The 66,854-nt window shown below is 42.9% G+C and overlaps 1 protein-coding gene across 1 annotated transcript; it reads right to left on the bottom strand.

Annotated features, from left to right (window-relative positions):
- Positions 1-6,186: 6,186 nt before the first annotated feature.
- On the bottom strand, positions 6,187-11,860 carry LOC124789847 (cuticle protein 18.7-like). The gene is made up of 2 exons (XM_047257353.1): positions 11,815-11,860; positions 6,187-6,660 (listed from the first exon to the last, which is right to left on the bottom strand). Exons 1-2 carry the CDS (start codon positions 11,824-11,826, stop codon positions 6,280-6,282), a joined length of 393 nt encoding a protein of 130 aa, XP_047113309.1. The 5' UTR covers positions 11,827-11,860; the 3' UTR covers positions 6,187-6,279.
- Between the last annotated feature and the right edge of the window lie 54,994 nt (positions 11,861-66,854).

Genomic DNA, 66,854 nt, shown 5'->3' with positions numbered 1-66,854 from the left:
TTTTAATTGACACTTTATTTATGCGACTTCTCCTTTTTGGCTACCCTGATGTGGAAGTATTGACTTTGAACGTATATATTTGTCGAATTATTGGTCGTCTTGACACAGCCTCCTGATGCTGTCGTTTGTAGACTTGCTAGTTATAGTTACGTGAAGAATACATTTGAGCTCTGACTTTGCTGTCGAACTCCACCTCCCATAATGCGTGGCGGCCGTTAACTACGTAGTCATCACCAGGAGCTTGTCTCCTGCACTGCACGCCGTCTATGAAGGTACGGACCAAGTTACTTGGGCTCAATCCAACTCCCCAGTTTGCTGTTAGTATGTGACGTTCCTGTGTCACTAGCATATCAATAGGAACACGTCAGTCAGGTTGCAGTACCCGTTGCTGAGTTTCAGTTCTCCATTTACTGCTCAAATATGAAGATGAGTTGTTGAATGGTGGCATATTAGAGAATTGATCACTCTGAGTGGCAACTTCGGGTCACAGAGAATATTATCAAACTATTTTGCATAAATGTGTATGTTGCTGTATGGGTAGTATAGCATTCAGAAGACTCTACGGATGCTGTAACACATGTTCTTATATATTTCGCCCGACCGCTGTGGCCGAGCGGTTCTAGGCGGTTCAGTCCGGAATCGCGTTGCTGCTACGGTCGCAGGTTCGAATCCTGGCTCGGGTATGGATGTGTATGCTGTACTTAGGTTAGTTAGGTTTAAGTAGTTGTAAGTCTAGGGGACTGATGACCTCAGATGTTAAGTCCCATAGCGCTTAGAGCCATTTCAACCACTTTTCTTACATATTTCAATATTGCCTTTCGCCTCATAAGGTTGAAGGCAGATCCCATAGCCGTTGTGCGGCCACAATCATGTCGGAAACCTTTTCGCGTGAATAATGAGAGTACAAATGGGAGCTCCTCCAACGCACTGCCCTTTTACACTTTGTGTACGTGATAATACCGCCATCTGTATATGTTCACATAGCTAACCCGTGACTTTTTCACCTGAATGTATAATCGTTCCTACTAATGGTGGCTTCAGTTTGGGAAAAGTTGCCACGCTTCTCCGCTGCAGCGTTGTATGGGCTTGATTGAAGGTGACTCAAGTTTTCAAATCTTATTCTAACCTTTGATCACCGTATTTTCAACACAACATCACTTCCCATAAGTTCTAAATTTTAAAATCTGTTGACTTCTACTCTTCCTGTATGCGTTTTTCGTACATTTTGTTTTCATTATCCATCTACAACAATAGAGCAGAGTTTATTAGACGACAGGCGAAACTCGATCGCGATATACACCACGAAAGTAAGGCCACTTTATTATAACAATATTTCAGGTGCCCCAGTCCCAACTACACGACAAGAAAAGTTTTCTATTTTTCATCTTTTTATCATATACCAGTAAACCTCAGAATCTTTAAAAATCCTAACTCCCATGCATTATACAGCTTCAAAGTTCATTTACTTTACAAATAAGTTACGTGTTAAATATTTCACTTTGAGCATGTACCTGAGAAAACGTGTAGCAAACGTTTACTTAAAGTTTGTTGGTAGTTGCTAAGCTCTCTCTTTACGAAACACTGGATGAATATAGTCTGTGTAATGTGAGGTCCATTTTATGGAAAAGTTAATTTTTCATGCATCAAATGTTTCTGAACCATGCGTCATACAATGATACAACTTTGCAGTTACATTCTGTGGTGTATCTGGATGCTGTCCGCAATCTCTGTTGTGCACAGAGTTGGTAACAAAGAAGTAATAAGTTAAAATGTGAAGCCTGATACTGAGGTTTCCTTTCAAAATTTTGTGGGGAGTGTCAGCGAGAAAATGTTTCGAAAAGGTGTGTGTCAAGTTTGTTGGAAGTCGCTAAGACCTGTCGTTCTCAAAGACTGTATGAATATATTATTTGCGCGCCTTCAGGTAAGTTGCCTCGAGACAAAAATAAATTGTTCAAATGGCTCTGAGCACTATGAACTTAGAACTACTTAAACCTAATTAACCTAAGGACATCACACACATCCATGCCCGAGGCAGGCTTTGAACCTGCGACAGTAGCAGTCGCGCGGTTCCGGACTGAAGCGCCTAGAACCGCCCGGCTACCGCGGCCGGCCGCCTCGAGACAAACAGAGTGTCTTATTGTGTCAACTTTTAAGATAAGATTATACCTCTTTTGCTATCCCGCCTGGTAGGCGCCGCGTGGGTCTGCTCCTGTAAACTGAAGGGTAGGCCGAATGTAGGAAGCGAGTAGGAGCAGGAGAGGTAAAAATCTCGGTACTGCAGTGTGAATTAAAATCAACTTTACTTTAGCAAGACGATGGACACAAAACTTTGCACTGAGGTGCAAGTACGTGCGAAGCCCCATGTCTCAAGCTCCCAGAAGATACACAGGCAAAATCTGTAGCGTTTCGTCCACTACGAAATACAAACAACGTTGCTAGGTCGTCTACGGGGAATCAAATGGGCGGAATCTGGAGCGGCGCTCGTAGAGCTGCACAGTGCCGGCTAGAGGGTGCTGTCGTCGGTGTCCGTGTCGTAGTTCCAACCTACGAACTTGTACCTACGACGTGGCATCGTAGCTATCGATACCACACCTTTTAGTGAGCAGATTATGACAGAATTTCAAATTTTTAAAATCATCCAATTATAGAGCAATGTATTGAAAATAACATTGTTGCCACTAGAAACCTTTAGACAACTATCATCAACTGCTAAAAGGTTTCAGGATAGTGCTAGAGTTTTCAACTCCAGAAGTAAATCAATTTCATGCAATTTTTTTTTTTTTAGCTTTCTTCTTTTTTGTGTTGGAAGGCAACTGGAATTAGAGAAACTAATACACGCACACACACTCACTGGTCATACCGGATTCGAGAGCCCATTGCCGCAGCAACGTATTTTCGCCACCTGTCCCTGTCTTGGGCTATTTCCTTCCATTCAGCTTCAATACCTAGGCTCCTCAAATCAGCCTTCACGTTGTCCTCCCATCTACGCCTCGGTCTCCCCACAGGACGTTTTCCCTCTAAGTGCCCTACCAGTACTCTGCGCGCTGCCCTGCCCACATCCATTCGAGCTACGTGACCCGCCCATCGCAGCCTACGTGATTTAATAATACTGATTATGTCAGGGCTTGCATAGAGTTAGTGAACCTCTTCGTTATGCAGTTTTCGCCACTCTCCGCTAATGTCATCCCTTTTTGCTCCGAAAATTTTCCTTAAAATTTTGTTATAAAATACTCGAAACGGCTTTTCATTTTGCACAGTGAGACACGAAGTCTCATACCCATACAGCATAACTGGTAGAATAATAGTTTTGTATATTCTAGTCATTAAATTCCTAGACAATATCCGTGATGAAAGTAATCTATTCAGTGAGAAGTAGCACGCATTTCCCGCCCGTAATCTCTTCTTCAGTTCGGATTTAATCTCATTTCTCGAAATGATGTCCTCGCCTAGATACTTAAATGTGTTAACTTTTTCAAACTGCATGTCTCCAACTCTTAACATTTTCTGATCTACTGCTGTTGGCATTCTAGTAGTAACCAGGTATTTAGTATTGTCTTCACTTTCCCTTAGACCTACATCTTCACTAGCCTTGATTAACGCATTCGCATTTGCTGTTACAGATTCTTTCCTATCGCTAATGATGTTTATGTCATCTGCATACCGTAATATCTTAATATTTCCATTTAACTCCACACCCTCTGAATTATCTGCTTCCATTCGTAGAGTATATTCTAGGACTAAATTAAAACATATCGGAGACAGGGCATCTCCCTGCTTAAGTCCGTTCTTTATTAAAAATTCTTTTGACTCCAGTTTCCCCTCGCGTACTCTACCTGTTGCGTTTTTCAAACTCGGTTCTATAAGTCTAACATACTTCTTTGGTATTCCAAGTTCCAAAACAATTCTGTACAATTCTGATTGCAATACTGAATTATATGCATTTGTAAAATCTATGAAAAGATTTTGAACTGGTTTATTGTATTGCCATTTCTTTTCCAAAATTTGACGCAAGGTGAATATTTGGTCTATAGTTGATCTGTTCCTCCGAAAGCCAGCTTGGTAATCCCCTACCATTTCATCTGCATATGGTGTAAGCCTGCTTAGCAGAATATTCGAGAAAATTTTGGAACATGCTGGTAATAGCGATATCCCTTTATAATAATACAATCCATTTTGTCGCCCTTCTTAAAAATTGGGATCAGAATCGACTCCTGCCACTCTTCAGGTATCTTCTCTGAGTTCCATACTTTAGTTATCACTTTGTGAACTACTTCCACCAATTTCTCTCCCCCATTTTTAACTAATCCTGCAGTTATGCAAACTGATACTGGTGCTTTATGGTTTTTCAATTTGTTGATTGCATCTCTTACTTCCTTTAACGTTGGCTCAGGTATCTGTGGTTCTGCTGTATGTATATCGTACGCCTGCTCATTTCCATCTTCCTGGTGTACATTTAATAGATGCTCAAAATACGCCCTCCAGTGACTTAATATAGCACTGGGGTCTGTCAGTATTCCCCCGACATCCCGTCGAAGTGCATTTGTCTTAGCCCTGAACCCCTTCCTGTACCCATTTATGTATAGGTAAAGTTCCCTAATGTTTTTTTTTTTGTTTTACTGTTTGTTTCCATTTTTGTAATTTGATTGTTCAAATAATCCCTCTTCTTTTCCCGTAGCCTACGACCAATTTCCCTTCTGATCTTCAAGAACTCCTCCTTTTTCTGTCTCCCATTCTATCCCAACGTAATGACGGTTTTCTCGTTTTCTCTATCAATTTCTTGCATTCCTCATCAAACCACGGTTTCCTCCTGTTCTTCTTAATTATACCTATTGTGATATCCGCTGCCTCTTTAATATTATTCCTCACAGTGATCCACTGCTTACTTACATCCTTGTCTTGACCTTCGCGTGTCGTGAGAGCTTCAAACCTATTTGAAACTTCTATCATGTACCTTCTTTTAAAGTTTTCGTCATTTCGTTTGTCAGTGTCGAACATAACAAGTTCTGCATTGTGACACCTTGATGTTGCTGTAGATAGCCGTTGGTGAACTTTGGCAAGTACAAGAAAATGATCAGAATCGCAGTCTGCTGCCCTGAAAGTTCTAACATTTTCTATACTAGTGTGCCCTCTCCGATCTACAAGAACATGATCAATTTGGTTTCGGGAGTGTCCATCCGGAGAGACCCAAGTTGCTTTATGAATGTCCTTCCTTTTGAAGTATGTGCTCTCAACAATCATGTCTTTTGAAACAACAAAATTAACCACCATTGTGCCATTATCATTCGAAATGTTATGCAAACTTTCTTTCCCAATAGTAGGCCGGAATGCTTCGTTCTTCCCAATCTTCGCATTAAAATAACCTATGATTAATTTTGTTCCATACGAGGAGAAATCATCCCACAGTTAATCTAGTTCTTCATAAAAGCAGTCTTTAACAACCTCTTCAGTGTCCTCAGTTGGAGCGTGTACATTAATTACCACTAGTCTATTCCACCTGCCGGACATCACTATAACTGACAGTCGGTCACTAATGAACCTTATATCTCCGATTGCGTGAAGCACTTTTCTCTGTACTGCGAAACCTGTTCCGAAACTGTGAGCTTTCGCATCTCCATAGAAAAGTGTATAGTTACCCCACTTCATGCTACCCTCCCCCTGCCACCGAGTTTCTTGAATACCTGTAATGTCTACATCGTATCTATCTAATTCGTCTAACAATGTCTGGAACGTTCCTGGCCCGTTCAGACTTTTAACTTTCCATGTTCCCAACCTGAAAGTTCCTTTCGGCCTGAATCTCTTCGAGGTAGGTTCCACCCGGAGATCCGAATGGGAACGTAGTTCACCTCCGGAATATTTTACTTCAAAGAGACCCATGCCAATTAATGATGCTGATTCTTGGTTAATGGACTTGATAGTAAGAGAAGAAGAAACAGGGATGGTTCATCAGACCATCGCCAGCTCCTCACCGGCTGTCCGCGACTGCTTATTTCTTGTAATCGCAGCTGCCCTTCATATCTGAAGGCCGTATCCCCTATCCGCAACCTGGGGACGCGCTGTGCCGTGGTGGTAGGGGCCCACGAGACAGTGATCCAGAAGTAAATCAGTTTCATGCAATTTATTTTACTTTCTTTAGCTTTCTTCTTTTTTTGTTGGAAGGGAACTGCAATCACAGAAACTAATGACAGATTCATTTCGATGGGCCGATATTTATTTACTTATAAGTTAGTTTGTACACAATTTGGGATGACGGCGGTGGGGCGTCCGGCGCGACAGCAGGCTTCAGCCGTGGATGGCCAAGTGTCCGTGGGCGTAGCCGAGACCGTGCGCTCCGAGCAGACCGGGGGCGTGTGGGGCGGCGACGATGGCGGCTGGGGCGGCGAGGGCGGCGTGCGCGTAGGCGCCGTTGATGTGGGCGTCGCGGGCCTGCGTGTGGGCGACGGCGGTCAGGTGGGCGGCCCTGGTGGCGGCCACCTCAGGGGTGTCCACGACGTAGCCGCCGGGGCCGACGGCGATGTGCGCCGGGCCGTAGGCGGCGTAGCCGGGGTGCACCCCGTGGCCGGCGACCAGTGCGGGGGCGGCGGCCAGGACGCCGTGCGCGGCCCCCAGGTAGCCGGGAGCGGGGGCGGCGACGGCGGCGGCCAGCAGGGCTGACAGGGCAACCTGCGAACAAGTCCAGCACCTGAGTACTAAGGCTCCCCTAATAACGCTACAATTTCGTTCCAAAGATATCCTGTGGTCGAGCGGTTCTAGACGCTTCAGTCCGGAACCACGCGACTGATACGGTCGCAGGTTCGAATCCAGCCTCGGGCATGGATGTGTCTGATGTCCTAAGGTTATTTAGGTTTAAGTAGTTCTATGCCAAGGGGACTGATGAGCTCAGATGCTAAGTCCCACAGTGCTTAGAGCCATTTGAACCATTTGAATCAAAGCTTTCCTTATTTCCTCTCAGGTGTTCTGAGAATCTTGCAAATGATTTCTTCTAGAATGAGATTTTCACTCTACAGCGGAGTGTGCGCTGATATGAAACTTCCCGGTAGATTAAAGCTGTGTGCCGGACCGAGACTCGAACTCACTCTGGAAACATACCCCAGGCTGTGGCTAAGCCGTGTCTCCACAATATCCTTTCTTCCAGTAGTGCTAGTCCAGCAAGTTTCGCAGATTTTCTGTGAAGTTTGGAAGGTAGGAGACGATGTGCTGGCAGAATTAAAGTTGTGAGGATGGGGCGTGAGTCGTGCTTGGGTAGCTCAGTTTGTAGAGCACTTGCCCGCGAATGGCGAAGTTTCCGAGTTCGAGTCTCGGTCCGGCACACAGTTTTAATCTGCCAGGAAGTTTCATATCAGTGCACAATCCGCTGTAGAGTGAAAATTTCATTCTAGAAACAACCCCTAGGCTGTGGCTAAGCCATGTCTCCGCAACATCCTTTCTTCCAGCAGTGCTAGTCTTGCAAGTTTCGCAGGAGAACTTCTGTGAAGTTTGGAAGGTAGGAGGCGAGACGCTGGCGGAATTAAAGCTGTGAGGACTGGGCGTGTGTCGTACTTGTATAGCTCAGTAGGTAGACCATTTGCCTGCGAAACGCAAAGGCCCCGAGTTCGAGTCTCGGTCCGATACGCAGTTAATCTGCCAGGAAGTTTCAAATGATTTCTTGTTTCTGTACTGTGTAGGTTGTCCCAGACAAAACGCATAGCTATTTTTTTTTAAATCTTATGGCGTAATCTGCGCCGTAAGGAAACTATTAAAGACAAACTAGACTGTAAGCATCATATTATTTGGAACACACAGAAAACTCAGGGGAACGAGGATATCAGATTTCCAGAGGGAAGATGTGACGAAATTAGTACGGCTGAACAGACTTCTAAGGAGTATTATGTGTGAAAATATCCATCGCCTTTATGTAACATCTAAAGAAAATCATCCTTATGGTGAAGTACGAAAGTTTTATTGGATCCAGGAATACAAGTTATGTCAAGGAAAAAATGAACTATATCGTTTCCCCAATCAGATACTGAAATTCCTTCTTCCACGTACTCCAAGAACAAAGCCTCACTTTCCTCACTTGCCTTCATGGCAAGCCATGATTCACCTACCATGAATCTGAACCACGGTACAGTCACACTTTCCCAGCATCACTCACCAGCTATCCTCTTACTAACACAACCATATGGCATCCAACCAACAGTCAGAAAAAACAACGACACATACTAATAATAGAACCGCCACGCCGCGATATGAACGGTTATCTTCAAACGGTGTACATTCTCCATAGTTTCGGCCGAGTATTCCTTGCTTTTTTCCGAGTTTCTGTCACTGTTGCATCCTCAAGTTCCAGAATCAGAATTCAGAAATTATCTTTAATAGTGCCACAAACTTTTTTTGGACGACTTACAAGAATGGAACAGCAGCAAATTAGCAAGTAACAACGAATACTACAACAAAATTAACAGTAAATGAGACGGCATGAACATCAGCAAACTAATCGTTCAGTACACATGTATCACATTAAAATTGTCCGCCTCCGTAGCGTAGCTCTAGCGTCGCTGCCTACCACGCAGGGGGCCCGGGTTCGGTTCCCGGCAGGGGACTTGGTGTTTTGTGTCCATCATCATTATTTTCATCATATTTGACTCACAAGTCGCCGATGTGGCGTCAACTAAAGTGGACTAGCACTACGGTGGCCGAACTCCCCCGCATGGGGCCTCCCGGCCAACAAAGCCATACCATCATTTCATTTCACATTAAAATTAAAGAGATGAATAAGAGATTCCAGAACAGAAAGCAGTACTAACGCTTTAGAGTTTGTCATCTCTGCATTTAATCTCTGCTTGAAGTCTTCTGCGCTCAGAGGTTAAAGATGACTCTTGTTCTACTTCTGTTTGTGCCTTTGTTCCGCATCGTCGCAGTATTGATTATGAATGGATTTGGCGTGGTTAGTTTACGCGGGGATCTGACGCCCTGCCTGTGGCCACCTCGGGACGGTATGTGTGCACCCCAGCTCTCTGTCTGTAATTTTATTCACGCGGAAGTGGATGAAAGCTTTCGAAATGTTTGCGAATCACGTAACTAACACGAGGCTTGGGTATCAGCCCGATATTCACCTAATGAGATGTCAGAAACCGCCTAAAAACCACATCCAGGCTGGTCAGCACACCGCAACTCAGCGTTAATCCGCCGGCCCGATTCAATATGGGGCCGGCACACCTCCCCGTCACGGAAGAGCCTGTTGAACACCCAAGGTTATCCGGGCGCTTCCCTTACGCAGTGCAGGAACTGCATATGTGCTTACTGGTTCGGCAAGCCCCTATCACTTGATAATGGTGGTGACACACGTCAGGACTTCTTTTTTAGATCGCCATTGTTGGCAGCCCGAAGTGGACAGACCTGTATCGGCATCAGACGATTCAGATCCAGGGAGCACTTGTTCAGGACGTTGAGAACAAACTACACATGTCAAGCGAATTATCATACTAGCAAGACACTGGTTTTGCGTTATGTAGCACGATGATTTAATCCCCGCCTGGGTAATCAGATGTAAATTTTCCGTGGTTCCCTTAACCACTTTAAGCAAATGGCGCGATAGTTACTTTGCAAAGGACGCGGCCCACTCCATTCCTCGTCATTCTCTAATTTGAGTTTCTGCTCGGTCTCCAATGACCTCGTAGTGGATAGGACGTTAGCTCTAATTTCCCTTTCTTACTTCTGCAGAGTGCTCTAAAATTTCTCTTAGAAACTTATAGGAGCTGAGAGGGTACTGAGTACAAAATATTTTGGACTGGAAGCCATATCCGGAAACGTACCGTTTCCGTGCTTCAGCCGTTTCAAAACATATTTGCTAAATATGTATGCAAACAGGGTAGTCATGTCGGAGGGTGGTTACGTCGGACCGGCGGACGTCGTTTGACGTCTGTCCTACCTCTCTGATCTGGTTCGAGCGTCATTCACGTGTATGTGAAAGTTAGAGCAATATATTTGGGTACATGTTTGCACAGTACACCGACATGATCCTTCCGTATGGCGAAGCTCCCGGCCATGTAAGAGCCGCTCAGGGCCTTTATCGATATCGTTATCCACAACGCCCGACTCCATCGCATACTCTTTTCGTCAGAGTCACTCAACAGTTTCGAGAAATGGTACCTCTACCGTCAGCAGGCGCGACTGTGGCGCTCCAAGAAGACGGCGCACGTCCCAACTAGAATAGGCCCTACTGCATCACGTTGAAGATAGTCCGTCAATGATTACACGAACAAAAGCACGTGCAATGGATGTTGCTCCCAGCACCTTATGGCATCGTCTGTATGACCGACATCTACATCCATAACGCCTCCAAAAGATACAGTCACTAATGCCAAATGACTTTACACCACGCTTTGAGTTTAGCACGGCGCCGCTGCATCAACGAGCCTCTAGTATTTCCAAGGTGCATTCTCTTCAGAGATGAATATAAATTTTCTAAGGATTGTGTTCTCAATTCTCGAAACAGCCATGTCTTCGGAGACGAAAACCCACTTGCCACGCTTGTCCAGGAATTCGAAAACAGATTTGGCCTCAGTATGTGTGCGGGTATTCTGGACCTGACATCGCTACAGTAAGTATTGGGCATGCTGTTGGATGCTGTGCCACTGAACGTCCGTCAAGACATCTGGTTCCAGCACGACGGCGCACGCGTTCACTTTTTGCATCATGTTCTGTCCAAATGGTTCAAATGGCTTTGAGTAGTATGGGACTTAAATTCTGAGGTCATCAGTCCCCTAGAACGTAGAACTACTTAAACTTAACTAATCCAAGGACACCACACACTTCCATGCGAGAGGCAGGATTCGAATCTGCGACCGCAGCGGTTCCAGACTGTAGCGCCTGGAACCGCTCGGCCACACCGTCCGGCTCATGTTATGTCCAATGGTACCGACATCGATGGATAGGCTCAGATCGTCCAATCGCATGGCTTCTGGATTTCACTCCATTGGACCTCTGGGGTCGAATGAACAGTTTTGTTTATAAGACTCCTGTACAGACTCCTGTACCTAATCGCACGAGGGGTGGTCGCTGCATGACAGATTTCAGGGACACCAGATGTGATGGAGGATGTGCACCACATCAATCGTTGGTACTATCTGTGCACCGAACTTGGTGGTCGCCACGTCGAACAGTACTTATAGTGGATCAGAATGCCAACCCTGCTTTGAGATGGACAAAAACGGTTTAACTGTAAACATCAGCGATCGTGAAAGCTGGTTACGTTTTATTTTTATTCATTTGGTTAATAATGCATGTAATTGTGAAACAAGTGATGTACTGCGTTACACCCAACAGATTTATTATAAAAGTGGTCGCATTACTAACACGTTTTCAAATCTTTCTTCCAATCCATATGTGGCATACAGCAAACCAGTGCTTAACAGTATTAGTTAAAAACAGTCTTGGTTGCAATTTTAGTTTTTTATTTTTCAACGACGCGTTTCGCCTTATTTAGGCATCTTCAGGTTATCTTTTCTAGATGGACGCGAGAGGCCCCAAGATCTGCATAACGCGAGGTCCTGTGAACGGGAACGTGTTATGCAGATCTTGGTGCCTCTTACGTCCATCTAGAAAAGATAACCTGAAGATGCCTAAATATGGCGAAACGCGTCGTTGAAGAATAAAAAACTAAAATTGCAACCAAGACTGTTTTAACCAATGTTTCCAAATGGTTGTAGGACGGAAAAGGTGCCTTTCTGAACATGGGTTATCTCTCGGGCCCCTTTACAAGTCGTACAAGTTTGCAAGGGGGAGTTTTAGATAGCCCTGTGTATCCGAGTAGTTCAGAGAATCTGATCTACTTACGAAGACCTTCATGGCGGAGCTTGTGGTGGTGTCTAGACGGTGCTTCCCGCTATGAACTGTGCTCGCAGTGAGCAAGCGCCGCCTTTTATAGTCGCTCGCGGACGTGAAAGGGACCGACGCGGTCCGCCTGGCGGGAGGGGCGCGTGCGTTACGGCCCGGGGTTCGCTTCCGGTGGCGACCGCGGGCGCGGAGCGGCGAATTCCCCGCGGCCGGCGTAGTGCGCACGCGTCGGCGAGGCCACGCCCACCTGCCGCTGACCGACATGCGCGCCGCCGGAACGGCCCCAGCACGACCGCCGCGCCGCCTCCTTGGAGTGCCGCCGGGGCGTCGCGCAGCTACAGCGGGTCGCATTGTGTGTGTCGTAACATTTCTGATACGATCAGTGGAACACAGTCAAGGAGGTGTCGATGCGTATCCAGATTTTCTTCTGCAACAAAAACTGTCCTCCATTAAGCGCACCGGTTTTGCATCGCATAGTATATTTAGACTACATTGTTACAGATCATTTCGGCTCCCGTAAAGATCTCGAATGTTGCATCATTTTGAATTTCTCGCGTTTCTTCATTGTGAGTCTTGCCATGGAGTAGTTTGCTATTGCGCAGCTGGTGTTAACAGTGCCTGCCGTTGTGACCGAGCGGTTATGGGCGCCTCAGTTAGGAACCGCGCGACCGCTACGGTCGTAGGTTCGAATCCTGCCTCGCGCATGGATGTGTGTGATGTCCTTAGGTTAGTTAGGCTTAAGTAGTTCTAAGTTCAAGGGGACTGATGACCTCAGATGTTAAGTCCCATAGTGCTCAGAGCCATTTTGTGTTTACAGTGAAAATACGAGGGTCACTCGAAAAGAAACGCACACAATTCTTTTAAAATCCATCTTTTATTCTACATGCTTGAAAGTTTTACAGTGTGTAGATACATCCCTTACGAACAATATATTCATTTCTCCATATAATTTCCATCGCCTTCAACTGCCTTACACCATCTTGGAACCAGCGCCTGTATACCCGCACGGCAAAATTCTGGACCAACCTGTTGGAGACACTGTTTGGCACCGTGGACAAGGGAGTCGTCATCTTCAAACCTTGTTCTACGAAGAGAGTCTTTCAGTTTCCCAAAGAGGTGGTAGTCACATGGAGCCAGGTCAGGACTGTAAGGCGGGTCTTTCAGTGTTGTCCATCCGAGTTTTGTAATCGCTTCCATGGTTTTTTGACTGACATGTGGCCGTGCATTGTCGTGCAACAGCAAAACATCTTGCTTTTGCCGATGTGATCGAACACGACTCAGTTGAGCTTGAAGTTTCTTCAGTGTCGTCACATATGCATCAGAATTTATGGTTGGTTCCACTTGGCATGATGTCCACATTCCAGAGTCCTTCGGAATCGAAAAACACCGTAGCCATAACATTTCCAGCAGAAGGTATGGTTTTGAATTTTTTTTTCTTGGGTGAATTTGCACGATGCTACTCCACTGATTGCCTCTTCGTCTCTGGTGAAAAATGATGGAGCCATGTTTCATCACCTGTCGCAATTCTTCCAAGAAATTAATCTCCACCATTCTCGTACAGTTCCAAAAGTTCACTGCATACCGTTTTCCTTGATTCTTTGTGAGCCACTGTCAACATCCTGGGAACCCACCTAGCACAAACCTTTTTAACGCCAACACTTTCAGTATTCTGCAAAAACTTCCTTCCCATATCCCAACGTAGCGTGACAATTCGTTCACTGTGATGCGTCTGTCAGCAGTCACCAATTCGTTAACTCTCTGCACATTGTCTGGAGTGTGTGCAGTACGAGGTCTGCCGCTGCGAGGACAATCCTCAATATTGCCGTGGCTGCTTTCATCACGTAACCTGCTTGCCCACCGACTAACTGTACTGCGATCGACAGCAGCATCTCCATACTCCTTTTTCAACCTCTTGTGGAAGTTTCCCACTGTTTCGTTTTCACAGCACAGGAATTCTACGACAGCACTTTGCTTCTGACGAACGTCAAGTGTAGTAGCCATCTTGAAGACATGCTGTGACGGCGCCACTCAAGGGAACAGGTTGAACAAAGTTTGAAAACAAGCGGGAAGGATGTATCTACACACTGTAAAACTTTCACACATGCAGAATGAAAACTGTATTTTTACAAAACTAGTGTGCATTTCTTTTGGAGTGACCCTTGTATATTATCAGAAGGAAGAAAGCTACGCGGCAACTGTGTGACGTCTTCTTTCGATTCTAGGATGCATTGAAGCTCCGAATGAATCAACAGGTCGCAGAGCTTTTGTCAGGTTTCGCGAAACAGGTTCAACAGTCACGAGTCCATTCTCCTCAGTCAGTCTGTAAAATAAGCAAGTTTTACGATTCCTTTCAAAAACTAATGAAGCAATGATCGTAAATATTTCTGCACATTATTTATTGAAACTTGAGCCGGCCGCGGTGGTCTAGCGGTTCAGGCGCTCAGTCCGGAACCGCGCGACTGCTACGGTCGCAGGTTCGAATCTTGCCTCGGGCATGGATGTGTGTGATGTCCTTAGGTTAGTTAGGTTTAAGTAGTTCTAAGTTCTAGGGGACTGATGACCACAGATGTCAAGTCCCATAGTGCTCAGAACCATTTGAACCATTTTTTTTTGAAACTTGAGCAACATTTTCCCATTTTTAAGCAATTCCGTCAGCATTCAGCCCCCCATCCAAGTGGCTACGTGCAAACTGAGGTGTGCCTGTGACGAAAGTCCTGCAGTCTGCAAATCTAATCTAAAATTTGAAAAAATCGTAATCTATAGGATAATGTGCATGAAGTAATACCACAGTTTTTGGAAATTGGAAAAAAAATAATAAAATGGCAGACGTTTCCAACAAGGACTTGGTTTTGTCATGTGTTTATGGTCACGTTTCTTGTGCAACTAATGAATAAATATATAAAAATGGCCTATTACTCCATGCGGACATGCCCGAGGAGTAATTCAGCGAAATTTCGGAAAGATATCTTTGTTATTGTGCCTGCAGTCCTACCCGTCAGCTGAATATACAGTGTATTTTAAGATGTCGGAATGGACTGTGGGCACACTAATAAAGATATCTCTTTGAAATTTGGTTGAATTACTCCTCGGTCCTGATCGCAAGGAGTAATAGGCTATAATTTATTTTAATTTATCCATTAATTATTGTAAAAGCATGACCGAAAACGCGAACAAACTACGTCTTTGCCCGAAACTTCCGCCATTTTATTATTTATTTCAAAATTTCGAGAAACTTTGCTATTACTCCGTGTGCTATATGCTATAGATTAACAAAATTTTTTGTTTTCTGGTTTCAGATAAGATTTGCGATCTGCAGGACTTCCGTCATGGACACACCGCAAAAAATGGTTCAAATGGCTCTGAGCACTATGGGACTTAACTTCTGAGGCATCAGGCCCCTAGAACTTATAGCTACTTAAACCTAACTAACCTAAGGACATCACCCACATCCATGCCCGAGGCAGGATTCGAACCTGCGACGTAGCGGTCGCGCGGTTCCAGACTGTACCGCCTAGAACCGCTCTGCCACTCCGGCCAGTGACACACATCATTTTGCACAGGAAACTCCTCGGATGGGGAGGCTTAATGCTGACTGAATTTCTTAAAAAAAACGGAAAATATTGCCCCAAAATCAATAAATAATGTGGAAAAATACAGAGTGACTTACGAAAGACATCCGGGATGGGTCCGCCAGTAGCGCGGCGAGTTTGCCGGCTGTCGCCGCTTTGTCGGCCGGTTATCGCTATGCTTAGTTCTCGGACACCAATACTTCGCACGTGCCCCCTACACTGTGCAGCCGAGTGTACTGGTGTTTTCTTTTGAGTTTTTACCCGAGTTTCCATTCGGTATGGTATACACGAGTGTTTCTTGTGCTTAACTACGCACAAACAGAACCGTATGTGGAATGCCGGCTTGAATTCATACGAAAATTTCTCGGTGTGCATGTTCCCTGTTATCCAATACTACGCAGATTAGTGAAGAAATTTCAAGAGACTGAATCTGTGTTACACAAACGAAGGGCTGGAGAACCTAGTGTTTTAATTGAAAATAAATTAGACGAGATGGGGGAGGCCTTGAAAAGAAGTCCGGGAAAATCTCTGCGCCGTTTTGCACTTCAGAATGGTGTGTCAAGAACATCTGCTCACCGAGATGTGAATGAACTGAAATTAAAACCACACAAAATAACGGTAGTACATCAACTGAGGAACGCAGATACTCTTGCTCGAGGTCATTATTGCTGCTGGGTGTTACATACTGTGCACGATGTTGAAGTTGATACTGAGGTGCTTATTTTTCTGATGAAGCATGGCTGCATTTGTCAGGGTACGTGAATTCTCGGAACAATCGACGATGGAGCCCCGAAAATCCTCATGAATTACATCAACAACCTCTGCGTGATGTGAAAAGAAGAATGTGGTGTGCTGTAGTGCAAGACGAATTATTGGACCAGTCTTGTACTACGATGCAATACGTTCCGGCAGGTATGTGAACAATATCTCTTTCTTCAGAACTAACACCTGAAGAAAGGATGTACGGTTATTTCATGCAATGCAATGCAAGACTACACATTAACAATGCTTCTATAACAGCAAGTGTTTTTGCGACGCGGGATTAGCCGAGCGGTCTGGGGCGCTGCAGTCATGGACTGTGCGGCTGATCCCGGCGGAGGTTCGAGTCCTCTCTCGGGCATGGATGTGTGTGTCTGTTCTTAGGATAATTTGGGTTAAGTAGTGTGTAAGCGTAGGGACTGATGACCTTAGCAGTTAAGTCCCGTAAGATTTCACACTCATACACATACACAGGAAGTGTTTTTGATGATAGCATAGATAGCTGCTCGCCCTGTTTTGCAGATCTAAATCCGTGTGATTTTTATATTAGGGGAATGTTAAAAGACAAGCCGTAAGGAACCAGTTCCATTCCCCCCCCCCCCCCCCCCCCCCACTCGAAGAGCTGGAAGACAAGGCAGCCGACGTTGGTCAAGTGTTTGCTAACGTGTTCAGGAGATGTCAGGCTGCTCTTACCACAGAGGGACATCATTTTGAGCACCTACTGTAAGTAAAGGTAACGTTGTTTGTGCTTAACTCAGGGGAAGCGCGAGCGCAGCTGACTACCAGCCGGTTAGTGTTCGAGAGCCGGGCGTCTTTCGTGAGGCACCCTTCTTTCATTAGTTTTTCCAACAATAAAGTCGTCTGGCTGAAGAAAATGTTCAAATTTGTGTGAAATCTTATGGGACTTAACTGCTAAGGTCATCAGCCCCTAAGCCTACACACTACTTAACCTAAATTATTCTAAGAACAAACACACACATCCATGCCCGAGGGAGGACTCGAACCTCCGCCGGGACCAGCCACACTGTCCATGACTGCAGCGCCTAGACCGCTCGGCTAATCCCGCACGGCCTGACTGAAGACAATGGACGCTTCAGTGCGAATAAACAGAAATGCAGTACCTAGGATTCAGAAAAATTTTGCTTGGTTGAAAAGAGGGAAATGCATGTCCAACGGGTAATGGTGAGGTATGGGTTTCGGGTTGAGAGCGTCATCTCCCCTCATTCTGTCTGAAGCTATGACAGTTAATGTAAACTGATACCGCGCAACGACAATAGATTTTTTTGTGCTTCATTTCAACGGATTATGCCTTGAGCGTGATTGTGCCACCGGTCACATTTTCTGCAAAACAACCGAGTAGCCCCATGAGCTCATATGGCGTACTGCTGACCGTCAGCGAGCACCATAGTCATGTGAACCCTTACAGTGTTTTTTGATCCTGTTGTAGGCGCTCAGTCCGGAACCGCGCGACTGCTATGGTCGCAGGTTCGAATCCTGCCTCGGGCATGGATGTGTGTGATGTCCTTAGGTTAGTTAGGTTTAAGTAGTTCTAAGTTCTAGGGGACTAATGACCACAGATGTTAAGTCCCATAGAGCTCAGAGCCATTTGAACCACTTGATCCTGTTATCTTATATCATTGGTGTATGCTCACCGGCACGCAAGTCGCCCAATGTGGCGTCGACTGAAATAAGACTTGCACTCGGCGGCCGAACTTCCCCGGATGCGGCCTCCCGGCCAACATTGCCATAGCATCTTCATCGTCATTGGTGTATGTCAACAAACGCCATAACTTAGGGGAATTAAATGAGGAAAACTGACGTGTTGGCGACTTGCAAGTCGTGCCTTGTCAGGCAATCCATACTAAATTTCACGAATGATGTTCTTTCATCCCAATGCAGTAGAGGAGGCCACACAACAGACATCATTCTCCATAACTCGAATGGGAATGAGTGGTGGCGTATGTATTTTGTTAGTGTTTTTTGCTCTGTACAAAATGATGTGTGTCCTTGACAGAAGTCCTGCAGTATGCAAATCTTATCATAAATCAAAAAACAAACAATTTTCATAATATATAGTACGTTACACTCAAAGAAAAATTAAAGCTCATGTTTTGATACATCAAAAACAGCGCTGTGTTTGAAGGACCCTCTAATGATATACACTAGACTTCAATTAAAGATATCTTAGCCCGCCCGGTTAGCCGCGCGGTCTAACGCGCTGATTCCCGAGCGCGAAGTGGTGTCGGTCTCCGGCACGAAGCCACCCGGAGGATTAGTGTCGAGGTCCGGTGTGCCGGCCAGCCTGTGGATGGTTTTCAAGGCGGTTTTCCATCTGCCTCAGCGAATGCGTGCTGGTTCCCATTTTTCCGCTTCACTTACACTACGTCGGCGATTGCTGCTCAAACGGTTCAAAAGGCTCTGAGGACTATGGGATTTATAATCTGAGGTCATCAGTCCCCTAGAACTTAGAACTAATTAAACCTAACTAACCTAAGGACAACACACACATCAATGTACGAGACAGGATTCGAACCTACGACCGTAACAGTCCCGCGGTTCCAGACTGAAGCGCCTAGAACCACTCGGCCACTCCGCTCGGATTTGCTGCTCAAACACTGTCTCCACGTAAGCGTACACCGTAATTGGTTCAAATGGCTCTGAGCACTATGCGACTTAATTGCTGAGGTCGTCAGTTGCCTAGAACTTAGAACTAATTAAACCTAACTAACCTAAGGACATCACACACATCCAGGACCGAGGCAGGATTCGAACCTGCGAAGGTATCGGCAGCTCGGTTCAAGACTGCAGCGCCTAGAACCGCAAGGCCACTCCGGTCGGCTACACCATAATTATTCTATCACGCAAACATTGGAGTTGCACTCGTCTGGTATGAGACGTTCCCGGGGGGGTCCGCTGGGGGCCGAACAACACAATAACCCTGGGTTCGGTGTGGGGCGTTGGTGGGGTGGGTGGACCGCTGTGACCTGTTGGGGGGGTTGTGGACCACTGAGGGCTATGGTGGGACAAAGCCTCTCCCTCGATTTTAGGCCCCCAGTTCAATACACAGTACACACACACACACACACACACACACACACACACACACACACACACACACACACAAAGGCATCTTAGCAAAGTAGTTAAAAGTCGAAAGAAGGAATGTCCCATTTGGAGCTGTGGCGTTGACTGACGCCGGAATGTAACGATATCTGAGCAGTCTTTTACAGGCAGCTGTGTAGTAAACGAAGCAGCTCGTCGCTAGTTAACGGATTTTAAACGTGGGATCATAATCAGTGCAAGACGTATGGGTCATAGCTGCTATTGCCAGAACCAATTTATAGAAAATCTGAGATTAGTGACCGGTGGTTTTAGAAAAGTGGTGCGAGAAGGACGTAAATGTCGAGACCTAAAAAAAAGAGAGTAACGTTTCTGTGCCATGTGAGGGATCTAGTTTCTTGGCGGCAGTCCCTATCGATAGGTCACGCGCACTCTTTGGTTCCCGCAACGTTGTGGTAGTCCCAAGAGTTTATTGGGCACAATTTTATACCTGACAGCTGCAATTTGCTTGGTCCGGCAGTTTCGCGGGCCTACCTCGACCAATTTGGTAAACGTCTCCATGGCATGGCCTCAGTGTTGTCATAGTAGACGGCTTCTTTTTTCGCATTCAGCTGTTAGCTCTTCACTGTTGAAGGATTCTTACGCTGTCCCGATTACAGCCCTGCGAGAGGGCAGTGAGTGCCTGAGCGCAGTGCATTTACAGCCACGTGCAGGACATTGAACTGAAGATGTTTACTGACCGGCAGATACGAGAGCTCCATAGTCCCAGAGATGTGTCGACACTGAATGGAGCCGACCATTGCTGTGTACATGGGACTGTGCTCTGAAGGTTGGCGTCCGGTGAGGCTCTTTTATTAATACTCGTACATCAGGCCATGGACGGAAGGAAGATCGTTTGGATTGCCCGATATTGCTGTTCTTCTAATGGTGGTATTCGATGTGTCTAGCAAAGTGTTGGTTTCGCATGGGAGTCAGCCAACTCATTCTGTTTCTGTCTGTGTTTTTGTTCATTTACTGTACTCTATAGTTTGGGCTTGGGGAACTTGTATAAATTTTTGTTTTTCACGTTTTGGCTTTTACATTGTCGCCTCTTGCATGCGATGGTGATTCTCCAAACACATTGTTGTGTCGGCCATCTATGCGCCGTGACATTTTCTCTTGTGTTTAAATTTTAGATTTGGGCCAGCTGCTGTGTATTGTGTATTGATGCACTGTGTTTAAGTTAGAGGTCTAAATTCTGATACATTAATACATTTTTACTGTGCCCGTATATGGGCTACAATGTTAGAATAACTACTGTTCTGTGTAAACTGCAGAGTTGACCAGTTGTGATTTACCTGTAATGATAAGCCGCGTTCCTGTTAGAGACCTGTCTTCTGATGTACCAATTTCTTTTAATTTGAGCAATCGATCGCCCACTGTACAGGAATAATTACTGTTCTGGCCAAACTACTGATTCGGCCGTTTGCTGTTTACTATTTTTTGTTGTATACTAATTCCCACTATCGCAGCCAGAGAAGTGAGATCCGGTATAAATATGCTTACTTAATTTCATACGTATAATGATGCATATGTGTGGACCAAGATCTTTACTTGTCGTGAAGAGTGGTGAAGTTCAGAATTGTACTACCTGTGTAACGCTGTCCACCCAACGTCGCTGATACTGTGTTTAAACCATAGTCAAGGTATCTGGGTATCTTACGTTTCCTTTAATATTATACGCTAGCTTGTGTGCTTTAGTTAAGTCACAATCCTAGTGTGCTTGTTTATTTGCTTGTCGGCCTCTTATAGCCATTCGGCTTAGCATTAACTTTATGTTCTTTGAAACTTTTGGAACAGAGTTAACTGTTGGGCATGACTTTAACCGTGTTCATAAAGAAACAAGAAAAGCAAAATTTCTATAACGTAGTACTTGTTAGAGAATTGTTTGGTTAACTTAATTTGTGTTACGCCTAAGTAGGAGTGTTTTGTATTAATTTATTGGTTTTGTCACATGTGACCGACTTGATTTTTTTCATTTTTTAAAATTCTTTTTTTACAGAGTGATTCATATGTGTTGTGAGTAATTTATTTACAGATGCAAGTTTGAGGGTTTCGGCATATTTGATGCCTCTTTTCTTGCTGAGTCAGAATAACGTGCAAACATAATCCCAAATTGATCTAGAGGTGATAACGTCTGAGCGTCGTTTGGTTAAATGTTGTGTTATTTTGCAGCCTTAGTAATAATATTTCGGCTTTGTCTTTCTTTGAGGTGTGGTGGCTTTGTATTTGTACTTGGTACACTTGGTGGAGCGTGCTGAATGAAAGAACAACTCACTTATTGTTCGGCCAAAGAGAATTTATTTTGATGTAACTACTTCGCCTGCATCAGAAGGAATTTCTCAGGATGTACGCCTTATCACTGTTGGTTGATCAATTTGCGTGGATCTTACTGAGTACGTTTATAGTACCACGAGGCACAGCTAAACCGACTAAGTTTGTGTTTGCCTCTTGTAAACGCTTGCCCTGTGCAACAAAGAAAATTTAGGTTACATTTGACAAGACGTTCTAAATCCTATATTAATCTGGAAGAGAGATTATATTTTGCAAGAACTATTTTGAATAATCTTTGTAATTTGTCAGAGCTGGGGTGTTACTGTATTATGCCATTACGAATTACCAACTGAGCCTCTGGGAGTTCCTTCGAACTGAGACTAGCTTCCTGTTTGAGATTAACTTCACAGTTGTTTCTGTTCATTGTAGCGTCGTTGTATAATTGTAATCAAGAATATTGTTCTGTTCATCTTAAGTACCCATATTAGGTAGGTAATAAAAAATTTTCGATATGTCTCAGCTTAAATCAACAAGGTATTTCAAGCTGAATATACTTTTATTAACATGCGTGATCAGCAGCTAGGGCACGTGCACAAGGGGTCTTTTTCCCGCCGCCCAACGTCAGCCGCTTTGCGATAGCTTCGAATGAACACACGCACCATAGAAATATAGCGTTCGGTAAGAAATGACCATGTGCCCACAAGTGGCTAGAAAGTATGTAAATTTTCTTTAAATTATTTACCAGGCATGTTTCTACTGACTGGATGAACTGAGAACGTAGCCAGGCGTTGAGCACACGCCTAAAAGCCACCTGCCTTCTGCATTTTGTTTCTCAGTACTAACCACAGTTGTTTAAAGGCCATAGAAAGGAAAGAACGACACGAACATGTGAGCTGGCGTAACGGGATATGCAGTGGAAGCGGTAATAGAAGTCTCAGACAGTCATTGGACGACAGAGGGCAAGAGCTGAAACGCCGTCCAGCCGACACGGGCGTGGCGGTTGTTACCAAGCATTGGCAGCCACGAGGATAAATTTATCTTTCGACCATGCGCCGAAGCCTCCCTCTACTTCTTTGGCTCTAACTGCTTTGATTACCGCAATCGACGCGCTCAGAATCTCATTTCGAAACCTTCACGTCCACGCCCATTCACGAAGTGGATACGCATCGTGTTTCGAACTATCAGCAGTGCCCAAATGCTTCCTAAGTCATTCTTATGGGGATAGGTCATGACATCCTTAAATATCGGGACAATGGTCAAAATTAATCATATGGTGTCTGAGATTAGACATGGTTTCAGAAGCGACTGTGTCAAGTGTGGGTATTCATCATCACAGAGATAACTTCTCCAAACACGTAAAGCTTTGCAAAGTGATAAATGGACGTCACGTAGTCTCCATAGAGCCGTACGGGGTGATCGACAGTCTGTCACATCGCTGTCGATTTGAATGTGGGTAAACTGCACCGCGTGAGCTTCAGAAGCCGAGAACTATTACCTCATCCAGTGCTAGTGTACGGTGAGCGACGCATTACTCTTTCAGTGTGAAGGTAGGCAAGTGCAGCGTACTGCTGAGCTGTAGGCGGCTGACGTGTTGTCGTGTCGCAGTCGCCGATGACCCTTCCGTTGCGACTCGCATGGAAGACTGTAATAACCTGCAGGTTTGATAGAGTATTTCCTGAATGTTGGACCGAAGTGAGACGTGACGTTGTGCTGTCGTAACACCGTGCGCACTCAAACTAATAATCAACCATTGATCGAATTAAGAATAATAGTACAAAAATTTAATTAGTGGAAAAGCTGTTAATTGACGCAGGAAGTGGTTAAAAGAAAATGGTAAAAACAACGTATCGATCGGACGGAGAACAGAGATTTTTGAGTTTTACTTACACAAGCGTATCAGAAATGACAAAGAGATAGGTGGAGTGCGGAAGGCCGAATGGTGCAATCGGGGGCACGTGCAGACAGCAGCCGCCAACACCGCTAGTCAGTATGGAGGACGGAGCCAGCGGGGCCCGGAAATGGTAGAAGTAGGCGCAGTGATACATAGAGGGGACACGACAAAACGGTTACGATGCTGTTCTCGGGCACGGATACTCCTTCATAAATGGGCCCAGCCTGAAGGAAAAATAGTCAACAGTACGTCTTATGGTAGCGCCCAGTAGTGAAGTCACAGAATAAAATGAAGCTACGGGGTCTCCACGTATGGAAATCGAGGACAATTAGAGCATTACAAGCAGAGTACATATTTGGAAAGCAGTGGGGTCTTGGGCCACTGCGGCGAAGAATCGTGACCAGGGGGCAGACACGCCATTGTTTCAGAAGATACGGCTCAACAGGTTCAACAGGATGGACGTGCATCGGTGTCGCTCCGTCTTAATGTCACAATAGGCTTCGTTTGAGCACAGACGGTGCAAACAACGCCATAGAAGTGAAAGTGTGCAGGCAGGCAGGAAGGTAGTGTGTCGAAGTAGTGTTCTGATGGTGACGAACTGTTTCTGTTTATACGTGAATAGTTGATTTACAAAGGTTACGGTGTGCGGACGCGTTACTTTTTCAGTGTGAAGGTACGCAAGTGCAGCGTACTGCCGAGCTGCAGGCGGCCGACGTGTTGTGTCGCAGCCGCCGATTACCTCTCCGTCGCGACTCGCAATTTGTGAGACGTGTTGAATTGGTTACTAATGGATTAGGCATTTACAGCCTTCCAGGTTTTACTGGCGAGGTGTGATAACTCCCTTGTGGTAGAAAGCATAAATGGTTTCTTCTGAACAAGGATTAGCTATGTTGTGGCACTTATAAATCATAACCTCTTACGTGAATACAGTTATGTGTACGGCGATTGTACCACGGGCAGCAGCCCAATCGCGTTTGAGCAATCTCTGTGGATTTCAATGGGCACCATCTTCGAATTTGTTACGATGTAATGAGATATGTTCAACCACCATTTTTTTGGTAATTTGTGATAAGGTCTTATTGACCAAAGTGCTGAAGTTATCGCTCCCTAAGCCTATACACTACTTAAACTAACTAACGCTATGGACAACACACACACGCCCATGCCCGAGAGAGGACTCGAACCTCCGACGGGTGCAGCCACACGGACCGTGTAAGGCGCTTCAGACCACGCGGCTACAACTCGCGGCGGAGTTGGAAGCTGAATACTGGTCGTCTACACACACACATCGGTACAACGGTACTTCACTATGAATTTTCCTCTGCCTAGACTCACATGATATTTGCTAATCACTACGAAGACTTATGTCAAATGATTACGATTACAAACTTGAAATTGATAATTTTCATCTGGAAGATGATGTCTATTTAAATTTCGTGCCAGTGTAGTGCTAGTAGCGCCACTATGGGGTTACTAATCAGGTTTACTTTAAACACACGCTGTAACAGTCGTGAGCGTTAGTTACCTCTGAACCTGGGCGTGATGGGTTAATATTAGTCAAGAATACCTTTAAAGCGGAAAAGACGCCATTATCAGCACTTCGCTGGGTTTCAACGAGGTCGTGTAACATGGTTGCAAGAAGCTGAATGTTCCTCCTGTGATACTGCAAAGACTTGGGAGGAATGTAGACACTGTACATAATCGCTGGCAGGGCGCCGGCCGCTGTAGTCGAGAGCTTCTCGGCGCTTCGGTCCGGGACCACGCGGCTGTTACGGTCGCAGGTTCGAATCCCGACTCGGGCATGGATGTGTGTGATGTCCTTAGGTTAGTCAGGTTTAAGTAGTTGTAAGTCTAGGGGACTGATGGACTCAGATGTTAAGTCCCACCGTGATTAGAGCCATTTGAACCACTGGAGTAAATATCCAAATTATCCATCAGTTATAGGTGGAGACTTTAATCTGGCATCCACTGACTGGGAAAATTATACGTTTATCACAGGGGGCAGAAGCAAGTATTCGTGTGAAGTTACTCTCGGAGCGCTCTCAACATACAACCTTGAGCAACTGGTTAGAAAACCAACTCGAAATGGGAACATATTAGATATCTTGGCGACAAACACACCTGATCTTTTTGAGGAAGTTAATCTAGAAGATGGTATTAACGACCATACTTTCGTTGTGGCTGCTATGTCAGTGGAAGTTGCAAAAAAACCAAACAAAGTGCAGAGTTGTCTTGTTCGGGAAAGCAAATAAAAGTGTCATTAATGAATATCTTCATAGTCAGTTCCAGAATTCACCGCGGAACACAAAGATATTGAGCATCTTTGGTCGGAATTTAAAGGTATTGTCCACCATATCCTAGAGAAGTATGTGCCTAGCAAAAATATAGAGGAGGTTAAGGTTCCACCTTCATACAGCACACATGTTAGGAACTTGCTGAGAAAGCAGATAATTTTGCACAGTCGTTTTCAACGTAGTCACTGCCCCGCTCACAAACATAAATTATGCGAAATGAAAGCAGCTGTCTCAATGACAATGAGAGAGTGTTTTAACGAATTTGAAAGCAATATTTTATCTGCAGATTCTAAAAATAACCCCCAAAAAATGTGTTGTAAGTAAAATCTATGAACGCATGATTCAATACGTTCTCTTCTGTAACTGATGATGATAAAGAGAAGGCCGAAATTATAAACCTAGCTTTCAAAAACTCGTTTGAGGTAGAGGACTGCAGCACCATTCCCTCTTTCAATTATCGAAGAAACGAAAGGATGGCTGACATAGTGTTTAGTGTATCTGTAATTGTAAAACAGTTAATATTAAAATCCATAGACGCCAGGAAGGCATCTGACCCAGACGGTATACCCGTAAGATTATATGTTAACTTAGCTACGAATATAGCACCATTCTTATGCTTCATCTATCAGAGATCAAGGGAACAACGGAAAGTTCCACGGGACTGGAAGAAGGCCCAGATCATAGCAATCTATAAAAAGGTTAGAAATTCGAATGTACAAAATTACCGTCCAATTTCGCTGACATCGATTTGTTGTAGGATCATGGAACATATTTTGCATTCAGACATAATGACCTTTCTGTACTCTGAGAAGCTCATCTGCAGAAACCACCACGGTTTTAGGAAACAGCGGTCCTGCGAGACACAGCTGGCCCTCTTTGTGTATGATATACAACAGCCTCTAGATACCGGCTCCCAGGTTGATTCCATATTTCTCGACTTTCGAAAGGCGTTCGACTCAGTTCCGCGATATCGCTTGCTCCAAAAAGAGCGCGCTTACGGTCTATCCGATGACATATTCGGTTGGATAGAAAGTTTTCTAACTGACAGAGACCAGTATGTCGTCCTGAACGGGGTGACTTCAACAGAAACAAGCGTAACATCAGGTGTGCCCCAGTGCAGCTAATAGGTCCTCTGCTTTTTACGATTTACATAAACTATCTGGTTGATAGTATTGACAGCGGCATTACACTGTTTGCCGATGATGCTATAGTCTACAGGAAAGTAGTAGCACACGGAAGTTGTGAACAAATCAATGAGGATTTACAGAAAATTAATGCGTGGTGTAATGACTGGCAGTTATCCCTGAATATTAGTAAGTGTAACCTACTGCGTATAACAAGGCGAAAATCCCCATTAATGTACGAGTACAAAATAAATGCCTAGTCTTTGGAAGCGGTAACATCCGCCAAGTATCTGGGTGTGACTATTCGAAATGATCTCAAACGGAACGATAAAATTACACAAGTAACTGGTAAGGCAAACTGTAGATTGCGGTTTATTGATAGAATCCTGAAGGGATTCAGACCTTCAACAAAGGAAATAGCTTACAATACGTTGGTTCGTCCAGTCTTTAGGGCATTTTTCATCTGTATGAGACCCTTACCAGTAGGATCTGATTCAAGAGATTGAGAAGGTCCAAAGAAGAGCAGCAACATTCGTGACTGGTACATTTAGCCATCGCGACAGCGTTACAAATCTCATAGAAAGTTTGAAGTGGGACACACTTGCAGATAGACGGCGCGCTAAACGGAAGGGGCCGCTCACTAAACTCCAAAATCCGATCTTCACCGAGGATGTAGAGCATATATTTTTACCACTACCTTTCAAATCGCGCAATGATCACCATTCGAAGATAAGGGAAATTAGAGCTCATACTGAGGCGTCCAGACAGTCGTTTCTGCCTCGCGCGATGCGCGAGTGGAACGGATGGGGGGAAATATGACTCTGGTGCAAATTGTGCCCTCCGCCAACACCTCTTGGTGGCTAGCGGAGCATATATGTAGATGTAGATTCTTTTCTGGCAAGGGTGGTCACGAGAATGTACGGTCCGAAGAAGATCTGGCGCCAGAGGGCGCCGTGACACCATCGAAAGCGAAGACTATCGCGTCCTGTGTATTGCTCTGGCTTATCGTTTGCACCTGCAGTATCTATTTGAGCCGTAGTTGGCATGACAGAGGTGCAACGAATTGTTACAGATGGCTTATTTTAAGTAGAGTGCATTTCACCGACCACAAACCATCGCCATTTGCGACTTCAGTGGTGTCAAGCAAGATCTGACTGGAGGGCAACGTTGTCATCTGTTGAGTTTCCTGATGACAGCTGATTCTGCATCGGTGCCAGTGATGGCCCTGTGGTCGTTAGATGGAGGCCAATCGAAGGCGTGTGGAGTGTTGTCCAACATGAAAACTCTCGCTCAGATTCCGCTGTTGTAACCCAACATGCTCTACGGAGTGTCGAGAGATTGCCTTGGCTGCTCGGTCACCATATACTCGTACGTGTGCAGTTTGGCACATGTGGGACGTCGTCGAACGACAACTACAGCGTCATCCAGAACCAGCATAAACCGTCTTTGTATTGACCGACCTGGTGCCACAAACATGGAACTCCATCCTACAAACTGACATCCGACACATGTACAACACACCACTTCCATGCTTGCATTCAACAGTTCGGCAGCTACACCGATTATTAATGTACCAGCATTTTAGATTTCCAATGGCATATCTCGTGGTTACATTGACGTATGATCATGAAATTTTAACCACTTAAATATTTACCTAGGCAAATGTATTCCCGCAATGTTGTTACTCTACATTAATTTTGGTGTTAGACGTTTTGTGTGTGTTAATGTATGTACATAACTAAGTTTGTGTGGAACCCTGGGAAATCGAGTTCTACTCGCACATGGCCCGATTATTTACTTATTAGCCATTTTGCTTGCTGCATATGAGATTCGTTCACGGCTAATGAATAATATGGTAGGTTTTCCTGATAAATGGTGCACAGAGTTTTTATATGTATTTGCTTTTGATTTGTGGTGAATTGTCGATAACATTGCGGTCATGGGGAACCTTGAATCTTACTCTCCAAATATGACTAGCTGTTGTAAGACGTTGTGGTCTCCTGACCTTCATTGCTTACATATTCCGCCCTCACAATCATATTCCGCACATCAAGACGCTTCATTCGAACCCAAACTCGATAAGATAAAGTCAGTGTTGTATGAATTCATGTAAACGATACGCAAATAACAAGTGCACACCGGGGTTGAGATACTTGAGGCTGGTTTACACACACACATTCAAGACACAACGGACACAAGAACTTTTAGTTCGGGAGAGGCAGACCGTATGCTGAGAGGTCGGTCCCTTCAGAGGACGATTCAGCCTATCTATGTCGGACGGCGACCGCCCGTGGAGCAGACAGTGTTGCCCGAGTGAAAGAGGAGAACGACCCCGTCTTCGGCTTAAAAGCAAATTCCGCTACATTGTGTGGGAGCGCCCAGCCTACGCATTCTTTACAAACATAGTACGCAGTTTCAGAGGTTTTCACAGGGAGACAGTAAACGTCAAACGCCGATGCTACAGATTTCCGGATTGGTCGCCTTAAACGAAACGTCATTCTCCCGTTTTAGAAGAGCAATGCTGATTAGCAGACGATATTTATGACGCCTTGAGCTGAAGGAATAATGGAAGAGACCGAAAGATATACCCCTTCACGTCTGGCGTTGAGACGGACCGTTCCGTTGTCGCTCTTGGAGCGAGAACACGTAACGAGAGCATGTGCGCTCGTACATGTACTCAAAGAGCGAGGAACAAGTCTTCACTGTGAGAATACCTCTGTCGAGTGCGGATCGGAGTGCGACTCTATATTGAGTCTTTGCGATTAAGTGTTGTTCAATGTGTTTGCCGACACACTTATTGTGCGGCGTGAACGGACAGAGTTATAGTTAAACGCCTGCGAGCGAATTTTTGAGTGGCATCGTGGTGGATGGTTATGTGACCGGCGTACCACGCCAGTAGTTAGACTAGAGGCGAATAGGAGTCCTTGACTTCATCAAGGCGTAGGGAGAGTTTGATTGGCAAAGGACAATCCAGATAGAACGAGAATTATCTTATTTGTCAGCAGCGAGCGGCGCAGACAGCAGTCATCGCAGCTTACGGTATTGTGCGCTACAGCCCTTGCGAGCCCCATATTTCCTCCACAACAATACGCTTCACTGCATTTCACACGCGACAGCCTGAGTAGGCGCGGCTGTCAGCCATTCTGCCTAACAATCTTAAACTTCGTATAGAAATTTCATTAGCGAATCCTATCCTTAAGAGGTAACTTCACATTCCGAAAGGAACCCGGAAATAACTTGTTCAGTTCATAACTAAAAGTGCCATTGTGATTTCTCGGAATTTTAGCAAAATAAATAATAATTTTTGTTAGTTTCATGTTTTTCTTACACTAACTAGCACTACTCCAGTACCCAAGTATCCCACTAGTTACGTAAGAAATTTTGCGAATTTTTGTGTCATTTCCTTACAGCAGGCGACTCCAGAAGATATTTATTGCTGAAGTTTTTCAGGCATTTCTCTTTAGAACGTTAGGAGCGTCTGTCTGACTTTTGTAGTAGTGTGGGGGTGGAAATTGCATCTTGCAGGAGCCACAGGGTAAAGAGTACATCTCAGATTAATCCGTTGCGCAGAATAACAGAATAGCAACCACACGCTCACACTGTTAACGGAATTGCATTGTCCGATAGCAAAAATAAAACTTACGCTTGAGAGGAGTGATACTTCAGTGGCATGTAAGACCGTATAACGAGGTGAATGCCTTAAGTATGCCGATAATTTCGCCATTGTACCATCGGATGTACCATTTGAAGACCAAAGCAATTCTTATAATCATGTAGGATTCAGGTAGCTTTGTTGGTGAAGACCGATACATCTTGAAATAGTGCCCTCGGTGCGCGCCGTATTCAGGGGACTAGCAGCTCTGACTAACTGCTCTCTCATTTGGTAACTGTGGCATAACTCAGACCGCAACACCGTAACGTAACTGGAAGGGGAAAAAGAGCCCCTGCTCGGCGACGGGCCACTTTGCGCTGCTTATCTGGGAGCATTCCGCGGCGTTTGTGCGGGCAGGTCCGCCCACGAATGCACGTCTGTGGTCAGTGAAAGCGTGACGTGACCGGTCCACGAACAGCATCGGTCGGAAACCTCGCTGTTCTCGCATACCCCCATTCCGCAGCCGGGCCGACCGACGCAACCGGCTCGTTTTACGAGAAATGCCTCTGTTCCGTTACGGTCGAGAACGTGAGGTGCTCAGTACCAATCGAGACACGAATTTCCAATGAAACAACTATAAAGACGTCATTGTTCCCACTAACCCTGTCATGCTATAATTTCCGCTTCAACAAATCCGTACGCGGAAATCGGATATGTGATATTACAATCATTCTCCAGTAAATGTATTGTGATATCAACTTCTTGTGGAAACGTGGGCTACGCTATTTGGTTTTCAACCGACGATTTTGGAGCTGTCGGTACGTATGAAATGGGAGAGTGATGGGATATTCAATTTTTTATGCTGTGCTCACATTCTGGCTTCCTACATCGCCAGCGTCGTAGAAAACATCAGAACTGATGTCATTGTTCCTGTGAAACACAACTAGCTCTTTATTCACATGAAGTGTTGAGTGCTATTGACAAGGGATTTCATATCGCTTACGTATTCCTGGATTTCCGGAAGGCTTTTGGCACTGTAGCACACAAGCTGCTCGTAGTAAAATTGCGTGCTTATGGAATATCGTCTCAGTTATGTGACTGGGTTTCCGATTTCCTGTCAGAGAGGTCACAGTTCGTAGTAATGGACGGAAAATCATAGAGCAAAACAGAAGTGATTTAAGGCGTTCCCCAAGGTAGTGTTATAGGCCTTTTGCTGTTCCTTATCTATATAAACAATTTGGGAAGCAATCTGAGCAGACGTCTTCGGTTGTTTGCAGATGACGCAGTCATTTATCGACTAATAAAGTCATCAGAAGATCAAAACAAACTACAAAACGATTTAGAAAAAATATCTGAATGGTGCGAAAAGTGGCAGTTGACCCAAAATAAAGAAAAGTGTGAGGTCATCCACATGAGTACTAAAAGGAACTCGCTAAACTTCGGTTACACGATAATTCAGTCTAATCTAAAAGCCGTATATTCCACTAAATACCTAGGTATTACAATTACGAACAACTTAAATTGGAAAGAAGACATAGAAAATGTTGTGGGGAAGGCTAACCAAAGGGCTGCGTTCTGTTGGCAGGACACTTAGAAAATGTAACAGACCTACTAAGGAGACTGCCAACACTACGCTTGTCCTTCCTCTTTTAGAATACTGCTGCGCGGTGTGGGATCCTTACCAGATAGGACTGACGGAGTACATCGAAAAAGTTGAAAGAAAGGCAACACGTTTTGTATTATCGCGAAATATGGGAGAGAGTGTCACAGAAATGATACAGGATTTGGGCTGGAAATCATTAAAAGAAAGGCGTTTTTCGTTGCGACGGAATCTTCTCACGAAATTCCAATCACCAACTTTCTCCTCCGATTGCGAAAGTATTTTGTTGACAGCAACCTACATAGGGCGGAACGATCACCACGACAAAATAAGGGAAATCAGAGCTCGTACAGGAAGATATAGGTGTTCATTCTTTCCGCGCGCTATACGAGATTGGAATAATAGAGAATTGTGAAGGTGGTTCGATGAACCCTCTGCCAGGCACTTAAATGTGATTTGCAGAGTATCAATGTAGATGTAGATGTAGATTGTAGTTCACACTACAGAGTTCAAAAACATGAACACTTAGAACAATACCGAGCGAAGTGGCTCAGTGGTTAGCACACTGGACTCGCGTTTGGGAGGACGACGGTTCAAACCCGCGTCGGGCCATCCTGATTTAAATTTTTCGTGATTTCCCTAAATCGCTTCAGGAATATGCCGGGATGGTTCCTTTGAAAGGGCACGGCCTACTTCCTTCCCAGTTCTTCCCTAATCCGAGCTTGTGCTCCGTCTCTAATGACCTCTTTGTCGACGGACGTTAATTGTATAAGTGATTGTGCAAGGAAAAGGATGCTGGTAGACCTCCTTAATTCATATAATCTTATGCAAACCGTATTCTTTCCAACGAGAGTGCAAGGGAACAGTAGAACAACCATAGACAATATTTTTGTTCATTCGTCATTATTAGAAGGGCATTCTGTTAGCAACAAGGTGAATGGCCTTTCAGATCATGATGCACAAATTTTAAGTCTAAAAGTTTTTTGTGCTGCAACACATGTCAAATATAGTTACCAACGTTTTAGGAAAGCTGATCCAGTTGCTGTACAGACTTTTGTAAACCTTATCAAGGAACAAGAGTGGCAAGATGTTTATAGTGCTGATACAGTAGACGATAAATATAATGCTTTCCTCAAGACTTTTCTCGTGCTCTTTGAAAGTTGCTTTCCGTTAGAACGTTCAAAACAGGGTACTAGCACAAACAGGCAGCCTGGGTGGCTGACTAAAGGGATAAGAATATCCTGTAGAACAAAGTGGCAATTATATCAAAACGTTAGAAACAGTCAAAATCTAAATGCAGCAGCCCATTACAAACAGTATTGTAAGGTGCTTAAAAAAGTTATTAGGAAGGCAAAAAGTATGTGGTATGCAGATAGAATAGCTAAGTCTCAGGATAAAATTAAAACCATATGGTCAGTCGTAAAGGAAGTGGCTGGTCTGCAGAGACAGGTCGAGAATATAGAATCAGTGCGTAGTGGGGATGTCCGTGTTACTGATAAGTCGCATATATGTACAGTACTTAATAATCACTTTCTGAATATAGCAGGTGAACTAAATAGAAACCTAGTCCCAACAGGGAATCATATAGCGCTCTTAGAAAAAAGTGTTCCGAGACTGTTACCTGAAATGCTCCTCCATGATACTGACAAGAGTGAGATTGAGTTAATAATTAAATCACTGAAGACCAAGAACTCTCATGGATATGACGGGGTATCTAGCAGAATACTGAAGTATTGTTCCACGTATGTTAGCTCAGTACTTAGCCATATCTGTAACTTTTCCTTTAGGAGTGGTCGGTTTCCTGACCGATTAAAGTACTCGGTAGTGAAGCCACTTTATAAAAATGGAGACAGGGATAATGTTGACAATTATAGACCTATTTCTATGCCATCGGTGTTTGCTAATGTTATTGAGAGGGTTGTATATACAAGGTTACTGCAGCATTTAAATTCACATAATTTGCTGTCAAATGTACAGTTTGGTTTTAGAAACGGTTTAACAACTGAAAATGCTATAGTCTCTTTTCTCTGTGAGGTTTTGGACGGATTAAATAAAAGGTTGCGAACGTTAGGTGTTTTCTTTGATTTAACGAAGGCTTTTGACTGTGTTGACCACAAAATATTACTGCAGAAGTTGGAACATTATGGAGTAAGGGGAGTAGCTTACAATTGGTTCGCCTCCTACTTTAAGAACAGAAAGCAGAAGGTAATCCTCCGCAATATTGAGAGTGGTAATGATGTTCAGTCCCAATGGGGCACTGTTAAATGGGGCGTTCCCCAAGGGTCGGTGCTGGGGCCACTGCTGTTCCTTATTTATGTAAATGATATGCCTTCTAGTATTACAGGTGATTCAAAAATATTTCTGTTTGCTGATGACACCACCTTGGTAGTGAAGGATCTTGTGTGTAATATTGAAACATTATCAAATAATGTAGTTCATGATATAAGTTCGTGGCTTGTGGAAAATAATTTGATGCTAAATCACAGTAAGACTCAGTTTTTACAGTTTCTAACCCACAATTCAACAAGAACTGACATTTTAATCAGACAGGATGGGCATGTTATAAGCGAGACGGAACAGTTCAAGTTCCTAGGCGTACAGATAGATAGTAAGCTGTTGTGGAAAGCCCATGTTCAGGATCTTGTTCAGAAACTAAATGCCGCTTTATTTACCATTAGAACAGTATCTGAAATAAGTGACATTTCAACACGAAAAGTAGTATACTTCGCATATTTTCATACGCTTATGTCATATGGTATTATTTTTTGGGGTAATTCTTCTGATTCAAAAAGGGTATTTTTGGCTCAAAAACGGGCTGTTCGAGCTATGTATGGTGTAAGTTCGAAAACCTCTTGTCGACCCCTATTCAATAGTCTGGGAATTTTGACATTGCCCTCACAGTATGTATTTTCTTTAATGTCGTTTGTTGTTAGCAATATTAGCTTATTCCCAAGAGTTAGCAGCTTTCACTCAGTTAATACTCGGCAGAAATCAAATCTGCATGTGGAATGCACTTCCTTGACTCTTGTGCAGAAAGGAGTGCAGTATTCTGCTGCATCCATTTTCAATAAGCTACCACAAGAACTCAAAAATCTTAGCAGTAGCCCAAACACTTTTAAGTCTAAACTGAAGAGTTTCCTCATGGTTCACTCCTTCTATTCTGTCGAGGAGCTCCTGGAAGAGATACGAAATTAAGCAATTTCCAGTGTACATTTTTGATTTTCTTTATTTAAACTAACGACTTGTCGCCTGAATATGTTTCTTATATTTCATTTTATCTGTTTCTACAATCGTGTTATAATTTCATGTATTGACTCGTTCCATGACCATGGAGACTTCTCCTAAATGTGGTCCCACGGAACAATAAATAAATAAATAAATAAATAAAACACTAATCTCCTCCTCTCTTAGAACAATGACATTTCTTACATGCCCAACAACCAAACAACAAGAAAAGTATCGAAAACTTCATCACTGAAAATCATATGCGGACAGTATTGTCTTAAGCCGCACTTTCATTTAAAATTAAAAATTTCTGCTCTTGTTTTTTGCAATCACCAGTGAACAATTCTTCACATGAAAAGTAAGTGACATATTGATCTCCGTGTCAAAGAATAACAAGGCGAATTAATCAAAGAAGCAGAGATTTTATTAGATATACTTTCACGTGAAGCATAGAAAAATTAACTTTAATGTTATTCTTATTTGTGGATTCTTCCGTCGCTTCTTTATAGAACAATTCCATATTGAGGGTTGAATAACAGTTAGGCGGTTTTTTGTTCTACTGATTTTTATTTGTATGAACTAGTTTTGGGCTTATTAGGCCATCTTCAGATAATTACTTGCTATTGGTTGTATTCTTACGAACCAAACATTCTGGACTGAGATACGAGGCACTTAAATAAGATCTTTTGTTGTGGTATTGTCTTTGGAATTGTCAAACGGGTCTTTTGACTTTTTGTTCTGTAAAACTGTTCTTTAAGATAGTAAATCACATTTTGTGGTTTGTCAGTAACATGTATGACAATGTTATTCCTCGATTTACCCGTATCCTTAAGAATTAATCTACCCGTGCGAATAGTGGAAATGAAGGTAAGGCAGAGGCTTTCTAAACAGAAATGAAACAAGAAACAACTTAATTAACGTAATGTTATGATATGGTGGTAAGATAAAAGTCACAAACTGTGAAATGTGTGCTTTATGTAATTCAGATCATATTTTCTATGTCCATAGGAATATCTTTTTTCCTGTGCAACAGTGAGCTACACTTTCCAACTACTTCTCTGCATAGTCGTCGCTCTGATTGAGACATTTTTCGCGGCATTGTACCAACTTTCCAATAACCTCGTCATAGAACGCAGTCTTGAAAAAATATACTTGGAGGGACGCATTATTTTCTTGGCATCTCTACGTGCCCACTGCGCCCTCAGAACTGGAAAGAACGACGTGACTCGTTCGACTGGCATACTAGAGACACTATCCAAATCATCTACGCAAAGCTTTATCGGATTTTCACTGTGGTTTCCATTTCGCTATCGATCGGACCTTACTTTCCGAATAGCCCTCGTATCTCGACTCTCTGAGTTTTACCGATACGATATTTCGCTAGTGAAATAAAGTCTTATGCCAAAGTCCTTGAGGACTCTATTAAGACATACCCAGTAGAGAGAACGAAAATAAACTCGTTGTACGAACTAACTACTGTCAAATTACATGTCAGACTCAATGTTCTCGATGAGTCCATTTCATTACCTCATTGTGCGGTGGAAACCATACGTTAATTCTGCATTGTTTTGTCATGGGAGATGGTTATCTGTTGCCTTTCTCTGGCATATTTTGGTCAGACATCCAGTTTGGTCACATGAAGAGTTTCAATGAGTTCTTGTGATCTGTTTTTGTCCTTTATTGTTTTTGTGAGTGTGTATGGCTTAGGATATTTGGACGAGCTGGGGTGCAGTAGATACCAGACCCTGTGGCGTCAAACAGTTTACACCACTGGGCAGCCTACCCATGAGTGATGAAGAGGGCCTTGTCATTAGAGACAGGTAGGTAGGTAGGTGGTTAGTGTTTAACGTCCCGTCGACAATGAGGTCATTACAGACGGAGCGTAAGCTCGGGTTAGGGAAGGATCGGGAAGGAAATCGGCCGTGCCCTTTCAAAGGAACCTTCCCGGCATTTGCTTGATACGATTTAGGGTAATCACGGAAAACCTAAATCAGGATGGTGGGAAACGGATTAGAGACAGCGGTATCATCACGGGTGTCCCAGGGAAGTCTGATAGGACCGCTGTTGTTCTCTGTACAGGGTGGTCAGAAAATGTGTGAAATGCTTCTAGGGATGTTACAGGGCAGGTTGTACTGAGATATAAATGTTAAGAAAGAAATTCGATACGTTGCTCCGTTTCTGAGTTAGTTAGCATAGAAATTAGCCAATCGGGGCGTCGCGCTCTCACACTCAAGCGGCCTGCCAGGGTCGGTGTTGCCCAACGAGTGCTTTGTCTCGTTAGCTGAAACTTGAATTTACGCGAGCGACGACCTGATTCGCTAACTTCAATGCTAAATAACGGCGCAACGTACCGAATTTTTTTTTTTTTTTTGTAACTTTCATATCTCAGTACATCCTGCCCTGCAACATCCCTACAAGCGTTTCAGACATTTTCTGACCACACTGTTGTTTGCTGATTGTGCCGTGGTGTACAATAGGGTGTGGAAGTTGAGTGACTGTAGGAAGATACAAGACGACTTAGACAAAAATTCCAGTTGGTGTGGTGAATGGCAGCTAGCCCTAAATATAGAAAAATGTAAGTTAATGCGGATGAGTAGAAAGAATAAACCTACATCTTCGGTTACAGTTTTAGTGAGTGACACAATCAAGTCGTTTAAGAAAGAGAGTTTCATCTGTAACCGAGATCGCACATAGGGCGATGGTGAGACCTATTCTAGAGTACTGCTCGAGCGTTTGGAATCCGTACCAGGTCGGATTGAAGTAAGACTTCGTAGCAATTCAGAAGCGTGCTGCGAGATTTGTTACTGGTTGGTTCTAACAACACGTAAGTGTTACGGAGATGCTTCGGGAACTCAAATGAGAATCCCTGGAGGTAAGTCGAAATTCTTTTCAAGGAACACGATTGAGAACATTTAGGGAACCGAAATTTGAGCTGACACGAACATACATTGCACGCAAGGACCACGAAGATAAGATTCGAGAAGTTAGGGCTTCTACGGTGTGGAACAGGAAATGAAATAACAAGTAGTGGTACACAGTGCCCTCCTCTAAGCACCGTATGGTGACTTGCGGAGTACCTATGCAGGTGTAGATGTAGATGTAGACTCAAGAATCTGGTGGCAATCTAGTGACAGAAACGGTAGACGAGTAATCACAATGTTTTAATCATCACCAAGAAAACTTCAAGCAGCGGCCATGATAGTAAGGGATTGCTCTCTACGTATTCAGACATTCACCACATATTTTCCCAGCGATGGATGACTTGGAGTGGTTGGCAACAGAAATCTGAATTATAGTTGTTCATTTCATCTGGAAAATCACAGAGTCATCGTTCTGAAAATGTCTGCCTCGCGTTGGTTTCTTCATGCAAGGAAACAGGAAGAAATTAGTGAATGCCACCTCGGAGGAATACGAGAAGATGAGGCAAAATTGAGACGCAGAATGTGGACAGCGGGGTTTCATCTCGATAGCCTCTCGTATCTTGTCTAGAGAATTCGGTAGTATGCTCCTGTCAGAGTTTGCCGCTTACGAGCATAATTTGTTAACACGTACCGCGTAAGTGGAAAAAAGTGAGACCTTTCCCGAGATGTGTATCACCTTTTTTGGCGGTGATGAATTTGTGGGTTTTCATTGTTTGCATTGGTCATAGTGATATATTCACCTTTCTTCCATGATGTTTAGGCTGCTAAAGAAGTCACCTGAACTAGCCTGAGATATTTCCGCTGCTGGCCCAGTTCCATGGCTGCTTCCGTGGATGTCTGCAGCTGCGGAAGTCAAGAGGGCGGCAAACTTCGTCATGTACAAAAAATGTCATGTAAGGTGTTGACAATTAATCCACGGAGGATTTTCACTTTTTGCCACTATCGCGCTGATCGTGACTCACCTGTCTTCGAGTAACAGCGCCTCCACGTCTCTATCGATGCGCAGTTTTTCATATCGAGACGGTCTGCCACTTACTCGTTTCAGACAAGTTTGAGCACCCTTGGAACCTGCTTGCCACATAAGCGTTGTCTTATATGCTGGTTCCTTCCATTAACTCAGTACGACGGGCTGCAGTATTTTTCTCTTTCAAAAGGAGAAAAATGGTTCAAATGGCTCTAAGAATTATGGAACTTAATATCTGAGGTCATCAGTTTCTTAGAACTACTTCAACCTAATTAACCTATGGACAAGACACACATCCATGCCTAACGCAGGAGTCGAACCTGCGATCTTAGCAGCAGCGCGGTCCCGGACTGAACCGCTCGGTCACAGTGGCCGGCCAAAAGGAGAAAACGGATGCTCCATTTATCAATGGGCTGCGCCATTATGTTCAGGTTCCACTAGAGTCGTCATACGGTTTGTGGAGTGGGGATTTCAACGTGCACTAGAACTGCATACCTGCATCTGAAAACGACAAAAAATTAGTATGGAACTTTTTTTTCGAGATGGTAAATAAAACATTATGATTACCCCGAACACACCATCAGTTTTTTTCACACTGATAGCAAAAGTCTGGTGATGAAGACCAGGTTTAGGCCGGCTACTGAGACTGCAGCGTCAGCAGGTGCATAACAAGCGCCTAGTTATTATTAATTAAAATATTTGTACATTAAAACGTACTTAATAATGAAACATTGTCCGCCCCGATAGCTGAGTGGTCAGCGTGATGGATTGCCGTCCTACCGGCCCACGTTCAATTCCGGCTGGGTCGGGGATTTTCTCCGCTCAGGGACTGGGTGTTGTGCTGTCTTCACCATCATTTCATCACCATCTGGAGCGCAGGTCAACAACCAAACGCTCATTTCCTTTTTCCAATGAAATATTAAAAGTTTAATGTCACCAAAAAATGAACTGTCAAAAGATTAGGAGAATACTTGTATCGCCGTCAATTATTTTTAATACATTTTGATACAGCCGGTATCCGTGGTCCTACTGCATGGCTTTAGATCTTCGCTTTCATTGTAGGCAACAGTTAAAATCATTCGTTATCTGTTCGTCGTGTTACAAATTACAATGTCAGGTACGCCCTAAGAAGAAAGTGAGTAGCAGAGACCTAGTGTTTTCTAGTGAGATAAACCGATAGCAGTGGTCGTTTCTGGACGTTCTATTCAATCAAGCACATACAATCAGACGTCTTAAAGCAGTGCAAGCTTCAAATGCCGTCTGTTTGACTGAAAAAGGATGCACTTTCAGCCGTTGCTTGCGAACGCCAATGCTTCTCCAAGAGTGGACAGGGAGACAGATCAGTACACAAGGCCAGTTGGACAATGTCGCCGACGCCTTACAACCCCACGTGAAGACCGATATCTGGACATCTCTGCGTTGCAGCCACAGCCCTGCAAGGGCCATTGGGGTCGCGTCCGCAGCTCGTGGTCTCGCGGTCGCGTTCTCGCTTCCCGAGCACGGGGTCCCAGTTTCGATTCCCGGCAGGATTAGGATTTTCACCTGCCTCGAGATGACTGGCTGTTTGTGTTGTCCTCATCATTTCATCATCATTCTTGAAAGTGGCGAGATTGGAATGAGCAGAGGTTAGGAATTTGTAGGGGCGCTGATAACCGCGCATTTGAGCGCCCCACAAACCAAACATCATCATCATCATTATCACTGGAATCGCTGAATCCGATGAGACTGTAATTAACAGATTACGACAAGAGAGTTTGTGACCCACGCATCCCGTTCCCATGTCAACTGGCATTTTCGTCACTGGCGAAACATTTTATTCACAGATGAGTCCAGATCTCCTCTGACGCAAGGTAAAGGCTGTGTTCGTATGCGGAGACCTGTGGTGAGCCAAATTCTGTTCAGGAAATCGAGAGATTCCCAAGGTTCTGTGATGTGGGCAGGCTTCAATGTTGACCGCCATACGGATTTTGTTGCTGTCCATGATCGCCTTACCGCCAGGCTGCACATAGAATAGACCTTGTTGAACCATGTGGTGGAGTTGTGGATGCTGCATACGGCTGTGGCCATGAATTCCTTCTAATGCCACGCCCGTGTGGCAAGCTTCTGCGGAGATGTCTTGCGAAACCTTGACGTTGAGGTAATGTAATGGCTGGCGGTGAGTCTCGACCTGAAGCCCATCATGTATATGTGGGACATGCTTAGGAGACGTGTTCGTGGTCGTCCTGTTGTACCACCGACTCTCCAAAAACTATCACAGGCTCTCATTGAAGAGCCGCAACGGAAACCATGACAGAATCTCCGTAAATTTATAAGGATCAAGTCTATGGAGGTCTTATATTTTATAGAAGCTCTCAAAATCCAATGAAAAGCACCCGTAATGACCGGATGAACGATTGTTTCCGCTTGTTTTCGCCACTGTTCGGGCATTTTAGTTCTTTTTATGTAAACTATCGAGGATATAATAATGTTTTGTTGTGAACTTAATTTGTGAAAGACAGAAGTATAATTTAGTAATACGTACAGTCCTAATTTATTCCTCTGTGGAGTATGGCAGACATCCAAAATCATGTTCCCCTAATTCTTTCGAGCAATGTAGGTTAGGCAGAGTGTACACTAGATGTGCTACGGGTAGGGGACATCGATGTGTGAGTATGTGTGCGGGGAGGAGGTGAGAGTGGAGGGGGGGGGGAGATGTTTTCACTTAAAGTGTGCGTCAAGAGGAAGGGGGAGGTGCAGTTTGGCAATGGAAGGCTAGTACAAAGTCGAATTAGTAAGCTACAGTTAGCGGGACTGAAAACTAACGTCTTAACAAGCTAAGCCCGTATGACCAATAATTTGACGAGTCAACTGTTTAATTAAAAACACACTGCGTTGCAGGATTACGCGGAAACTGCAAGAGTAGAAGCGATTTATTTTCGTCTTTAACCTTTTTTTTCTTTCAGAGAAACGTCATATGTGTTGTTTGTGGACCTACTGTACTTATCTTGTTGCTATGTTAAAATTTGCTTCTTTCCCCAAAAGACAGCAGAGTTTGCACATCATCATCCCACGAACGTACTAATGTAGCCACTATTGCGACAGAATCCTAAAACAGTGTACTGTTAAACAAAAAAAATGAGAACAATTTCAATAAAATTGTTTGTCTATTAGGCCACATCATTATGATATACTAAAACAAAATAATAACTAAAGTATCAGCGTTCTGACTGTCTTTGAAACAGTTCTCTTCAGGGTGACTAACTGCCGCCCAAGAGGATCCATGCAAAGACAATCGACACGTCGGTATTTTAGTTTTTAGCGTCTCATAGTGACGCAGCCAAAAACCCAAAATGACGCTGGCCTTGGAAGCCTACAGAATGATGCCTAAGGACACGTTAGGTCAATAGCTTACGATAATCTCATTCTCGATGTACAGTATCTATAATGCATAATCTCTTCATTTACGTTGATTTCAGCATATAATAATTCTCATTTCACAATATATTGGTACCTGCAAAAATGTTACATTATTTCACTGAAAATCTGTAGTGATCACGGTAAGTAATACATTTTTGCGCTATGTATGTTGCAATCGCGAAAACCTCGTTTCGATGTTTCGAACCATTTATAAGATACAAGGGATGTCATGAATAGTTCGCTCTTACAGTACCGTTGGCACATAAGAGCAGAAGTGAATGCGCTACATACAATCAGTTTGCTACAGAAAAATTCAATATATTAATTGCATGTCACATGCTGCACTGTATGACCAAACATGCATCAAATCCAAATGCAGACGCATAGGAACTTCTATTTTTCGCTGCAGTTTATCCTAATTTCGTGCGATGTATTATTTAATTTCAAATTATCACATGCCTCCAACCACGCTGAAGCGGCTAAAGAACGTTTCGTTCGTAACGAACGAAGCACACAGCTCATCAGGGGACAGCCAACTGAGATATTAACCCCTCTGGAACAGAAGTGTAGTGTAGAATCGCCCAGCGTTCAGAAGAATGCCTTTCTGCGCGTGGACCAAGTTATCTTGAGTGATCAGTACATTATATTAATTCCTAGTACCATTAATTTTGAAGCTTGCATACACTGTCCGTAGAAATTGTATGATTAGCTTTAGCATCTTAATGATTTGTTTTAAAGAGAAAGAAGTGACTTCATTTGCTACATGACAATTTTCTGGGAAAGAAGACCGTTTGCCTTTTACATTCGACAAATACCTACGATAAGCTAGTTTTTGTACAGACAAGATACAGTGTTTTAGGTCAGCACTCTTTAGTACGATTACTTCGGTCACCTGAAGAGACTTTTTGTCCACTCAACTTGCGAAGAGGTAGTGACGCTGACCCTTCCTTCTAGAGTAGCATAATGGCTGGCATCAGTTGGCTGTTGAGAGGCACATGGCTCCCCGAAGAATTTATCAGTTACTCGATTAAAATGTTAGACAACGGATTTTGTTTAACGCTATATAAAAACTGACGTGGCCGTAGCGCAAAGGTTTTGGTGTTAACAAGTTAGTAAAGAGCAGAAAAAAGTCATTCACTAACTATGAAATTGTTGTGGATTGGCAAGACAGCCAACCCACTATGAGAGGAAGCCGAAAGGCACGCGTTTTAGCTCACGCAGGCTGGCGTGAGGTCTGGAACAGGTCAAGGAAATGAGACTAGCAAAAAAAGGACGTAGCTGCTGGAATACTTAACTTTAATCCATAATTGATGAAAATCGCTCTTGACGGTACATGTTTTACAGCATCAATAGTAACTGGTAATGGCGCCTTGCTAGGTCGTAGCAAATGACGTAGCTGAAGGCTATGCTAACTATCGTCTCGGCAAATGAGAGCGTAATTTGTCAGTGAACCATCGCTAGCAAAGTCGGCTGTACAACTGGGGCGAGTGCTAGGAAGTCTCTCTGGACCTGCCGTGTGGCGGCGCTCGGTCTGCAATCACTGATAGTGGCGACACGCGGGTCCGACGTATACTAACGGACCGCGGCCGATTTAAAGGCTACCACCTGGCAAGTGTGGTGTCTGGTGGTGACACCACAGAAATCATACACTAAACACAAGTAAACTCAACTTATACTATAAAATGTTTAATGTTCACAAGTTAAGAAGGACATTACGTATAATTTGGCTGAGTACACGAATGTTCAAGTGTGGGTGAATTCCTAAGGGGCCGAATTGCTGAGGTCATCGGTCCCTAGACTTACACACTACTTAAACTAACTTATGCTAAGAACAACACTCACACCCATGCCCGAGGAAGGACTCGAACTTCCGACGGGAGAGGCCGTGCAGTCCGTTGCATGGCGCCTTAAACTGCTCGGCCACTCCGAGCGGCTGAGTACACAACAAAGACATTTAAATGAAACATGAAATCCATACAAATTATAAGAATCGATATGCGAATGTATGTATGTGTGTTTCTTATCTGCTCCTAGACCACTGGATTGATTTCAACCAAACTTGGTACACATTTCGTTTAATGTATGCTAAGGACTACTGTGGGGGTACCAAAGAGGTGACCGTGGGGGTGAGGAAACAGTGCAGCCCACGATGCTAGAATACCTATACTTTAGTTATACAGTATTTGAGAATGAGAAATTTTAGAGGCTTGCAACAAATTTTACACATACTTTCAAAGCTTTTGGGAACTTTTCTCGCTGGCGACCCGCACAAAACTATGAAAGGAAAAATTTCGTCTTTTACTGCATTTTCGCTGTCCATCCAGTAGAACTGCACATGATGCATTACGTTTTAATTTATTACTCTCTTCAAAACACATTTCACAGACAGTAGGCGCATATACCAATGGACGTAACTGAAAAATTATATCAGTGTACGGAAAATAGTTCAGGACATACGATATCATAAAGTTTAAGCCACGTGATAAACTGCAGGGCGAAATTTGCTAGACATACAGGAGAAATATGTGTACAAACACACGTTAAATGTGATAAATACATGTGAAATATATTTTACATACGCGTATGTGAGCAAAGCCACACGCAAAAAGCTCATCCTAAACCACCTGAACGATTTAAATCAAATATGGGACACATGTTAGTTGCAATCTAGAAATAAATTCTGTAGTGGTAATTGGCATCAGCGTGCTATTTGGGTGGGTGTGATAACGTGGAGAGAGAAATGAGGACGAAGAGATGTTCATAGAGCGAGGGGGAAGGAGGAGATAGACACAACTACAGCCATCCACCTCTGCATCTGGAAACATCCAGGCAGCTTTACAGCAAGTCGGAATACGGGATGTTCTCACACTCTAAAACTAAAAATTCCTTCTTAGTTTTCAATTCTACATTTGTTTATTTTTGAACTCTGGATGCCACAAGTTAAAAAGCGCTTCGTTTGTTTGGTACTTTTTTTATTGATTTTGGTGTTTTTGGAACACTAATTCCATTAATTAAATTATTCAAAAGTAAAAATAGTTCATATTGCCCATATAGTGTACAAAACATTAATTTACCTTCACATATTCCCCCTTCAGTGCTTTATAAATCGCTCCACTCGTTTCTGAAGTTATTTTCGTTAATGTGCAATGTGATATTCCAGTGGTATGTGTTATTAACTACGTCAAGAAATCTCAGTGTCACAGTTTGCCTGACATCTGTACATACAGCATTTTTCAAGCTAGTATTCTGTTTTGTAATATGGGAAGCCACTTTACAGAGCAAATACTGAAATATACTCTCATCCATTCGTAAGTAATATACGTTCTCCACTAGCAGCTCACGTAACAAATTTTGATGAATGCTTTTGCTATCTCGACGTAATACCTATACCTTCCTCCAAGCATCTTTCCTTTTTTTGTCCCTCTTTTCTTCCAAATACTCACACAGTGCAATTGTCGTACTAGCAACTGAAGCGCATAATAACAAGTTGTAGGGCACCATCTTGAAATTTGATGAAAAATATGACGACAATGTAATGCCCATTTTTAGCGCCACGCCAAAGATTTTTGTCAATGAAATTTGACGAATATTTTATCATATTTCTTTATCAGAGACATATGATAGTGTAATACCGGCCTCAGTGAAGTTACAACATGTTTGCCATGCCTGATCTGCTCAGAATTTGGGTCTAAAAATCACCCATCAATGGGGAAAAGTTGACTCGACTCCAACCGATAGCATAATTGTTATTTTACTGTTTATCTACCGCCAGAAACTGAGTAAAAGTTGTTCTCAAATGGACCGGTTTTTCGCCTGTGTTGTTCAGAATATTTCCAACTCGTGAACCTACGTCATCTCGGCTTTTTGTTCTACCAGTGCGTGGTCTTTTCGCGTACAAGGATCAGAAAACGATACCTGACCTCCCACTCCAGCTGTTTCTGAGAAAACCAAATACGTTTCTTGTCCGTGAGTGAGAAAAAATAACACACCAGGTGTTGGCGTCAGTTTGTCACAACAAACTTTCACCAAGTGGTAAAAACACAGGAAAAGAGTCTGAATAAACTGGCTGCTTTCGGGAGAAGCAGGCAGGTAGCGATTTGTTCAATTGGGTCTCCCTTCCGCCTGCCTTTTGTACAAAGCCCTAAGCAGAAAACGCTTTGACGGAAGGGCCTAGCTGTTAAAGGGCCATTTATTCTCTGGGGCGTGTGTCTTCGGGCCACCAGTTTTTAGTGTTCTGCTGGACTCTCGTATTGTGCACTGTTTTCTAAAGGAGGAAGAAAACGTTTGCTACAGACGCCAGAGCAACGCCGAACCAAAACAGTATGGGCGGGCAATGTATTTGCCACATCGGGTCGACGAGTACTGAACCCCAGAGAGTAACACAGCAGGGCATCTCGGATCGCGTGGTCTCAGGCGCAAAAAATATAATATTACATGCACAGAAAGCCAACTGAAATATAGAGAAAAAGATTGAAAATTTCCGGAACCTTTACAAACACTGTTGTTCATTTGTGACTCGAATCAAAAATAAACTGACCAACCTAAACAAAACCTTAATCGATGATTGACTGGATCGATGACTGACTGGATCTGCTAATTAAAAACGAGAAGTGTCTGGCCAGGAACGGCTTCACGCTTCTGAAACTGACAAACATACGAATCTGTGCAAGGATGCATCCAATCTGCCTCCAGCTACCTGTGAGCACCTGACAGGGCTCTTCATTTTCAGTGTTCTTATGTTATCGCTACTGAATACATGCAGAGTGTTTCTAGCAATATAGGATTCACTCTGGCGATGTTGCAGCTTCTAACCACTATCTCAGCAAATCTGTGTTACGCTTATTGGCTCATCGTATCGTTATGAAAATAAAGATTTTTGGGTTAGTATTACCGCCTACTTCTATGACGGTTATCAGTTACATCGCTGTCAGAATTACTGGGCTGGCAGATACGCATAAAAGTTATTAAAATATGCTTGCACATGTGTATATGCACTAAAAGCACCGTGAATATGAACTATAGTTCCGAAAATATGCGCTACAAATACATTAGCCAGCCCTGTAAGAAATAAACACAAAATAGGAACTCCTTACAGTTCCAAATATGTATTTAGCGATATTTAAGTTCAATTTTAGTAATGTCACGTTGCTAACGAGTATTACTTGTGCATGTCATAATACATAACCAAATATTTTTTCGAATTCTCCGGAATAAATATCCTTCTTTCGCACGTTTAAACATTTTTCGAGTTAGAAAAGATTCTCCTCACTTAACATTACGTTACACAGCAGAACTTTAACTCAGAAATGTCTCTAGGACAAAACTCCCACTAATTTTCCGCTGCTTTGTCCTGGAATGAAATCACATAACAGGATGTTCCTCGTGTGCCCCTCATTTAGTTTTAACAAGTCTCCAGCATCATTCCTTGATAATGGAACTGTATGTTTACTGGGAATACATCAGTGAAAGTTCTACTGCTTCTAGTAGTTTCACTGCTGCAGCTGTGTGGTTACTGAAGTGACATTTAATGCATTTGTGTTCAACGTGCACCTAAATTGTTGTTTTCCCACATGGATTAAAGGCAATCTGGACGCTGTGCTGTTCCTCTGGATGCAGGACAAATAAAATATATGTAACAATTATAAGTATCGTGCAAAAGTGCGAGATTACACACGTTTTAAAGTATTACATTTATCACTATGTCAAGCGCATTTTGATGCTAGTTTCATTTCGTAAGTGACACTTGCGACCGAACCGCCGAATCTTTCCATCAGTAAATGGGGTATGTTCTCAAGTGACTCCGTTGTTTTAACCCCTCCACTGACAGAATGACCCGCTTCCTACTTCCGTATGTATAAAGCCAATACGGACTTGTAGCTGTCACGCCTTTGCGCTTACTGCTACGTATTTTAACCGTAAATAGCTCAGCCCTAATGGTAAGAGTTAGTAGTGAATTCTGGCGTTATTAATCTTTGAAGACAGCACAGCTGCCACAAGCTCAGCTCACTTTTACTCCACTCCTACCCTCGCCATTACACCACATTAACTAGGTGCTACATGGACCTTGCTAAATTCACTTGCGTATACATTTTTGACCGTTACTCGCCAGTATTTACCTATTGGATTAGTACACTCCTAACCGGACTATTTCTCAAAGAGCTGTGATGATTGAACGGGTTCGATCCACGGCCTACAGTGCCCTACAGTTCACACGGTAACACTGCCTACCTGACCCACTTAACTTGGTAGTGAGCTTATGTATCCAATCACCACTGCTAGCAGCAGTGGATGATCCTATCAGCACGACGAGAGCAGCAGACTTACCGTCGAATCGTCCTGAAAATACTTATAACTACGGTCGCCAGCTCTGAAGGAGCAAACGAATAAATCAATTTTTTGGCTCGCTTCAAAGTGAAACGGCTTAAGTTGAATTTAAACTTAATTCTGAATATTACTATTTCTGATCATTCTAGGTGATTCTACAAAGCAAATACTCTCTCAATTTCTGTGAGTTGGCTTGGTAATTACCACCAAGACAACTTATGCAACTTAGGTTAACAAAATTCTATCCTTCAACTTATTTAATGATTTTGGAATATTACTCTTTGGACAATTGCTATAGAATTAGTTAAGTGACTTTACTTGAAAGGTTACACAGAAAAATTTAAGTAACTATAAATAGGCGACTCATTCTGGTTTGACCATTGCTCTTTTCAACATTCTTAAACGCTAAAGTATTCTACAACCAAAAGAATTGTAAATGAAAGAGGCGATGGTGGCCTCAGTCTGATTTCACTACACTATGTTTCAGGTTACTACACTTTACAATGAACAACATGCGTCGTAATTTTACTCATTACTATATTCTGTCTTCTGCACTTGCACAAAAGAAAACTGGTATTCTCCTTTTACATGTATACAAAGTTCGACTTAACAATTGCAAGCAGTCTTGCCTTGGGTAGACGTGTCGGTCCTGGTGGTGAGATGCATGTGGCTAACGCAGCTCTTCCTCTTCACGCCTCGTGCCCTTAATGGCGGCTGGAACTACGAGCTGTAGCACTCGTATAAGCTACTGCGCGTCCGCCATAAAATCTGGGCGCAGGAACTCTTACAATCAGCCCCAGTGGCATAGAGACGGCTTCGACAACCGTTCGTCGCGTTCTACTCCACAAACGGCGACGATATTCTCCTTTTCGCTCTTGCACAGTCACTTTTGCGTGAGCACAGTTATGCACGTCCGCTCACGTCAACACTCCCCAGGCCATTTCATTGTTCAGTCCCTGTGTCTCCAGCTACCTCTAGCTACGCTCGTACCACCAAGAGTGGGGGCGTTCCCCTACCACCTTTTCACCGAAATCATTTAGTATTTAAGAATATTTATATTTATTACCCTGGAGTTCATACCAGTCATAATAATTTACTACTAGCGCTTTATAACATTAAATCATACAGTAATAGCTTATCATTACCAAGAAAAAGAATACATTTGACTCCGAGAGCTTATTGCATTGTCTGAGACAGCGCTAATTCCCATTTTCGCCAATAGATGGCATCAGGGTGCACTCCCTGGCAGTCTCACACCAGCGCGCCCGTTTCCAACGCGCGGGCTCCAAATTACTGTCAGCTCACCATCATTTCAGTTCCGTTACACATGCCCCACTTCTTATTGAAGTATCTAACAGTGATAATTCAATAAGAAGTCTCTCCTATAATGAATCTGAAATTTTCGTTAAGCTTTTTACCAAGGGTTTTCCCTTTCTTACTGATACACCTCGGTACTTATATTACTTATTTAAAATTAAACACCAATTCTTTCTATCTTTCCTGCTAAACATTACATAAATGATTTACATATATTCTTTACAATTTTCTTACATCTAAACACAGTACACTTTAAACATCTTTTTTACAAAAATTTTAAATACACTTCTTTTATCTCAGGCAAGTAAAACACACGTTATGCGCCTATTACTTTATAGCCCGTCCTTTTCACTTTACCTCCTCACTTTTCTACCTCTTCCACAACACTTATTTACACATCTATTAAGGCTTTCTTAGAAGCTCAGTCTTTCCCAGTCTGTTTAGTCTCTACTTAAACTAGAAGTTTCATTAGAATACTGCAACATATTTTAGTGAACATTTACCTTTCACATAGAACAAAAGAAACAAAACTATTTACATATTGGTTTACTTTAATATTTATTTATATATTTATTTTCAATCTGGTAGAATTCGTGGCTCGTACCTTTTGAGATCCACTATGTTTCTTACTCCCAGGCGTTTGCCTGTTAATGGGTACTCTAAATAATAAGCATTCACATTGGGTATGGACACTATTTTAAATGGTCCATTATATATATATTTAAATTTGCTGATCTCGTTATTAATTTCACTTGACTTTTCATGTGTTTTTACAAGAACGAGATCACCTATTTTGAATTTAGGATTCCTTACTTTTTCGTCATGACGACGAATTCTCGCATCTGCTTGTTTTCTCATCTTGTCTTTTACTAAGTTCTTTTTACTATCATAATCTAATTCAACTCTATCTGGAAATTCTAGTAGGTCTTCTACTAGACTTTTACTTCTCGTCTTTTTCAGGATTTATCTGGAGTAAATCCAGTGCTCTCGTTTGTTAATGAATTTATGATTTCTTCGAATTCACTCACATACATGCCCCACTTCTTGTGGTTACTATGGCAGTACGTCCTAAATAACCGATCTATCTCACGCATATATCTTTCTGCCAGATTGCTTGATGGGTGATAAGCTGAGATATGTACTACTTCTACCTGTTTCTCAGTTATCCCATCCTTCCACATTTTTGAGCAAAACTGAACACCATTATCTGATAGTATTCTCTTTGGCTTCCCTACTTTCACAAAATAATCACACACCATTTTATCATACACAGCTCTGGCAGTAGCTTTTCTCAAGGGATATAGCTTTATATACTTTGAGAAAAGTTCAACTGCTACAAATATGTACACAAAACCCCCCATGGTTTTCGGTAATGGTCCAAATATATCTACTGCTACTATTTCTAATACTTCATCAGGTTTTATTGATTGCATGGGCCCTTGATTAGTTGCATTTGTTACTTTCGCCTTTTGGCATAGATCACAAGATCTTATCCTCTGTGCTACCCTTCGTGCCATGTTGTTAAAGGTAATGCATTCATCTAACTTATCGGTACACTTCCGCGCACCACAATGGCCATATGCCAAGTGAACATAATCTATCAGCACTTCAGTGTGTTGTTCCGGCCAACATACTCTCCACTTCCCTGGATTATTTAATCTTTGAAGATACAGTACACCTTTATGTATTTTATATGAAGCCCTTATATTAGTTGCGTCCGGATTGTCAAACTTGACCTTTACCGACTTGAGTGCATCATCATCACTTTGATATCTTCGCATATTCCGACATATTTCCCTAATTTTTTCTCTTCCTTCCGCTTTTTTGAAGTAATTCACCTCAAAAACATCTTCCCTATTCTTTACACTTTCTAGTGTCTCACATCCTTCCGGTAATCTCGACAAAGCATCTGGTACTGCATGTTCTTTCCCTTTAACATACTTGATCTCTATATCAAATTGTTGTAAAAACAGCGCCCATCTGGTCAACTTGTTATGTAACAATCTGCAGTCCTTCAAAAATATTAAAGCTTTGTGGTCTGTATGGACCACAGTCGTATGTCCCCATAAGAAAAGTTGAAATTTCCTAAAACCCCATACTATAGCTAAAGCCGCCTCCTCTGAAACCGTATAGTTTCTTTCGTACTTAGACATGGTTCTACTCGCAAATGCTATTTGTCTATGAGTTTTTTCCCCATCTATCATTACCTCCTGAAATATGGATACTCCCAATCCATAATCTGAACCATCTGTTGCCATGTGGAATGGTTCACACAGGTCAGGGTGCCATAACTTTATGTTTTTAGCCAAATTGTCTTTTAGCTGGTTGAATGCTGTTTCACATTCCTCAGTCCACATATACACACTGTTCTTCTTAAGTAGGTTGTTCAGATGTGGGCTATTGAACACCTGATCATCCACATACTTACGATAAAAGGAACAAAGTCCTATAAACGACTTTAGTTGTTTTTTATTCTTGGGAGCCGGACAATTTCTTATTGCTTTGACTTTATCGGGATCCTTCTCAATTCCCTCTGGTGTTACTATGTGACCTAAGAACTTTATTTCTTTCTTCACAAACTCGCATTTTTTCAGGTTCAGTGTCATTCCTCCTTTAATTATAGCTTTGAACACCCTGTCGCATAACTCCATGTGCTCTTCCCATGTCCTTGTAGCAATTAACAAATCATCTACATAAACCGTGATTAGCGAACTAAGTTCACTCCCTAAAATTTTGTCTAAAGCCCGAATGAACACTGAAACGGAAGTATTTAGGCCAAATGGTGCCACTGTGAAATTGTAGCATTTGCCATTGAATAAAAATGCCGTGTACTTCCTAGACTCCTCACTTAATGGGATTTGCCAGTATCCTGCAGTTAGGTCTAAACTAGTCATGTACTTTACACCATTAAACTGCTGCAATAAATTATCTATGTTCTCTGGACGATCCAACTCCCTCTTCGCTACTTTACTCAGAGTACGAGCATCTATCACTATTCGTACACTTCCATCCTTCTTACCTACTATCACCAGTGGGTTATTATATGGGCTAGAACTCCGTTCAATGACCCCACATGAAATCATTTTATCTATTTCTTTTTGAACTGCTTCTTTCTTAGACATGGGTACATTATATGGTGGTTTAAAGAAAGGTTCATGCTCCTCTACCTCCATGCAGTACTCATAATTTATCACTCGTCCCGGTTTGTCTGAAAATACCTCCTGATTTTCTTTCAGAATTTGCCATAGATCCTCCCTTTGGGCATCAGATAGTCCTTCCGTTTTATCCACTACATTTCGAAGGAGTGTCTCCTTATTTCCATCTTCAACTATCTGCCTCACCAGACACCAATCGAATTTTTGACCTATTCCTGAGTCATGATCATCTCTAAATTCTACCCATCTCAGCTGGTTCTCTTCCATTACTCTAGATGATTCAAATGGTATTTCTAATACCGCACTATCAACTTTACAAACTATTATCCCTTTGTCACAATCTATAATTACTTTCTGTTTTATTAACCAGTCAATGCCTAAAATGATCTCGGCACTGAGCTCTGGAACTACTAAATATGCATTCGAAAATTGCTTGTTTTTTATCTTAAATTCCATCATCACTTGATGTTTAACAGGTTTACTACATTTCCCTGTCGCCCCTATCACTTTAACACCTGTTACTGGCATCATGACTACTCCTTGTTGCTCTTTGATCATCTCAAAAAATGCGTGCGAAATAGCACTTATTTGAGCACCTGTATCCAACAATACATATAAATCGTACCCACATACATTAATGGGCAGGATTGTTTGCATCCTATTGTCCTCTTTCATACTTTCTTTATCTTCCCATAATAAATCCTTTTCCACCGCCAAGTCTTGCCATATTATTTTTCCGGTTTTTATACTGACCATTCCATCTGGAGGTTTCTTTCTCCTTTTCATCCTAAATTCTTTCACCACTTTTTCCAATAGTCCTTCGTCTAGGCTCTTTAATGCTATCTCGTTCTCATTCGAATCTGTCATGCCTGAACTCTCGGTTGCAGAATCGGAAACTTCCTCTACTTCTTTTTCTCCCTGGATGCTTTCTGATGATTCTGACGATAATTCCTCCTCCTTAGAAATATGACCTACTTCGGATTCAAATAATTCTCGCAAATTATAATCCATTTCTCTACTTTCCCTTTGTTGGATAGTGCATTCGCCACTCTTACTTTCATTATTTTCCCCTACTAATGGAATTCCAGTCTCACTCAACTTATTTGCTTCAGTACTACAGGGATCACAACACTCTTTCTCTTGGTTAGATACACTTTCTCTAATTTCTTTAAAAGAATCTTCATCACAGTCATGTACTCTTGCTGTCACTAGGTACACATCATAATCGGTATGGCTCTCTAACACTGTCATATTCGGGTCCAAATTAATCACTTGAGTGGAAGATCTTTCTAATTGTGCTGGCTGGCTTTTGAGCTGATGTACATATTCTGCATACGAGGTAATTTCTGAATCGGCATGCGTCTCTGCACTATGCCCCTTTTTCTTATCCACCCTTTCCTCTTTAATTACTTCTCGATGCGATTCGTCGACTATTCGTACGAACCTTTTACCATAAGTCACATCACTCCTACCTTGCCCCTGCCTCTCTGCACAGTTGCCATCCCTACCGACAAACAACGCCTTCTCTGACTCTTCCTTCATCAATTCGTCACTCTGACCTCGAATTGTACTTATTTCATTCACGTGAGCCTTCACATCCGACCGATATTCTTTTCCTACTTCATTTCCCTTAATAATTCCTCCCTGCTCTCTCTCCTCTGTTTGTATCCCTGCATTATACTTCGCAAAGTTTCGTTTATGTAACTGCTCTTCAGGCGAACGACGCACTATCCTACTATAGTACTGACTACTCCGATCTTCCCTATATTTGGGCCATTTCTTTCTTTCCGCGTGCGTTAGGCCCTTGACCTGCGCGGTATTTAGTTTTCCTGATTTTGATAATGCATCCCGTTTCCCTGATAGTGTCCTCTCCCTCGCTGAGAGTTACCTCCTCGACCTCTTCCTCTCATCATGTTAATTTGCGGTTCATTCCTACCACCTTTTACTATTCCATTCTGATTTCTGAAACCTCGAAACTCTCTAGTTTCACGCCACCTATCTTCATTCTCGATTTTTTCTAAAAATTCATCGAATGTTCGATGAGTGCCTCCTACATAACGCTTTGAATCGTCAGGTAGCTTTTTCCACAACTCCCACACTATCTCTGATTCTGATCTACGATCTTTAAGATACTCCAAACGCTTGAACCATCCTTCACTGTATTCTTTCATGAGCCCACGCCCATGTTCTGGCATTCTGGCGACAACGAATTCTCTCCACAACCTATCCCTCTGTTGTGTGCCCCAGAATTCCTCAAGGAACTTTTCTTTGAAGTCTGTAAACTTCAAATTGTCGATATCCAAATTCAATCCCCAACGTTTAGCATGACCTGCTAAAGCGTCTATTACTAAATTAATTTTTTCTTTATCCGACATGTCTGTTGGTAAGACACGTTCACAATTTTTTATAAAATCCATTGGATGCCACCCACCTTGTTTCTTTTGAGGATCGTATTTTTCCTCCCTACTCAGTATTTCCGATTTTTGCATTACCAATGGGATACCACTACATTTAAGAAACGTCTGATTCTGAACTTGCTGACTTAACAATTTTATCTCATTACGCAGTGTATTTTCCTGCTCCTGCACACATGCATCAAAACTCAACATGGTATTGCGCAGTGTTTCAATATCAGCTGCCGTTTCTTTAACAATCTCTTTCTTTACAACTGGTACTATCACCTGTAATTTACTTTCAATTATCGGTTCTAATTTTTCACTAACCAAAGGTTCCACTGATTTCTCTATTTTCTGAATTTCGGTATCAAATCTTTTCTCTATTTCTGTGACTTTTCTCTGAACATTTGTTATTTCAGCCCTAATGCTATTTACTGATTTGTTTACCTCTGTGATACGTTGGCTTTGCGTATTCAAAATATCTAAATTGGCTTTTATTTTACCAGATAGGTTTTCATCCAATTGGGATATATGACTAGCCATTTCTGCTTTCAAACTAGCATTCCCTTCTCGAATTTGCGCCATCATACTATTTAACAAACTTGTTAATTCCATATCCTCTCCCTTGTGACTTGCATCCACAGATACATTGGGTTCACTTTTCACTACCTTTGGTTTCACTTCCCGTTCCTCCTGTTTTGTGGGTGTGGATTCATCTATAGGATTTTCCAATCCTACAACAGTATCTATGGTCCCTAATTCTGGGTCTGACCTTGTAATGTTTTCGTCTTGCTTGTTACTATTCGACTCCATCTTATGCTGCTGTATTTCGTGCCTAATAGAAATGTTTATTAAACCAAGTATTACTTGTTTAACTCCTACTATTGGACTTCCTTTTGCTGCTTTGCAGGTTGTCGTCTTGAACTTACCAATTGTGGTATATTTGTCTACAACAGAATTTTAAATTTAAAATTTTCTTGAAACTACCAGTTTATATAAAACACTTTTATTGCAGCTATTATTCTACAAACTTGGTAAGTCCTGTCACGGTCGCCACATGCGACCGAACCGCCGAATCTTTCCATCAGTAAATGGGGTATGTTCTCAAGTGACTCCGTTGTTTTAACCCCTCCACTGACAGAATGACCCGCTTCCTACTTCCGTATGTATAAAGCCAATATGGACTTGTAGCTGTCACGCCTTTGCGCTTACTGCTACGTATTTTAACCGTAAATAGCTCAGCCCTAATGGTAAGAGTTAGTAGTGAATTCTGGCGTTATTAATCTTTGAAGACAGCACAGCTGCCACAAGCTCAGCTCACTTTTACTCCACTCCTACCCTCGCCATTACACCACATTAACTAGGTGCTACATGGACCTTGCTTAAATTCACTTGCGTATACATTTTTGACTGTTACTCGCCAGTATTTACCTACTGGATTAGTACACTCCTAACCGGACTATTTCTCAAAGAGCTGTGATGATTGAACGGGTTCGATCCACGGCCTACAGTGCCCTACAGTTCACACGGTAACACTGCCTACCTGACCCACTTAACTTGGTAGTGAGCTTATGTATCCAATCACCACTGCTAGCAGCAGTGGATGATCCTATCAGCACGACGAGAGCAGCAGACTTACTGTCGAATCGTCCTGAAAATACTTATAACTACGGTCGCCAGCTCTGAAGGAGCAAAAGAATAAATCAATTTTTTGGCTCGCTTCAAAGTGAAACGGCTTAAGTTGAATTTAAACTTAATTCTGAATATTACTATTTCTGATCATTCTAGGTGATTCTACAAAGCAAATACTATCTCAATTTCTGTGAGTTGGCTTGGTAATTACCACCAAGACAACTTATGCAACTTAGGTTAACAAAATTCTATCCTTCAACTTATTTAAAGATTTTGGAATATTACTCTTTGGACAATTGCTATAGAATTAGTTAAGTGACTTTACTTGAAAGGTTACTCAGAAAAATTTAAGTAACTATAAATAGGCGACTCATTCTGGTTTGACCATTGCTCTTTTCAACATTCTTAAACGCTAAAGTATTCTACAACCAAAAGAATTGTAAATGAAAGAGGTGATGGTGGCCTCAGTCTGATTTCACTACACTATGTTTCAGGTTACTACACTTTACAATGAACAACATGCGTCGTAATTTTACTCATTACTATAATCTGTCTTCTGCACTTGCACAAAAGAAAACTGGTATTCTCCTTTTACATGTATACAAAGTTCGACTTAACAATTGCAAGCAGTCTTGCCTTGGGTAGACGTGTCGGTGCTGGTGGTGAGATGCATGTGGCTAACGCAGCTCTTCCTCTTCACGCCTCGTGCCCTTAATGGCGGCTGGAACTACGAGCTGTAGCACTCGTATAAGCTACTGCGCGTCCGCCATAAAATCTGGGCGCAGGAACTCTTACAATCAGCCCCAGTGGCATAGAGACGGCTTCGACAACCATTCGTCGCGTTCCACTCCACAAACGGCGACGATATTCTCCTTTTCGCTGTTGCACAGTCACTTTTGCGTGAGCACAGTTATGCACGTCCGCTCACGTCAACACTCCCCAGGCCATTTCATTGTTCAGTCCCTGTGTCTCCAGCTACCTCTAGCTACGCTCGTACCACCAAGAGTGGGGGCGTTCCCCTACCACCTTTTCACCGAAATCATTTAGTATTTAAGAATATTTATATTTATTACCCTGGAGTTCATACCAGTCATAATAATTTACTACTAGCGCTTTATAACATTAAATCATACAGTAATAGCTTATAATTACCAAGAAAAAGAATACATTTGACTCCGAGAGCTTATTGCATTGTCTGAGACAGCGCTAATTCCCAGTTTCGCCAATAGATGGCATCAGGGTGCACTCCCTGGCAGTCTCACACCAGCGCGCCCGTTTCCGACGCGCGGGCTCCAAATTACTGTCAGCCCACCATCATTTCAGTTCCGTTACACACTCTTTTCATATTTATTCAGAAAACAGGACAAGTTTGGTAGAATACGCATTACATTTATTTATTAAGACAGGTTTGCTCTTTAAAAATAATGTATAAGTACACATGCAAAAATTCGCACTCTAATAATTCAGTGCACCACAATGAAATTTGGTCAAACTAGTTATCATTGTTTGCAGCACAGTTATTTTAAACAGGAACTAAAATTGTAGCGTAATAAATAAAAACGGTAACATTTCATTGCTGTTTGACACGTGAATCATCGTCGGTGGCGTTAATAACTATTTGCATTTTCTGTTGGGCTAAATATGCAATACACTCTCTGTAACGTCTGAATTAGCCCATGTGAAAGTTACTATAATCTCTGGCTGTCTGTTGGAATGTCCCTGCACAACATTAGCGCAGCCAAGCCTTGACCACAACTTCATCGATATACTCAACGGCACCATTAAACAGACCGTTAGCTTTTATTGCAGCTCGAGAAACGTAAAAGCATTGTGGTAGGTCGCTCAAAGCCGAGTGCAGTTAGTGCGAGCAGAATTTATGTGTTGTTCAGAAGCACGGTATGCTTCTTGGTATGACATTCATTTTGTACCACTTTAGTGTACGCCTACTTAATTAAAATTGCACATTTTCTACGGGAATTATCGTAAGAATGTGCAGAGGCTTACGAAAGAAGGAAAAATGTTTTTATGAGAGAATGTGAGTCGAGGATATAGTATGCGGAAAGAGTGGGCCGTTTCATATCAGGCACGCATGTGCGTGAAGTACTAACTTACGTAATTTATTTATTTATCACTAATCGTGTTTTGGACGAGCAGCCGGCCGGTGTAACCGAGCGGTTCTAGGCGCTTCAGTCTGGAACCGCGCGACCGCTACGGTCGCAGGTTCGAATCCTGCCTCGGGCATGGATGTGTGAGATGTCCTTAGGCTAGTTAGATTTAAGTAGTTCTAAGTTCTAGGGGACTGATGACCTCAGATGCTAAGTCCCATAGTGTTTAGAGCCATTTGAACCATTTGCAACAGCAGCACAACGATTTTGGAGTCCAAGCGCAGAGCAAAATGTGACTCATGGCTGTCTAATTCGTCAAAACATCATCAGTTGCTCGCTAGAAAATGTAGTAGGAGCGGTAACAAACATTACAGGGTGAGAAATTAACGGAAAACTGGTTTCTCCCCTTTTGTGCACATGTGCACATTTTAGCCCACTTGAAGGTTTTGCTTCGTTCACAAGTGAGACCACAGTGTTTATACCGGATGGTTGTAATTGAAGTGCAGCTGCTCGCGGAACTCTACTATGGACTGTAATTATCGGAGGGCAGCGAAACTTTGTTGATAATGCTGAAAGATTACCGTCAAACCCTGTTGCCTAGGGACGCCACATGAAACTTGATGTCGCCAATCCCTGAATGAAAATTGCGCAAGGGATAACTGGGGAGGGAAGCTACCTAGACAGCGTGCCCTATCTCTACTACACTAGGCAAGGGGCTGGAGGGCTCACACGCTGATGTGTGGGTCCCTGTATTCTGTATCTTTTATTTTAAATGAATTCTTTTAACTTGACTCCTGTACGATTTTTAGGGTATGTTAAAGATGACAATTGAATACCTATTTATTTTAAACATTATCACTCGACTTTACAGCGATTGTAGCAATTGTTCCAGTTTACAGATATTACAATTTTACAACTTATAGCTCGGGTTTATTATATGCTAATCTGCACGCACATTTATACGACCAAGACGGAATTGTGTTGGCCAAATGTATAGCACCAAAGTCTCCCAATATTTTACATGGGACATCCACTATGTGAGGAGGATAACGGGCAAACTGGGGACCAGATACATTAATACAGGGGGTCAAATTTCCGAAATTAAACCAGAACACTCATTTCCTTACACAGTCCGAAGCTGGAAATAAAAGAACTAGTGCAAATATTCAAACACCTCTCTTCCACGCGTGAACATCGAGACATACGCACTGAGGGCATGTCTTCTCACTTACCCGTCTTCTGTAATACTCCCAGAATATCGCGGGTAGTCGGAGGTCTTGTTGGGCCCCGGCGAGGGGTTGGTCGAACCACTTGGCCGTGACCCACCTCTCCACCCCAGATCATGAGACACTGGAACGTCTCTGACTTTTACCTGCCTGTGCTGTCTCTCTGATCCCTTACCCAGGAGTATGGTTGGCACTACTATACTACAGAACTTCTTCCCAACAAAGATTTGGCCATGCTTTGTGGAAAGGTGTGAGGAGGATTAGGAAAGTTCATGTGCAGATTCAAATTCACGTACAAGAAATGGATGATACACGACACATATAATATGTATTATGAAGCCTGACACATTTCTTTCCACCCGTCCACATGGGTTCTATTGCACCCGCGGCCGGCCGCGTCGTGCAATAAAGTAGGCGGCGGAGCCGCCTCTGTATTTCCCGTTGCGAGCGAGCAGCGAAACCTGCTGCTTATGGAGCGGAAACTACTGCACCTTTTCAATGCTCATGCCTTAATGCTTAACCGATATACACTGGAAAATATTATTTCCTGTTGTGGCTACCAAGTGCAAATTAGGCGCTCTACATTTTCTGTATGACATCCGCACTGTCATTTCACAAATCATAACTCGACTGAACAGTATGCCTATCGAGAAGAGAGAGAGAGCGTGAGCTACTAGTGAAACCGTTTTATGTGAACGGCAGCAATTACATTGCTGCATTGAGAGAGTATCGGCTAGTGAAAGACGTGAGGAGAGGCCCAAGCCGGCCGAAGTGGCCGTGCGGTTAAAGGCGCTGCAGTCTGGAACCGCAAGACCGCTACGGTCGCAGGTTCGAATCCTGCCTCGGGCATGGATGTTTGTGATGTCCTTAGGTTAGTTAGGTTTAACTAGTTCTAAGTTCTAGGGGACTAATGACCTCAGCAGTTGAGTCCCATAGTGCTCAGAACCATTTTTTTTGAGAGGCCTAATGTCATTAAATGGTTTACAGATGATGATAATGAAATTCGAAAACACGTGTGGTGTACCGTGATGTCTGTGCGTTAGCGAGACCTTCTGCAGCAAGTGATTCCTGCTTTGGAAGAGCGTAACTATGTGGAAACCAGTGAAAGATGCGCTTAACGCAACCTTTCACGAACGTGTTATCTCCCGAGGTTTTCCAGATGTGTAGTTGCAATATCACCTGATACGAATCCACGTGACTTTTGCCGCAGGGGCTATGTAAAAGAAAGCGTTTACCAGGGACACGTTCGGTATCTACCGGGTCTGAAGGCCAGTACACAGGAACACGTTGCTCAGATTCTATCGGAACCACTGCGAGCAACTGTTGATCACGTCGTCTTAACGGCATATCGTCGACGTCTTAGGTGTTCATATTGAACAAATTTTGTAAGCGGTGGTTAATAATAAGACCATCATAACGCCTTTCCCAATTGTTTGACCCTTTCTGCCTACGTCCCGTTCCTGATCCATTACACACGGAAACATGACTGTACGTCTTTCTTGCAATAACAGCGCCATATTTGCGCCTGGTGGAGCAAATTGGAACAATTGCTTCTCAGCGTAAATTGATTCGCATTACAATAGCTAACATGTTTCGGTATCATACGACAACTGCAGCCCACACTCGACCCCTGTGAGCAACTGCACTTTATTTACAAACATCTGGTACAGATTAAATTAAATATTGTGTGATTAGCGTCTGTTACGTGTAAACTAAAGATATCATCTAATTTATCTCTTTGATATCGTTCGTCTGACGATTATAACATTAGTTAATGTTCTGATTAACTGATCATATGTTTCAAACAAATCACCTTTTGTAACGAGTTGAGTCACAGTTGAAATTTGTCAGCTCATACAACTACCTAGGAGTAATAGTTTAGGGGACCTTCTACTTCATATACACCCTGTAAGCAACTGTTCAGCGCTTGGCGGACTATACTTAATGCCACTTATAGTCATTTCCTGTCCTGTTATATTTTCTTACCTGTCAAGTATAAATGCTGCCGATTGGAAGAGAGAACAAGCTTATACAGTATCCGACACGTGCAAGGCGCGGCGTCAACAGTTTCTCTTAGTGTGTCTTTGCTCAGCTCGGCGGAACATGTTTCCTCCCCCCTACCCCCTTTTAAGATGGTTCTGAGCACTATGGGAGTTAACATCTGAGGTCATCAGTCCCCTAGACTTAGAACTACTTAAACCTAACCTAAGTACATCACACACATCCATGCCCGAGGCAGGATTCGAAGCTGCGACCGAGCGGTCGCGCGTTTCCAGACTGAAGCGCCTAGAACCGCTCGGCCACACCAGCCGGCGAACATGTTTTCTTCCGCATCGACTAGTGCGGGTCGGTCACGGTACTGGAGTGAGTCGCGTGCTGAAGTTAGTTGGGACTTTTACAACGGGGATGGGATAGAGGCGCTCTTTTGCTTACGATTCCATGTTGTGGCCGAATGGGAAAGTTCTACTTGGCGGCTTCAACGTATGGGCGTTTCCTGCAGTCGAGGCCCTGCTGTTAATTTCGAGTAACTCCTTAAGAACGAAGTTAGCGTGAGTGGATCAGTTTTGGGCACGCGCCACCGTTATTCCACGATGATCACAGTGGAAAACATTATTTGGTGACAACTTCTCGCTAAAATTTTCTCTGCGGATCTCACCGGAAAGTGAATATTCACTTACTGCTACTTGCCTTGGTCAGCATTTCATGTCTGTGCTTACCAGCTTTACTTATTTTACTTATATCTCTCTGGGTCGTATAATGGCAGTTGAAGTCTGTATTAAATTTTTTAAATTGTTACCTCAGCTGGGGATCTTTGATAACCATTTTTTTCTTAAGTTATATGATAAATTTCAGGAGTGACAATGCAGAACATAGTTTCTGCAGCGCTTCATCATAATCCTTTTGTCTATACTTTTTGTAATCCTTAATTGTTGCAAAGTACACTAAAGCAAATGAAATCTCAACACCAAAAAATAATTTACGTACATTAAGGCAATTTCGGGAACACTTTTGTTTAGGTAACATCTTTATGTGATTATCGTACAAGATCACAGGTTAATGTAAGCGCGAAATACACCATTGTAAATGTAATAAGCGATGTAATAGCCAGACTGTTGAATGCAAATATGCAAACACGCTTGTATTGTGTTGTGCAGGTGTGGGAATCAGTTTGTGGGACGTAATTGCTTGCCGCTTGCACTTGGTCAGTCAATACAGAGCAGGTTAATGATTTTTGTGGATGATGCTGGGGTTGTCATCCGATGATGTTCCATATATGCTTGACTAGAGACAGATCTGTTGATCGAGCAGGCCAAGGCAGTATGTCGACACTGTAGAGTATGTTGGCTTACTACAGCGGTATGTGGGCGAGCGTTATCCTGTTGGAATACAACCCCTGGAATGCTATTCACTAATGACAACACAACAGTCCGAATTACCAGACTGACGTACAAATTTGCAGTCAGGGTCCGTGGCATAACCATGACAGTGATCCTGCTGTCATATGAAATCGTACCCCTGACCATAATTACACTTGTAGGTCCAGTGTATGTAACACAAATACAGGTTACTTGCGGGCCGACTACTTACCTACTTCGAACCGACACACCGCCATCGAAGGTACAGACCCAGAACCAGTTTTCATCAGAAAACACATCAGACCTCCACCCTGCCTTCCTGTGAGCTCTCGCTTGAGACCACTGAAGTCACAAATGTCAGTGTTTGGGTCGATGGACTTGTAACACCATAGCTCTAATGCTGTGCTGATTTATTTTGCTTTTGTTTCATTTAATGTTACATTGCTGTGCTCCTGTAAATGTGTTTGTTTGAATGGGTAACACCAAACTGTATACTCCTTTCTTTGTTAAAACTTTGGTATCATGATTTAATTGTATGCTGTGTAGCATATCTCTCGTTTAAATGCTTTGTCCCATTTGGAGGGAACAAAACTTACTGTATATAATTGTAATTTTGTGTGAATAATTTTTTGTAGACATGTTAATATGTGCAAATGTTCTGGGTTATCCAATGCGTTTGTTTGCTGTTATGTAAACTGCTGATCCTCACTTAGGAATCTTAGTAATTTTGTGTATAAGAGGTGTAGTGGTTCCCCTCGGGAACGGAACTGTGTAGCGCGCGCAAATTGTGGTTGCCTTAGGTGGAAAAGTTGGAACTGATAGTCAGTCGGGGACGAGCCACCAGTCGGAGATGAGCTACGAGTCCATGCACTGCCATGTAAGGGATGCATATTGTGCTGATTCGGAGAGAGGCTTTCCTGCTTCTTTCTAAGGCCTCGGATGGATGGATAAATAGCTGGAACTTTTCTGGAATTTGTATCTATCATCGCCACCAAGAAATGACAGAGTCCAGCAGTTCTGCCTGCAAATTAACCTACGAACATGCAGTTGCCACCACATTGCGCAATCACTGTAACGTAATACTATAATGATGTACAGTGAAGGATCAGCTTAATGGATGTGTTATTGTGCTGAAATATAAGGTAATTTGTATCTGAATTTATGTACCTACCTTGATTTTTCTCCTCATCATAACACCTCTCAGGTTCCTCTCCGTTTGAGCTAAAGTGATATCCGAGTGTCCTTACTAAAAGAAATTAAAGCCTAGAGTTTTGCTAATTAATGCCTCTTGAACTTAGTAAAAGGAAAGTTAAAGTTAATGTGGCAATAGAGTGAGTTAAAGTAAATGTTATTTGCTCAAAATAATTTTCCTATTAAAACTGCTATTTAAAGTGCTGTTGCTAACTTCAATATTAAAAGTTCTTAACACTGAGGCTTATAAGGCAAATGATCACATTATTGTCTGTAGTAAATTCTTAAAGGTGAGTCAGTTCTTGCAATTTGGTCAGTATTGTGTTTCGCTGTAGTAAAAGTGAGAAAGCTGCAGTTGTGGAACATTATATATTCAAGTTTGCTGTTTGTGTATCTTGTGTATTAGAATTGCATGTTAATAGTAATGTTATAAAGACCATTCACTTTATGTAAGCCTGAAAGTAATAGGGTGTTTCGGTATCTCTTATAAATTTTGCAAATAGCTTGTGCTGCTCCAGTTGTCAGCTTCAATCTTAAAACAAATGTGTGTCAGAGTTCATTGCACTCGCGTGTGGCTAAGTCTAGGCTGTGTTTGTCCATTATAGTTACTTACACCTACTTTCATAAACGAGAACGTTAATCTTTCTCTTGCCTAATTAGGCTGGCGACCGTTTCCCTAATTCTGTAAACAATAAAGCTAGGCAAAATTTTGTCTGTTACTATCCCAATATTTACGTAATTTTGACTTTCATTTCCGATAAGCCACCTCCGTTAGGAACAACACGGTCAACTTAACAAAATTCCTCTCAGAGGGTAACACTGCTCTGTTGCTTTATACCATAATCGCTATAACAAAATAATTCTGTTTTGAAAACCGCCTCCAGTTTTGAGGTTAAGGTATAGCAGTAGCAGTTAGGAGTGTTATAGACTGCACGCTACAGGTCGTAGGCTCGGAGCTGTCCTTGAAGTAACCGATTTTTAACAGTTCGTAGCGTTAGTGTGGTGCCAGCTGCTGCTCTTATTGCTGCTTCAGATGCAGTGGATGCGCCAGAGCCATACGTCAAACACGATGGTCTTCGCTTTCGGTAGTGCCACATGGCTGTCCGGAGCCCGACTTTCTTGTGACCGTCGCTGCCTTCAATTATGTACAGTAGCTACATTCCGGGCAAATCTTTGCAGTATCACATAAGGAACATCCAGCTTCTCTTAGCCCTATTACACTACCTCGTTCAAACTCAGTGAGACGCTGATAATTTAGTCTTTGTAGCCTTAAAGGCATTTTTGACTAACATCACCTCACCACGTCCGATCTCCAGATAACTAACGCTCTCAACTGTAACAGAGTGAATTTGAAGTAAACCTGATTTGTGTCCTCATAGTGGCGCTACTAATGCCACGACTGGTGAAATATCTGAATAGACGTCATCTTTCAGATATAGAAAAACGCCTACCAACTTTCGTTTATGTCGCTTAACTCCTTGGTGCTCCCATTTTTTTTTTCCGTCTCTGTATATAGTTGGCATCTTTAGTGCTTTGCCAGCCAAATTTTACCATTTTTTAAAAGTAATATTGTAATAACATGATAAATACTCTTTTAAATGGTGTTTCTTTCTCTGTGTTACAGTTCTGT

Source organism: Schistocerca piceifrons, chromosome 3 (assembly GCF_021461385.2).
Source record: "Schistocerca piceifrons isolate TAMUIC-IGC-003096 chromosome 3, iqSchPice1.1, whole genome shotgun sequence".
Lineage (NCBI taxonomy): Eukaryota > Metazoa > Arthropoda > Insecta > Orthoptera > Acrididae > Schistocerca > Schistocerca piceifrons.
Note: the sequence above shows the minus strand (reverse complement) of the source record. Positions and strands in the feature narration are given on the sequence as shown.